Below are 60,948 nucleotides of genomic sequence, written 5' to 3'. Positions count from 1 at the left end.
ACACCTTTTCGACACCTTTTACTTCACAACTAATGCTAATTGCTAATTGAATTTGTATCTGGTCTGTCCTTGCAAGCCTGGGAGCCTTAACTCAGCACTCAGTCTACATAAAGTAAAATATATTATCGTAATGTACTTTATTTGTTCTTTTTTATTTATTTTACTTTTTCTTCTTGGCTTTCAAAATTGCATCAGACCAAGCACTACTCACTCAGTTCCAGGTTGGAATAGTGTCCTCAGGGCTTGTGTTGATTGTTTGCTAGAGCACCCTCTGTATAGCTTGGAAAAAGAAAACCTTGGAAGCAGTAATCTCTTCGGTTAATTTTGGTTTGAGTTTGATCTGGAGCGAAGGCCATGCTGTGGAGGGTAGCATCCTGCATGTGTACCTGACGAATATGTACCTGAGTCGTATTTCACTGTTAGTTTTACACAAATAATTGTAAATGTTCAGTTATAAAACTGACAATTGTATAATTTTTATTAGAAGTACTGGTGATGTGTGTGCTGTTGCTTCATGTGTTGTATGTGTGATTTTTATCTGGGTTTTGCCTGTAACATCAGTTCTGTGGCACTCACAGACAATATCTTTGCAGTTTTGGAAACGTCAGAGTGTTTTCTTTCCAAAGTTGTCAATTATATGCATAGTCGAGCATCTTTTCGTGACAAAATATCTTGTTTAAAACGGGAACGTTTTCATCCAAAAATTAAAAGAGCTCCCCCTATATCGAAGAGGTTAATAGATAGGTCTTTACCGGAGAAAAATACCAAAGAACGCGTTCTCTTCCACTCCCTTGGAAATACTACAGCCAAAATGGGAGCCACCTAGAAAAACTACAATTTCTGCCTAATTTTTCCAAAAACCAGCCTGAAACTCTGTCTGAAGACTTTTGACATCTAGTGGAAGCCCTAGGAACTGCAATCTGGCAGGACTTGGCCTTATTATAAAAGTGATAGCAATTGAAAATAGTGGTAGGCTGATTTTTTTGGAGGGGGATGGTTTGTCCTCAGGGTTTCGCCTGCCATATTAGTTCTGTTATACTCATATACATCATTTTAACAGTTTTAGAATCTGTAGAGTGTTTTCTATCCAAATCGACCAATTATATGCATTTCCTAGCTTCTGGGTCTGAGTAACAGGCAGTTTACTTTGGGCACACTTTTCATCCGGACGTAAAAATACTGCCCCCTACCCAAGAGAAGTTAAAATAACCTTCGGGCCGACTGGGAGCCCAAGGCTGGTTAGGAGACACCGCAAGAGACACTATGTAATTGTGATGAACTGAGAGAATATTAGGGTAGCACTGTAATTCATTAATCTTATGCTGTCTTCCCTGCTCCTCTGTTTTACCTCTTTCCTTTTCTGTCTTTTACACCTTTCTCCCCACCTCCTTTCTTCCTCTTTATAATGCACACCATAGGTGCATTGAAGTACAGATTGAACTTGTATTTATAATAGAATATTACAATTAAAATATTTATAATGCATTTGTTATGTATTTATGACACCTTGATAATGAACTTTCAATTAAGCGTTTCGCATTCTCCACTGGTTGAAACTAAGTATCTTATTGGAATACTACACCTATACTGTGTCCTCAGATTAATGCAGATGAAGGGAGTTAGATATGCATAGATGTATTTATGTATATATGAATTACAAATCAGTCTTTACTTAAATCTTGTTTCTAGTCAATTGCATAGTTACAATGTGTAATCATTGATGTCCCAGGAGCAGGAGTGGTAAACACTGTTGAAGTGTATAACTGTAATACATACATGCAGACACTGCATCATTCAAATAATGGAGTTTGATACACCTAGTATTGGATATGACTGAAAAAGAATGTCTCACAGAGTACATTTATTTGCCAATGAAGAGTACACGATCAGTGAATATATTCAATGTACAAGCTACAATGTGGGGATCTTATGCGTGGTAATAACTACAGTACATGTATATAGGACTTGCATCCTTGGCACAATAAAGTTATTATATTCTACTCAATCCATATGCTTCAAACCAGGCTCATGGTTTGCTGGTTTTCGCAGGAGTCCCCATAAACCAACACAGGAGTCCCCATAAACCAACTATGATAGCTGAGGTTCATAGATAGGTTCTGAACTAATATTCATAACAAAAGTTTAGGGTCCATACACAGATTGGCTACATACTGTAGCTAGCTACACATCTGTAGGTATACAGTTATTTTCATCCTCCACTACACAATAAGCAAATACATAGTTAGCTAGCAATGTTACTTCAGCTGTATTGCATGGCAAATATAAGCAAGGCAAGCTAACACAATTGTACTTTCAATTTGCAGTAAATGCTTTACCAAGCTATATTCTTTATATCCACTGTTTCACAAGATGACAGCCTGGTGTCCTGGTTTTCACAGGAGTCCCTAAAACATTAAACAACACGAATTACAAATGAATTCTCAGGTCATAACACTAGCAAGCTAGCTGGCTAATGTTGGCTAGTCAGCTAACTTGCTAAATAGCGATTTTCGTAATTTAAATTTAGGACAAAAAAATATGCACAAACATTTGCCTCAACATTAACTTAGATCTGTAACATCGGGATAGTGATGGGTGTGGAGTCAGACGCAAGAGCAGAAGGTAGACGGGAAAAAACGCTTTAATGTCCTCAATCACAGTAACAGGTACAAACATGGGTGAAGCCCAAAACACAGGTTCAACAAAACCCAAAACCACTGTTACCAAAATACCGGACAGCGAAAACCCAAAAGTACACAAACACCACTAACGTAGAATAATCACAAGCCCGCACAAACACCAGCGGGCTAAACTAACTTAAATAACACCCATCCCAAAACCCCAACAAGGAACAGGTGAAAACAATTAGACAAAAACAAACGAAAAGGAAAAAGGGATCGGTGGCAGCTAGTAGACCGGCGACGACCACCGCCGAGCGCCACCCGAACAGGAAGGGGAGCCACCTTTGCTGGTATTCGTGACAAGATCTCTGTTGTGTGTTAGAGATGTGTTAATTTTTTTATAAGGTGACCCTGAATGGCAAAGTACCCAGCAGTAGACAATTGTATTGATCACTTCTAAAGACAAATAAAGAGTTTAGCCAAAATAGCCTTTATCATTATGTTTTTCTTCCCTTAGAATTTCCTGTCCTGACTTTGCACTGATCACAGCCCCCTATTCCGAGAAGCACCTTATAAGGAGAACATGATTGAGGTCTGAAGTAGAGGAGGGGCCAGTGAGGGTACGCATCTCTTCCTGTAGTGTGAGTGACAGGAAGTAGCAGCTCAGTGTAGAGCGAGACCTGCTGAGGTGAACATCACTGGGCTTCTCATAGACTAACACTGTGGGCTGAAATGTCCTTTATGCTCTCTCTTTCATTCTCTTTTGCTCTCTTTCACTCTCTCTCTCTCTCTCTCTCTCTCTCTCTCTCTCTCTCTCTCTCTCTCTCTCTCTGTGTGTGTCTGTCTCTCTCTCTCTCTCTCTCTCTCTGTGTGTGGAAGAGTAAATACCTGGGTGATTTGAGGGCGTGGGGGGTATTTACACACCTCTCTCTCTTCATCTGTTCATCTGGACGGTAAACACCAGACCCCTGCCATTCATTTAGATGTGCAAAGCATGTCAAGAATATATACAACAAGCTAAAATAATTTTCCAAACCCTAAACTGTGCAGGTTTTCTTGAATTATGGGTCCTGAATTATGAGAATACATCTATAATCACACACTCTTTCTGCTTACTTTGGGTCGTTGGAGGACGATTTGGGTCATTGGGAGGACAGTCAATTTATCATTTGAGTCTCGTGTTGAAAACATTTAACAAACCTAAAGCATACAACAAGAGGACAAAGTGCAGATAAAGATTGAGTGTCTCAATAGTTTTGTCAACTCTTCCTTCATAAAAAAAAGATATTGGTAACAAACAAAAGGTTTGAAATTAAGCCAACATATATTATTGAATGCTATTGCAGTTACAACTAATATTAGTATTTATTTGTGGAGGCTTATGATGAAAACCAACAGCCATGAAATGCAGCTTCTATGCAGTGGTGGGTAAATTAACATTATGGGTTACCTTAACCTTTGGGCTGGTCTGGGTTGGGATAGGTAGTATTAGCAGCACCAGAGATCATTCACGGTTTCCTGTCCAAACATCAAAAGAGAAATAATTTTACAAAATGTTTAATTTCTCTCAAAAAATATGTATGAGTATCAAGCAAATATTTGACTGCTTTGATCAGGTAACTGAATTGGGGCGGCAGGTAGCCTAGTGGTTAATCCCCGAGCTGACAAGGTAAAAATCTGTCATTCTGCCTCTGAACAAGGCAGTTAACCCACTGTTCCTAAGCCGTCATTGAAAATAAGAATTTGTTCTTAACTGAACAAATTAAATAAATAAATAAAATATAATTGCTTAATAATGTCTTCTTAGTAATTATAAGGAAGCTCAAATTATGGTAAGCCAGAGGACACATTTAGATCTCTCGTTTCAGTGTTCCCTCCTACTGCATGAAACGTACATGTAAAGTGCCATCCTATATTAGGTGCATATAAAGTGCCCCACTGTCAGACCTACACACTATACAGTGCAGAAGGGACTAATGTTACAATGATGAATAGAGAAGTATTTATGTTTTACATCAACTTGGGTAAGAGTAAGACATTTTAATTGAGTTCCTACATTTACAGTATGTAGTTTGAATATGACAGGTGAAGTGGATGTTCTGTCTGTAACGGGTAGAAATGGTTTATCCATGTATTTGTCTTTGATCCATTTTGTTTGTTTGCTTTGACAGTTTGTGCTTTTACCAAACCAAACGTAATCCAACCAACCCCTGTGATGTTGGCCAAGGTAGTTATGATTCCAACAACTTTATCAAGGACTTTACTGAGACCAAACGTTTGGGTGTGAGGAGAGGAGACTACAGCTGTAACTTGACCATATCCAAGACAGAGCCAGGGGACTCAGCTACATACTATTGTTCCACTAATTCCATCTATGAGCTCACAATTGGAGACAGAACTGTTTTATTTGTCAAAGGTAACTAAACATTTGCTTCTTCATTTTAAAAATGTATGGCACTGTATATTGGTATGTTCGTATGACTGCTACGTCAAATGCTAGTTATGAATACATGGCCTTTTATGTATTTCACCAACACATCTTAGTCTTACTTTAGTCTCTCTCTCTGTTTTCAGACTCAGAGTCCAACAGCATGTCTGTGCTCCAGCAGCCTGTGTCTGAGTCAGTCCAGCCAGGAGGGTCTGTGACTCTGAACTGTACAATACACACTGAGACCTGTGCAGGAGAACACAGTGTCTATTGGTTCAGAGATGGCTCAGGAGAAACCCGTCCAATAATCATTTACACCCATGGAAACTGGAGTGATCGGTGTGAGAAGAGCCCTGATGTTGGGTCTCCTACACAGAGCTATGTCTACAACCTCCCCAAGAGGAACCTCAGCCTCTCTGATGCTGGGACTTACTACTGTGCTGTGGCCTCATGTGGGGAGATACTCTTTGGGAACGGGACCAAGTTGGACATTGACGGTAGGTGATACAGCTTCTATTTTATTTTATATCTACTGTATAGTCTACTGTGTAGAACATACATTTACTTGCTATTCTGGTTTCTTCTATTACTGTTTGAATTTCAACAGACCATAGAGCAGATCCTCTTCTCTTGGTGTCCTGCCTGGGTGTAGTATTGGGTGTCACGTTCACCTTGATCATTATCCTGGTTTGTATCATGTACAAGATGAACAACACAACATGTGTGCAGTGCAGAGGTAAGTTACTATCTCTTGATATTGGTTGATGTCACCATTTGTTGTTGTTTAAGTAGTAGAAGAAGAGGAAGTATCCAAATATTTTTTGTCATTCGTTTTAGGACTCGTCTCTCAGACCAGAGGTCCTTCAGTTACCAGATCAGATGTAGGGGTAGGCAGGAATCATTTTATATTGTCTGAAGTCTATCGTAAAGCCTGTCATTAACCAACTTCCCTATTGTGGGTAAAAAAATTCTACATTTAAAATAATTAATTGTCAATAATGCTATTTTGTGCTTCACAGTACCACGATGGAGACAGTCTCCATTACGTAGCTCTGAATCTGAGCAACAAGAAGAACAGGTCTAGAAGACAGAGGTCACATGGAGACAGTGGTGTATGCTGGGATCAGACAGTAGAACTGGATGAATGAACCAATTATCATTTTATACTAGATAACTCTTTATTAACTAGTTCTAGCTTCATGAACTATCTATGAATTCGTAAGCAGTCAAATGTGATGAAAACAGTGGTCATAACTTTTTTGTTATTCAAAGTTTAAATAATGGAATGCATTGCTTTAAAAAATATATATAATAATTAGGGGGGTGCTTATATTTGTCTTGGTACACAAGTTTGTAATGGAAATGTTATTTTATGCTAACCCCAACTCCCCCTGAGACACCCGCAGGGAGTGGGTTCACAGCCAGGGTCACCATTATACAGCAACCCTGGAGCAATTAGGGTTAAGTTCCTTGCTCAAGGGCACAGTGACAGATTTTTTTTATTTTATTGTATTTGTTGTGCCCATTTTAGCAACAATAAACTAGTTGATTGTGTAAAGAAAAAAAAGTGTTTCCAACTGTTTGAATTTGAATAAATGTAACCCACTGCATACTATGATGATATGACGCGTTGTACAGACAGATGCTCTTAACTGTCTCAGACATTATGGGCTGTTTACAAAGCCTTGTGGTGAAGGTGGAAGTGTTGCAGTAACTTTCCACTGATGGAAACTAACCTCTTATAGACATTTAACACAGGAAGACTGACCTGCACCCACACTACTCTCCACTTTGTCCCTTAGGGCCCTGTATTGTTCACACACCTTAGTGTGAAACAGACCTTTAGTGCAACAAGGACTTCTCAACACAAATGTGTAGGTCAAAGTTTACTTAATTATGTGAAGTCTAGCAGTACTGCATCATGTTATGTTAAATTATTTGCAACAGAACTACTCATAGTGAAAGTTGCACAACAGCCACTACCATGGAATGAGGACAGGCTATAGTTAGGCCTCATTCTGTTTTTTTAAGACATCTGCCTACTTATTGCATGGGGGACACACCCACACATACACAGCAACCTATTTCAAGGTAGGCTTTGTTCTGCTATGAACAAAACACGAGGTAGTAACTAGCTACACTTTGGTGAGGCCTGCTGGACTTCTGCGCAGGACCATCTCTTTCTCTCTCTCTTTAGCTTTCTCCTTCATTCTCTGAGTTTCTCTTTCTCTCTGAGTTTCTCTTTCTCTCTTTCTTTCTTTCTCTCTCTCTCTCTCTCTCTCTCTCTCTCTCTCTCTCTCTCTCTCTCTCTCTCTCTCTCTCTCTCTGTCTTTCTCTCTGTGGTTTCCAGCAGTATGTCTCAGTGGTGTCAGTCAGTTGTTTCACATACTCTATACTTGCTCTTCAAGTTGCCCATTTGAGCAACAGTAGACCACTATTTTCATGATGCAGCTTGTTATCTGTATATATATTCAGATGAACTTTCTATTGGGTCATTTGACCAAGACATCTGAGGTACTTTTCCGAACACACATGACAGTTTTAAGTGTGATGTAAAGCATCATCATCATCTGGGACAAGAAGAAAGAGCCTCCTCATATTTATATCATGGGAGGGCTTGTATCTGTCCATACATTGGAGAATAAAATGTATATGAGATATTGCTGGTTAAGCAAAGACAATTATCATGTGTTCTGTAGATGTGTCTTTGTGTTGGAAACCCTCGAGGATGACAGTGTCATAACATGTGGCCAACAAAGTTCCAACTACTGTATGACTCCCATGGACAACAACGGCAAGAACAACTGATGAAGTGAAGTGATCCATTGATGCTTGTGGTTATGTCTTATACGTTCTGGTGGACAAGCCCTCAGGTGGACGGCTGTAGTACATAGTATTGTAGACAGTATGAGCTGTATTTTTGTATTATAAAGAATAAATTCACAGTCACATTCAGTTAAAAAAAGTGCTATTAACATAGTCATTCAAACTTGCAATGTGATGAAGTTGTGCAACACATGTTCAAGCTGTACAACAACATGAATGTACAGCGTTTGTTGCATTCGTGAGCCAATTAAATCTGAACATCCAGATCAGATGGTACCGGAGATCAACCAATGAAAGAAAACACAAGTTCCCTTTCTCTTCTGTAGAGAGACTGCATTTCACACAGGTCAATATCATCACTTGAAGGAACAAGCCAGATGGACCAACTCTTCATCTTTCTTTTCATCTGGAAAGCTTGTAAGTAACATCTAGGTAAATTTACTAATCTTATAACTGTTAAACATACCTCACAGGTTCTTACTATATTTGGTACATGTGCTTTCAACATGGTACATTTATTATTTAAATTCAGGAGTATCTAAAACACAAATCATTGCTCAGCCTGCTTCTTTCCAGAAGGAGGCAATGTGACTATTGATTGCCACATGACCAGTGAGAACATCAACTACATGGTATGGTACAAACTCACCACTGGCATGGTGCTTCAATACATTGCTAAATCTTCAAAGTACCAGAGTGATGTGCAATTCTACAACGAATTTGATGGTGGGTGATTCTCTGTGTTGGCTGGCAAAAACACATTTTATTATTATGGAATATCTACATAGGTGTACAGAGGCCCATTATCAGCAACCATCACTCCTGTGTTCCAATGGCGCGTTGTGTTAGCTAATCCAAGTTTATCATTTTAAAAGGCTAATTGATCATTAGAAACTGTTTTGCAATCATGTTAGCACAGCTGAAAACTGTAGTTCTGATTAAAGAAGCAATAAAACTGGCCTTCTATAGACTAGTTGAGTATCTGGAGCATCAGCATTTGTCGGTTTCAGGCTCAAAATGGCCAGAAACAAAGTATTTTCCTATGAAACTCTTTCAGTCTATTCTTGTTCTGAGAAATGAAGGCTATTCCATGCGAGAAACTGAAGATCTCGTACAACGCTGTGTACTACTCCCTTCACAGAATAGTGCAAACTGGCCCTAACCAGAATAGAAAGAGGAGTGGGAGGCCCTGGTGCACAACTGAGCAAGAAGACAAGTATATTAGTGTCTAGTTTGAGAAACAGACGCCTCACATGTCCTCAACTTTAAATAGTACATGCAAAACACCAGTCTCAATGTCTTTCAATTCTGGTTAGAGACAGTTTGTGCTGTTCTGTGTGTAATGTTACATTTTTTTCCATAGAACGTCTGCCTGTTACTGTTCCACTGACTGTCAGGTCATCGTAGTGGGTGTACAGTCTGAACAGTCATGTCTTTTGTAGAGTGTTTTCTAGATATAGAAACATTATATAGTAGATCATGCTGTTATCAAAATTTACAGTGCCTTGCAAGAGTATTCATCCCCCTTGGTGTTTCTCCTATTTTGTTGCATTACAACCTGTAATTTAAATCAATTTTTATTTGGATTTCATGTAATGGACACACACAAAAAAATAACTTGTTTAAAAGAATTCAAAACGGAAAAGTGTTGCGTGCATATGTATTCACCCCCTTTGTTATGAAGGCCATAAATACGATTTGGTGCAACCAATTACCTTCAGAAGTCACATAATTAGTTAAATAAAGTCCACCTGTGTGCAATCTAAATGTTACATGATATGTCACATGATCTCAGTATATATACACCTGTTCTGAAAGGCCCCAGATTCTGTAACACCACTAAACAAGGGGCACCACCAAGCAAGTGACACATTGAAGAACAAGGAGCTCTCCAAACAGGTCAAGGACAAAGTTGTGGAGAAGTACAGATCAGGGTTGGGTTACAAAAAATATCCGAAACTTTGAACATCCCACGGTCCACCATTAAATCCATACCACGACAAACCTGCCAAGAGAGGGCCTCCCACCAAAACTCACAGCCAGGCAAGGAGTGCAGAGAGACAACAAAGACACCAAAGATAACCCTGAAGGAGCTGCAAAGCTGCACAGCGGAGATTGGAGCATCTGTCCATAGGACCAGTTTAAGCCGTACACTCCACAGAACTGGGCTTTACTTAAGAGTGGCCAGAAAAAAGCCATTGCTTAAAGAAAAAAATAAGAAACCACGTTTAGTGTTTGCCATAAGGCATGTGGGAGACTCCCCAAACATATGGAAGAAGGTACTCTGGTCAGATGAGACTAGAATGTAGTTTTTTGGCCATCAAGGAAAACGCTATATCGTTGCGCAAACCCAACTCCTCTCATCACCCCAAGAACACTATCCCCACAGTGAAGCATGGTGGTGGCAGCATCATGCTGTGGGGATGTCTTTCATTGGCAGAGACTGGGAAACTGGTCAGAATTGAAGTGATGATGGATGCCGTTAAATTCAGGGAAATTCTTAAGGGAAACCTGTTTCAGTCTTCCAGAGATTTGAGACTGGGACGGAGGTTCACCTTCCAGCAAGACAATGACCTTAAGCATACTGCAAAAGCAACACTTGAGTGGTTTAAGGGAAAACATAGCTACGTATGCTCAAGGACCTCTGAGACTATCACAGTGCAGGTGCATTTATACGGAGACTTGATTACACACAGGTGGATTGTATTTATCATCATTAGTCATTTAGGTCAACATTGGATCATTCAGAGATCCTCACTGAACTTCTGGAGAGAGTTTGCTGCACTGAAAGTAAAGGGGCTGAATAATTTTGCACGCCCAATTTTTCAGTTTTTGATATGTTAAAAAAATTTGAAACATCCAATAAATGTCGTTCCACTTCATGATTGTGTCCCACTTGTTGTTGATTCTTCACAAAAAAAATACAGTTTTATATCTTTATGTTTGAAGCCTGAAATGTGGCAAAAGGTCGCAAAGTTCAAGTGGGCCGAATACTTTCGCAAGGCACTGTATTTCAATGCCTACCTTCAAACTCAGTGCCTCTTTGCTTGACATCATGGGAAAATCAAAATAAATCATCCAAGACCTATAGGGAGTAGTTCGATGTAAATCTCTGGTTGTCCATCAGAGTTCACAATGTCCTTCTTAGTTGTAGGCTTCTTTGTCTCAGAGTGTTCTTAGAATGGATACATCACCACATCACACAGTGGTCAGAGGGATCTGTCCTTCCCTCTCGCCTTTGGTTAAATTGTCCTAGACTACTTTACATACCCAGCTGCAGACTGTGAATGTTTGGTCTAGTCTTTACCTTCTTCACTCGTCGAGAGTTCCAGAGGGTCTTACCATTTTCTGGTCTTTCTGATAGTATTAACCATTTCAACGTGTGGACCATGTCCACGTCCACAGTCAGCTCACACCGTCCACCTGCTTGATCTAATGTCAATTTCATTACGAAGGGTTTTATACTTGTGGCCACTGACTGAGCATAGATTTAATTTGATTTTTTTTCTTCTCATTTTAGAAGGCTGAAATCACGTTGTCACACAAATCACATCTTCACAAAGTAGTATTATACTTAATCATTTATTTCATACAACATTTAGATGCAAACCTGATAACTAGGACGTGTACACGTTCAGAGTTACAGTTATCTTGTTATACCATCCGTAATAACATTGCAGAACACTAAATGATATGACATGATTATTGTTTGGATCCCCACCAACCATTCCAAACGTTTGGATGATGGTGTAGATGATGATGAAGATGGTCAGAGAGCAGAGGGGAACTCCAGTTTTTATGATGGAGAGAAGGACCAGGATTCCCATCTGTGGATCATCAGAGTGACCACACTCAACATCCAGCTTGGTACCGTTCCCAGACATGCTGATGGACTCTAAATCTGAAAAGACTTACAGTGTAAGATCATGGTGTGTAAATTGTATTGCACTGCTACTTTTATTCATCAAAAATGTGTAATGTATATTTAGAATTTCATAATGCAAAAGAAAAATCTAAAAGAAAGAAGTAGGTTAGGTTACCTTTGACAATCAAAACAGCTCCTCCAAATGTGACTTGGCCCACTTCAATAGCAGCACATTAGCATGTAGCTGAGTCCCCTAACTGTGTCTTAGAGATGGTCGGGTTAACGCTGTCAACTCCTCTCTTCACAATCAGACGTTTAGTCCCAGTGAAGTCCTTGGTAAAGCTGTTGTAGTAAAAACCATCTTGGCCAATGAAAAGTGATGATGCCATGAGAAGGGGTCTCTGTCCAACAGTCTGCCTGAACCAAGCGGCCAAAAGCAAGTGACAGTCACACTACCTCCCATCTCAGTAACCATGACCAGGCCTGGTTGGACTATGTGCCTTGATAAAGGAACAAACTGTAAAAGGAAACAAACAATATAGGTTGAAGATCAAGATATAGACCAAAAAAACATACAAAATACGTATAATATTCATACTATAAAGTACTTCAAATGGATTCCAAAAGCTTTTTTAAAAAATGATCTAAATTCACAATTCGTACACAAGTTAGCATAAAACAAAAAGATAGATCAATGTCTATTCTTCATTGTAATGTCAGAGTTTGTTTCTGACAAAGGGGAAGCTTCATACACAGTATGATGACATTCTACATGTAGCCATCATATAGTAGAAGGGAACACTTAACTGGTGGATTTAATTGCATGTCTAAACAGAAATAAAAAGTACTATAATATTTATTCTCTGTCCTAACATAGTTTGAACATCCCGGGCAAAGCTTGTGAAGAAGACAATATAAAGCAAATCAGATGTCACACCCTGACCATAGTTTGCTTTGTATGTTTCTATGTTTTGGTTGGTCAGGGTGTGAGCTGAGTGGGCATTCTATGTTACATGTCTAGTTTGTCTAGTTCTATGTTTGGCCTGATATGGTTCTCAATCAGAGGCAGGTGTTCGTCATTGTCTCTGATTGGGAACCATATTTAGGTAGCCTGTTTGGTGTTGGGTTTTGTGGGTGATTGTTCTTGTTCCTGTCTCTGTGTTACTTTGCACCAGTATTAGGCTGTTTTGGTTTTCGTGCTACGTTTATTGTTTTTGTATTTGATTCATGTTTACTTTGTTTCATTAAACATGGATCGCAATAGCCACGCCACATTTTGGTCTGACTCTTTCACATACAGAAAAATTCGTGACATCAGAGGTATTGAATAAAGGCAATCAAATATTAGCTTGATCAAGCTGCTTATTTATTTGGGAAATTGTAGTGCAGTGAAACGTTAGCTAACGCTGTCAAATGTGCTTCAACAAAGTACTGAGTAAAGGGTCTGAATACTTGTTTAAATGTGATTTTTCAGTTTTAAATTTTTTATACATTTGAAAAACATTCCACAAACCTGTTTTTGCTAAGTCATTATGGGGTATTGTGTGTAGATTGATGAGGAAAAAATGACAATTTAATCAATTTTAGAATAAGGCTGTAACGTAACAAAATGTGGAAAAAGTCAAGGGGTCTGAACACTTTCCGAATGCACTGTATACGGTATACTAGTCAAGGCCTATCCTAATGAACTATTGCTGGAGATATACTATTCTATTCTATTCTTCCGGTATACTACATATTATATCCATATACTGTCCATATTGTCTATACATCCCATCATGCATTTATACTCCGCAATCTGACATTAATCGTCCCAACATTTCTGTTTCTTAATTCCATTCTTTTACTTTTGAGATTTGTGTGTATTGTTGTGTATTGTTAGATATTACTGCACTGTTGGAGCTAGGAAGACAAACATTTCTCTACACCCGCAATAACATCTGCTAAATGGTCCAAGCGGTATTGGAGCATCAAGTCTAGGTCCAAGAGGCTTCTAAACAGCTTCTACCCCCAAGCCATAAGACTCCTGAACATCTAGTCAAATGGCTACCCAGTATGTTTGCATTGCCCCCCCCCCCCCCCCCCCCCCCGTTCTCCACACCATTGCCACTCTCTGTTGTCATCTATGCATAGTCACTTTAATAACTCTACCAACATGTACATACTACCTCAACTAACTGGTGCCCTCACACATTGACTCCGTACCGGCACCCCCCTGTATATATTGTTATTTTTTAACTGCTAATCTTTAATTACTTGTGACTTTTATCTCTTGTTTTTTTTAACTGCACTGTTGGTTAGGGGCTCGTAAGAAAGCATTTCACATTTCAATGTTGTATTCGGGTCAAGTGTTATTTTGTTTGGCTTGGAAAGGTTTTTTCCCCTGGTCACATACAGCTGATGTGTTGTGCATTGAAGTCCACAAGTGATTCTGTTGAAAAACGTTTCTTAAATGGTAGCAAACAGAACTAAAAGTGGATTAACATACTTGAATTTGTCCAATAGAAACTCTCATTTGCAACTGTTGGACTAATGATTTTCTCCTTGTTCAGCTAGATGAAGGCAAGAGTGTGCAAGGCGTATTGAATGTCACTGTCTGTCTATGTGTCACTGTCCATCACCTCAAATGTCTCTCGACCTGTGTGCACCTACGTTGTAAACCTTCGTTCATATGCTAGGTTGTAGCAACCTCATGATGGGTATAGAGACAATTTGAGTACCATGTAATTGCCTAAACCAATCGCTGTTACATTGAACTGGGTGAATGACAGTCACCCAATATGCTGTAATAGAAATAAGGCCATGCTCATGAAAAAAAGTCTGAACGCCACTGTCATGAAGAGGCAGAATTGTGTTCTTAGTGAAATGGATCTTTGTTGTTTGGATGCACAGAGGTGTGTAAAGAGAGCGTGGTTAGGATTGACGGTCATTGCTGGGGGGTAGAGTTGAGTTTACGTGAGTGGAACATCTATTTAGGGCAGTCAGAACACCACAGAAAGCTGTGATACAGGATACAACTACAAGAAGACAGTTTGAGAGGCTAAAACACCAGCAATAGAAACATATTTACAGTTATTATGCAACCAACCATTTTTTTTACTTTGAGCATCGGCTTGCTATGGTTGTTGCATGCTGAATCTGTGGGTGAAAGTGTAGAAATGTAACGACAAAAATATGAATGCTAATCAAACAATTCCTCTCTATGAAAGCAGTTTAATGTTTTATTTGATCAAAATTTAACAACAGTATCAATGTGAAAATGAGCTTGGCAGATTACAAGTCATTGTAACACTCTGAAAAACCCATAATTAAACATACAGTGTAGAACACACAAAATCAATTAAAGTTATTAAAGAGGAAAAGTTCACGTTTCAGTCCCTGTTTTGGAGTCACCCCAGAGTACACAGTGTCTGTCTCCATGGCGCTCCTCTGTCTCCCGGACTTTGGTTTCTTGTGGGCGACGTTCAGAGTGGCATAATGGAGTGTGTCCACACCTTGATCCTGAGAGGAATAGCAAAAATGTAAATCCAATATTTGGTATTAGACTAAACAATGTGGTATTGTGAAATAAAACTTCTAATAAAATGTATATTTTCATATTTTGATTGAAGGAAAAATACATTGATTCAGCAACAACTAAACAAGTGTTAGATCAGGTTACCTGGTTATCATGACTGGGGACTGCAGGAGTACTTGGCTGAAGTTGGGTTCCTTTTAATCAAACACATGAATCAATATAATCATCATCATCATACAATGAAGAGACTATGACCAATTTTGACCAAAACATGTCAACTAATGCATACTGGATCTTGCACAATATTGTCGCTTACCTATGCACTTGCTCATCTAGTACAAAACACAAGTAAGGACAATGATGAGGAGGACACACAGACCCAATGCTACGCCAAGGCAATACATGAACAGAAGATGGTCCTCCTTACAACCATCTGTGAAATATCAAATAGGGATGGAGACACTGAGACACTGAGGGATAAAGCTATGACAATGTTAGAGACACCAACAAGACTCGGCCTGATCTGAGTCATATTTTATTCTCTCATATACAAAGATATCTAAATGATATAGAAAAACAATGATATCTGAAGGATATAGAAAAACAAGGATATCTGAATGACATAGAAAAACGATATCTGAATGATATAGAAAAACAAGGATATCTGAATGATACAGAAAACAAAGATTTCTGAATGAAAGAGAAAAACAAAAGTAACTGAATGACACCTTGCCTGCAATCTAGATTATAACAAAACACAATGTCACTTATGGTCAATGACCAGCTTGGTCCCGTTCCCAAACAGTATCTCCCCACATGAGGCCACAGCACAGTAGTAAGTCCCAGCATCAGAGAGGCTGAGGTTCCTCTTGGGGAGGTTGTAGACACAGCTCTGTGTGGAAGACTCAGCCTCAGAGCTGTTCTCACACTGATCACTTCGGTCTCCAATTGAGTAAATTATTCCTGGATGGGATTTTCCTGAGCCATGTCTGAACCAATAGACACTATGTTCTCCTGCACAGGTCTCAGTGTGAATTGTACAATTCAGAGACACAGAGTCTCCTGGCTGGACTGATTTAGAGACAGACTGATGTACAACTGTCTTACTGTTGGACTCTGAACCTGAAAAGAAGTGAATATGTTTTATTTTTGTTATTATTTTATTATTCTTTTACCCCTTTTTCTCCCCAATTCCGTGATATTCAATTGGTAGTTCAGTATTGTCCCATCGTTCCGTAGAGGGGTGTGCCATAACAGTTTGTAGGCCAAACCGATCGAACACTGCAGACGATTTTGTGAGAGGACGGATTTTCAGAATGTCTCATGGTCTGACAAACACCGCTCTAGCTCTGTCACCTTTCACCACAGATGCGGAAGAGCGAGATACGCAGTTGCAGTGGATTGAGACTCATCCAATGCAAAAAAAAACAGATATCTCTAGCTTAAACTGAAGGATTTATATATGTTATATACATCAACCTTTTATGTACATTTGATTGTCACAATAACTCTACTACCGGTTTCATTTTGAGTTATTGTTTCTCCTTGTTACTGAGCTACACTTTATTATAACCATGTTGAGGTTAGTAGTAATTTACATTTTTGGCAAAAGTTTGACTGCTATGTAGGCTGGACACATGAACTATCACAGAAAAGCAGGCTGTTAATGATACTTCATCAAATTCGTGGACATTTTGAGCCCTTCTACAAGTTGCTGCCAACTCTACTGTTGAGGCAGTTATGGGGACTTCCACGTTCACTGCTGCTCCCTGTTGAAAAAGAAACGGATTGCAGTTCTGCAAGGTGCACTTATACATATTCACATTTTGTCCATGGTTTGTGAAAACTTCTGTTACAAAGTGAATATTGTCAAATTTGAAATCAGTCTCTCAACCATATCAATTTTGTTCAAAGTATATTCCGCTAAGTTTATTTTTAGTTTACTTATCTCATGGAGCACTGGTAATTCCTCAGTGGAGGAAGGGATTTCATAAGAATAAAAACATTTCAAAAGTTATAATTTTTTAGATAAAACTATGCTAAATATAATCAAATCACCAAATAATTTATTTTAAAAAACGATTTCGCAAAGGTCTGCAGTAGCTTCAACAGCACTCAGTAGGGTAACACCATGGTGTAGCTGGTGGACAGCTAGCTTCCGTTCTCCTCTGGGTACATTGATTTCAATACAAAACCTAGGAGGCTCATGGTTTTCACCCCCATCCATAGACTTACACAGTAATTAAAATAACTTCCGGAGGATGTCCTCCAACCTATCTGAGCTCTTGCAGCATGAACTGACATGTTGTCCAACCAATCAAAGGATCAGAGGATTAATCTAAGACTGAAAGCATATGCTACAGCTAGCTAGCACTGCAGTGCATAACATCTGGTGAGTAGTTGACTCAAAGAGACAATAGTTGAACAGTTTTGAACAAATTAATTTATTCCAAAATGAAGGATTTTTTTTCACTTTCAGTTTCACTTACTTAGCTAGCAAATGAGGCTAGCTAGTTTAGCCTACTGATACACCCTGCTCAAACAGAGGGATGCTATGTTAGCTAGCTGGCTATGACTATCCAACACAATACTGGAACTCTTCCAATCTTCCAAGTCAAGGTAAGCTTTTGGTTTTAATAATTTATTGTCACCGGGGCCCGCCGGGGTAACTGCGTACACTGTAACGTTAATGCATGATTGTAGCTAGTTTACTAACGCTTTAGTTCTATTAGCTATGCTGACTATGACGTTACTTTAGCTAATATGGTGACAACAATGTAGGCTGTGTGTAGCAGTTTGGCTTGGAAAGGTTTTTTCCCCATGTCACATACAGCTGATGTGTTGTGCATTGAAGTCCACAAGTGATTCTGTTGAAAAACGTTTCTTAAATGGTAGCAAACAGAACTAAAAGTGGATTAACATACTTGAATTTGTCCAATAGAAACTCTCATTTGCAACTGTTGGACTAATGATTTTCTCCTTGTTCAGCTAGATGAAGGCAAGAGTGTGCAAGGCGTATTGAATGTCACTGTCTGTCTATGTGTCACTGTCCATCACCTCAAATGTCTCTCGACCTGTGTGCACCTACGTTGTAAACCTTCGTTCATAGGCTAGGTTGTAGCAACCTCATGATGGGTATAGAGACAATTTGAGTACCATGTAATTGCCTAAACCAATCGCTGTTACATTGAACTGGGTGAATGACAGTCACCCAATATGCTGTAATAGAAATAAGGCCATGCTCATGAAAAAAAAGTCTGAACGCCACTGTCATGAAGAGGCAGAATTGTGTTCTTAGTGAAATGGATCTTTGTTGTTTGGATGCACAGAGGTGTGTAAAGAGAGCGTGGTTAGGATTGACGGTCATTGCTGGGGGTTAGAGTTGAGTTTACGTGAGTGGAACATCTATTTAGGGCAGTCAGAACACCACAGAGAGCTATGATACAGGATACAGCTAAAAGAAGGCAGTTTGAGAGGCTAAAACACCAGCAATAGATACATACAGTGCCTTGCAAAAGTATTCGGCCCCCTTGAACTTTGCGACCTTTCGCCACATTTCAGGCTTCAAACATAAAGATATAAAACTTTTTTTTTGTGAAGAATCAACAACAAGTGGGACACAATCATGAAGTGGAACGACATTTATTGGATATTTCAAACTTTTTTAACAAATCAAAAACGGAAAAATTGGGCGTGCAAAATTATTCAGCCCCTTTACTTTCAGTGCAGCAAACTCTCTCCAGAAGTTCAGTGAGGATCTCTGAATGATCCAATATTGACCTAAATGACTAATGATGATAAATACAATCCACCTGTGTGTAATCAAGTCTCCGTATAAATGCACCTGCACTGTGATAGTCTCAGAGGTCCGTTAAAAGCGCAGAGAGCATCATGAAGAACAAGGAACACACCTGGCAGGTCCGAGATACTGTTGTGAAGAAGTTCAAAGCCGGATTCGGATAAAAAAAGATTTCCCAAGCTTTAAACATCCCAAGGAGCACTGTGCAAGCGATAATATTGAAATGGAAGGAGTATCAGACCACTGCAAATCTACCAAGACCTGGCCGTCCCTCTAAACTTTCAGCTCATACAAGGAGAAGACTGATCAGAGATGCAGCCAAGAGGCCCATGATCACTCTGGATGAACTGCAGAGATCTACAGCTGAGGTGGGAGACTCTGTCCATAGGACAACAATCAGTCTCGTATATTGCACAAATCTGGCCATTATGGAGGAGTGGCAAGAAGAAAGCCATTTCTTAAAGATATACATAAAAAGTGTTGGTTAAAGTTTGCCACAAGCCACCTGGGAGACACACCAAACGTGGAAGAAGGTGCTCTGGTCAGATGAAACCAAAATTGAACTTTTTGGCAACAATGCAAAACGTTATGTTTGGCGTAAAAGCAACACACCATCCCCACTGTCAAACATGGTGGTGGCAGCATCATGGTTTGGGCCTGCTTTTCTTCAGGGAAGACAGGGAAGATTTTGTAAAATTGATGGGAAGATGGATGGAGCCAAATACAGGACCATTCTGGAAGAAAATCTGATGGAGTCTGCAAAAGACCTGAGACTGGGACGGAGATTTGTCTTCCAACAAGACAATGATCCAGAACATAAAGCAAAATCTACAATGGAATGGTTCAAAAATAAACATATCCAGGTGTTAGAATGGCCAAGTCAAAGTCCAGACCTGAATCCAATCGAGAATCTGTGGAAAGAACTGAAAACTGCTGTTCACAAATGCTCTCCATCCAACCTCACTGAGCTCGAGCTGTTTTGCAAGGAGGAATGGGAAAAAATGTCAGTCTCTCGATGTGCAAAACTGATAGAGACATACCCCAAGCGACTTACAGCTGTAATCGCAGCAAAAGGTGGCGCTACAAAGTATTAACTTAAGGGGGCTGAATAATTTTGCACGCCCAATGTTTCAGTTTTTGATTTGTTAAAAAAGTTTGAAATATCCAATAAATGTCGTTCCACTTCATGATTGTGTCCCACTTGTTGTTGATTCTTCACAAAAAAATACAGTTTTATATCTTTATGTTTGAAGCCTGAAACGTGGCAAAAGGTCGCAAAGTTCAAGGGGGCCGAATACTTTCGCAACGCACTGTATTTACAGTTATTATGCAACCAACCATTTTTTTTTACATTGATCATCGGCTTGCTATGGTTGTTGCATGCTGAATCTGTGGGTGAAAGTGTAGAAATGTAACGACAAAAATATGAATGCTAATCAAACAATTCCTCTCTATGAAAGCAGTTTAATGTTTTATTTGATCAAAATTGAACAACAGTATCTATGTGAAAATGAGCTTGGCAGATTACAAGTCATTGTAACACACTGAAAAACCCATAATTATACATACAGTGTAGAACACACAAAATCAATTAAAGTTATTAAAGAGGAAAAGTTCACGTTTCAGTCCATGTTTTGGAGTCACCCCAGAGTACACAGTGTCTGTCTCCATGGCGCTCCTCTGTCTCCCGGACTTTGGTTTCTTGTGGGCGACGTTCAGAGCGGCGTAATGGAGTGTGTCAACACCTTGATCCTGAGAGGAATAGCAAAAATGCAAATCCAATATTTGGTATTAGACTAAACATTGTGGTATTGTGAAATAAAACTTCTAATAAAATCACATTTTGATTGAAGGAAAAATACATTGATTCAGCAACAACTAAACAAGTGTTAGATCAGGTTACCTGGTTATCATGACTGGAGAATGCAGGAGTACCCAGCTGAAGGTGGGTTCCTTTTAATCAAACACATTAATCAATATAATCATCATCATCATACAATGAAGAGACTATGACCAATTTTGACCAAAACATGTCAACTAATGCATACTGGATCTTGCACAATATTGTCGCTTACCTATGCACTTGCTCATCTTGTACAAAACACAAGTAAGGACAATGATGAGGAGGACACACAGACCCAACGCTACGCCAAGGCAATACATGAACAGAAGATGGTCCTCCTTACAACCATCTGTGAAATATCAAATAGGGATGGAGACACTGAGACACTGAGGGATAAAGCTATGACAATGTTAGAGACACCAACAAGACTCGGCTTGATCTGAGTCATATTTTATTCTCTCATATACAAAGATATCTAAATGATATAGAAAAACAATGATATCTGAAGGATATAGAAAAACAAGGATATCTGAATGACATAGAAAAACGATATCTGAATGATATAGAAAAACAAGGATATCTGAAGGATATAGAAAACAAAGATTTCTGAATGAAAGAGAAAAACAAAAGTAACTGAATGACACCTTGCCTGCAATCTAGATTATAACAAAACACAATGTCACTTACGGTCAATGTCCAGCTTGGTCCCGTTCCCAAACAGTATCTCCCCACATGAGGCCACAGCACAGTAGTAAGTCCCAGCATCAGAGAGGCTGAGGTTCCTCTTGGGGAGGTTGTAGACACAGCTCTGTGTGGAAGACTCAGCCTCAGAGCTCTTCTCACACTGATCACTTCGGTCTCCAATGGAGTAAATTATTCCTGGATGGGATTCTCCTGAGCCATGTCTGAACCAATAGACACTGTGTTTTCCTGCACAGGTCTCAGTGTGTATCGTACAGTTTAGAGACACAGAGTCTCCTGGCTGGACTGATTTAGAGACAGACTGATGTACAACTGTCTTACTGTTGGACTCTGAACCTGAAAAGAAGTGAATATTTTTTATTTTTGTTATTATTTTATTATTCTTTTACCCCTTTTTCTCCCCAATTCCGTGATATTCAATTGGTAGTACATTATTGTCCCATCGTTCCGTAGAGGGGTAGGCCATAACAGGTTGTAGGCCAAACCGATCGAACACTACAGATGATTTTGTGAGAAGACGGATTTTCAGAATGTCTCATGGTCTGACAAACACCTCTGTCACCTTTCACCACAGATGCGGAAGACCAACAGAGGTGGATGCAGTGGATTGAGACTCATCCAATACAACAACAAAAAACATATCTCTATATCTCTTAAACTGAAGGATTTATATGTGTTTTTGTGTAATATGCTAATTAGAAGACATCAACCTTTTATGTACATTTGATTGTCACAATAATTCCATTTCCTTTAGCTATTATTCTACACTGTTTGTGTACAAGGCGAAGAGGCGAAGGTCGAGAGCCATGCGTCCTCTGAAACACAACCCCGCCAGGCCGCACGGCTTCATGGCACAATGCCGATGTCAGTAAATCTTTTGAATATCCAAAACATCCCTACCTAACATTTGTTGAATAATGATAGGATCTCATTATGACAATACTTAACCCATAAGAGTCCATTTATTTACAACCCGTTTATTTTAGTTCGCTAACGTTTTTTACTAAAGCCCTGTCTAAGCCGGGGAAGGGGTTGGGGGATTCTACTAAGCTGAATGGACTTGTTTTAAGAAGGTTATACCAAGGATCATGTTGCTATTTCATTTTTAATGTTAAGACTCCTTGAAGTGTCCCACAAAAAATATGAAACAATTATTTGATTGAAAATTGTACTTGGCTTTATTGCTATTAGCACATACAAACACATTGAATAACATATTCACTACATGGAACAACAGATAGTCCCCCACAAAAAAAAAAAATCTTAAGGAAGTTTGTTCTGAAGTGTCTGTCCTCTGTCTGAGAGATATAATATATATATATATATATATTTTAACATTTATTTAACCCCTTATTTTTGGCAGTAAACAGTCTCCATATATACCTCCATGCTCTAGACTCAGACGAGTCTAGAGCAATACAACCGACATGTATGTTTTCGTGAAAGTCAGAGGGGTGATATCAGTGTGTAGCCCACACTGTTCAGACATTACAGACAGAAGTTGGCAGATCGGCTGTACCGACTGCAGACAAGTCCCAAGACGCTTGCGGGGGCCGTATAGCAAAACGGAGAACACCATCATGTTCATGAGAGTCTCATCGTTCCATAGATGGGTAGGCCATAACAGTTTGTAGGCCAAATCGAATGCTACAGACGATTTTGTGAGAAGATGGATTTTCAGGAATTGTCTCATGGTCTGCCAAACATCACTCTAGCTCTGTCACCTTCTACCGCAGATGCGGAAGAGTGAGATAGGCAGTTGCAGTGGATTGAGACTCATCCCAATGCAAAAAAAGCAACAGATATCTCTAGCTTAAACTGAAGGATTTGTGTGTTTTTTGTGTATTATGCTAATTATTTTTCTGCGGGGGCGAGGACATCAACCTTTTATTTGATTGTCACAATAATTAAATTTCCTTTAGCAATTATTCTAAACTCATTGTGTATAATCTAAGATTTTTAACTATCTGAAAATAAGAATTCTCTCTGTACCTTTCACAATGAGAATGGTTCCTTCTCCAAACTCCACCTTGTTTCCATAAGCGCTCCCACAGTAGTATAAGGCTGAATCAGAGAGTTCCATGTCTGAGATTCTTAGGTGATTTTTTCCTTCGTCACTTTCCACTGAGAAGCGAGGGTTACCTTTAAACTCATGGTAGAATGTAGCGCCACTATCATACTTGAAAAAAAATGTTGACATGACGCGAGGAATATTTCCAAAGGGTTGCTTGTACCAGGAGAATGTTACTGCCATGTCACCTTCATAGAAACAGTGCAAAGTCACTGTGTCTCCAACATTGGGTGATATGAGATGAATGGCTGGGGATTGTGCTACAGCTGGAACATGATCTATAACACACACAACAACAAAAATGGCTTAGCTACTCACATATATTAGACAGCACATACTTAAAAATGTTATCATGATAGGTGGATTGCCTGAAATCGACTGTAATATCAGTACCCAATAAAAAATCTTATAGTACACGTCACACAAGCAGAGAAATAAAACAATTTGACTTACCCATTTGTTTAAGGAGGAGAAATATCACACACGGTGCGATCATCTTTGAAGGTGTCACCTTGAGTGGAAAAAGTCTAACCATGTGTACAACACTTCAACAATGGGGTCATTGGTGATTGGTCGAACTGGACGCGTCATTTTTGTTTACGCCTCACTCAGACAACCTTTGGTCTTGTATTATACCCTGACTCCTGCAAGAAATTGTGGTTTGTATTTCTCCAATTCACTCTGGTCAGACCTTTGTGAAAATGTCATTTTCTATTTGTTTACCATTTGTGTTCTCGCAGTCACTTTTTTAGGTGCATTTGATGTAGGCTATCTTGTCTCCATTGCATAAGTGCCGCTAAAGATAACATATACTCTTTTGACCAAGTCATTTAATTAGATGACAGGATAAAACAAATCAATTGCATGGCAGTCTCATTCCCTATCATTCACAGAAACATCCACTGCATCACTGATTGGAAACCTCAGCCAATCACTCTCTGGTGAATGTTGTTCTCATAGGAGGGAATCTATCAAAAGGAGGTTCCTCCTCTTTTGGTCTTCTTCCAGAGGACCCTGCAGTAGTCCTTGTGCCTCACAATAGATGTCTGATTGCGAATGTACTGAAAATTCTCCCATGACATCATCACTAACTTGTCCCTCCCCCTGGACTGAGATTGTTAACTCAGACGGTTGAAACAGAGTTCATTAGCAGGTCGTTGTGGTTTGGAACTGATTTCAGATAACTATAGACATAGAGTAGGTTTACGGCTGCAAATTGTCAGTGGCAACAAGTAAAGATTGTAAGAACAACAAACTTACATCAAATAGACATCCTGCTGAAAACCACAAGGAGACACAGAGTGCAGGTAGCAGGGTAGATACGGCCTCATCTTGCTTAGAGCGGACCGCAGTGTACCTGTGATCTGGTTCTGTGTGTGTAGGTGGGTGTGAGTGGTATGATATGGAGACGTCTGAAAGAAGACAAAACATTTCAGAGGAGGGGCCTCCCGGGTGGCGCAGTGGTCTAAGGCACTGCATCGAACCCAGAATCTTTACTTCTGGGTTCGAGCCCAGGCTCTGTCGCAGCCAGCCGCAACCGGGAGGCCCATGGGGCGATGCACAATTGGCCCAGCGTCGTCTGGGTTAGGGAGGGCTTGCCCGGCAGGGATATCTCTGTCTCATCGCGCACTAGTGACTCCCATGGTGGGCTGGGCGCAGTGCACGCTGACCAGGTCACCAGGTGCACAGTGTTTCCTCCGACACATTGGTGCGGCTGGCTTCTGGGTTGGATGTGCATTGTGTGAAGAAGCAGTGTGGCTTTGTTGGGTTGTGTTTCGGAGGACGCACGGCTCTTGACCTTCGCCTCTCCCGAGTCCGTATGGGAGTTGCAGCAATGAGACAAGACAGTAACTACTACAGATTGGATACCACAAAAAAGGGGGCAAAATGTTTAAATGTAAAAAAAAAAAACATGTTCCATGGGTGATATGAGACTTCCTGGAACTCAATTAAAAAACTACACACAAAAATTGCTGTCTTCATCATATCGCTCTGTTTCATTTTGAGTGATTGTGGCTCATGATTACTTATTTGACATAAGTAGTTAATTAGATTCAATGAGGAGGACAGTTTGACCTGTCAGATCCTGGCTATTCTACGAAGCTGAAAGAGATTTATAACATGTTATAAATGTGTAAAACAATTGTTAACATTTAAACTGCATTTAAAAAAAAAATGTTTTTCCATTAAAACAATAAGAACAATTTCCCAATGCAGCATTGCTGCTGCCAGCAACTCTTTGGGTTCACGGTGTGTCCCTTTCAGATGGCTAAGCGTTGCACCTTTACTACTATTACAGTATCTCAATTCCACCTCGCAAAGTTAGCATTTTCTTCTCGTTAAACCTCTCAAATTATTGTCATACAGGACTTTGCTGCTGTCGCTTGCCTTTCTCTGCGATTTTTCCAACTGTTAATGACTTTGACGTAGTGGTGGAGAGTCTACACCAAAATAATTGACTGCTCGACTCCTGACTTCCGCTAGGAATCGACTCCTAAGATTCAGTGTTTTTGGAACGGAGGAAACTGATTAGTTACTGTACTTCTGATGCCTGTACACATTGTGATGTATTTCATTACACCTTATGTCATCTTTACGGAGTCTTGCCCCACTATACGGAACGGACAAGTGTAGTGTTTCTAACGCAAGTCTCTTGTCAGAGATCACATTTATTTTGGGAGATTGCAAAATATGACCTTTTTCATTCAAAACAGGAAAAATATATTGTTTCATGTGATAATAAAACATGTTTTGTTTAGTTAATTATTCCTCGAGCTAGCTTGCACGGAAGAGCAGCTAGCTAAAAGCTAGGCTAGATTAAAGACACCACTAGTAGCTAGGAACCTCTACCTAATAATTATCATCAAAAACAAACATCATTACCATCACAAAAAAATTAAACAGGAGGCAGCAGTCATATAATATAATTGGCATAACGGCCAATGTGTATTTTTTAAAAATTAGTACTGAAAAAATAACTCACTTATAGGAATGGGTAAATGTTTACAAGTTGGCAACTATCCAATAAAACCCATCACCGAAAACCACATATTTTCATCTTCTTCTGTGGTTTGGTAACTTCCTGTTCTTCGATATACTCTGGCAGGACGGAAGACGACGCAAAGTTTGAACATTTCTAAGTATGCCATGTCTGTCTCGCAACGGAATCTTCAACTGCAAGGGTGCGTTGCGATTCCACTCCATTGTGGACGTTCCCATTTAAATGCATGACAACCGGCGCAACCTAATAGAGTTCTTATGGGTAATGTGAACTAGGCTTGAGAACATAAACACTGGCATCTTTCATAGCGAACTAGCGAGGGACAGAGAGAGAGGGAAGGCAGGCAGACAGTCAGGCACCTGAATCCATGCACTAGACCTATCTATGGGAAAATCAAAAGCTGTAACTCGCAATGGAATGCTGTATATCACAATTTCTTGGCTTGCAGTGTCTAGAAACTTCAGTAAAGCAGGGCCTATCTTTGATGAATAGGCTAGAAAAACGCTGAAGACTGAACACACTCACTGAAGACTGAACACACTGGCATTATTAGTGAAGAGAAAGAGCAGGCAAGCCAGTTTGAGGCTGTATCGCATTAGTGGAAACTAAGGCTGTTCTCAGGACTGGTCTGCAGACTTTTTGTAGCAGGTTAGGAGAACTTACGCAGCAGGTTAAGATAATTGACATGGCAGGTTCGGAGTATTAATGTGGCAGGTCAGGAGAATTAGGTTAAGGTTAGAAAAAATGCCCCCCAAAAATCCAGATGACGTGACTTCAGAATAATATTGTCTATTGTATAATTTGTTGGACCACTATTTCTACTAGACTCATGAGATTCCACAGGAAAGTGAGTTCAATGATTGTTCATCATCTTAGTCAACTTTTTGACAACTTCTACAAGTTGCTGCCAACTCTATTCCTGAGGCAGTCATGGGGACTTCCATAATAGTACACTGCTGCACCCTATTGAACGATACATGAATTGCAGTCCTTCATTCTGCACAGATACATACACTATTTGTCCACAAGTATGTGGACACCCCTTCAAATTAGTGGATTCTACTATTTCTGCCACACCCGTTGCTGACAGGTGTATAAAATTGAGCACACAGCCAGGCAATCTCCATAGACAAACATTGGCAATAGAACGGGACCGCCGAGTGCAATACTCACTACCGAGTTCCAAACCCCCTCTGGAAGCAATGATCGCACAAGAACTGTTCCTCTGGAGCTTCATGAAATGGGTTTCCATGGCCCGAGCAGCCACACACAAGCCTAAGATCACCATGAGCAATGCCAAGCGTTGGCTGGAGTGGTGTAAAGTTCACCGCCATTGGACTCTGGAGCAGTGGAAACGCAGTCTCTGGAGGGATGAATCACGCTTCACCATCTGACAGTCCGACGGACGAATCTGAGTTTGGCGGATGCCAGGAGAACGCAACCTGCTCGAATGCATACTGAAAACTGTAAAGTTTGGTGTAGGAAGATTGATGGGCTGGGGCTGTTTTTCATGGTTCAGGCTAGACCCCTTAGTTCCAATGAAGGAAATCTTAATGCCACAGCATATAATAACATTCTAGACGATTCTGTTCTTCCAACTTTGTGGTAACAGTTTGGGGAAGGCCCTTTCCTGTTTCAGTATGACAATTCCCCCGTGCACAAAGCGAGGTCCATACAGAAATGGTTTGTCGAGATCGTTGTGGAAGAACTTGACTGGCCTGCCCAGAGCCCTGATCTCAACCCCATCGAACACTTTTGGGATGAACTGAAACGCTGACTGTCAGCCAGGCCTAATCACTTAACATCAGTGCCCGACCTCACTAAATCTCTTGTGGCTAAATGAAAGCAGGTCCTCGCAGCAATGTTCCAACATCTAGTGGACAATCCTCCCAGAAGAGTGGAGGCTGTTACAAAGCAAAGGGGAGACCTACTCCATATTAATGCCCATGATTTTGGAATGGGATTTTCAAAGAGCAGATGTCCACATACCTTTGGTAATGTATTGTATGTAGGGTGAACATGGGTGAAGCATTACTGTGAGGGTATATGGGGGAAACACTTACAGAGAGAAAGTCAGTCTCATCCCTGTCATTCATGTACTAACTCAAGTGTAGGCTACTAGTTGAGCGTTTGGTAGGGGTGTACCTCATGGATAGGCCTCTTCACTGTAGCCTAATATACATTAATACAATTTTTTAACTCAGTAAACAAATTATTGTAGTTTGAATGAATTAAACCTATGCTCTTGTAAGTGACAAGATACAGGCTACATGACATACAGTATACAGTATATCTAAGTGGGCTGTGTTGCTAATTGTCATGGTTGTGAACAACAATGAAAGAATGAGAGAAAACAGACTGCCACCACATAGACATCCTGCTGAAAACCACATAGAGACACAGGGTATGTAGGCCTGTCCAAAGCGTAGAGACGGCCTTGTTTTGTGTTCACAGCAGACCACAGTGTGCAGGTTGGTACTTGTGAACATTTTGCTGTGTGGGTGCATGCATGGGTGGGTTTTGTATTTATCAGTAGGTTGGGTCTGCAGAAGCCCTCTGCACACATTCATACAGACATACTGAACAGAACACAAGAGAAGAAACAAGTCTATTTTAGTCAGTCAGTTGCTTAAATGGATATTTATTAGTATTAAAAGAAGAAGCATACTCAGGGATTTCTGAAGAGCTATTTATTCAACTGACATCAACTTTTTAAACGAGGTCGCAAGTCATTAGATAAAAAAAAAAGCAATATTAAACAACTCAGAAATCTCAATAAATATTCATTTTCAATACATAAGGGATAAAATTTCCAACATTTAATGCAAAAAGTTGATCAACATCTATCTTTGATGTATTTCCTGGTGGTGTAGATGATGATGAAGATGGTCAGACAGTGGAGGAGAACTCCAGTTCTTATGACAGAGAGAAGGACCAGGATTCTCATCTGTGGATCGTCAGAGTGACCACACTCAACATCCAGCACAGTTGTCACGTTCTGACCTTAGTTATTTTGTTACTTAGGTAGCTTTTTCCCACCTGTGTGGTGTGGGTGATTGTTTTCTGTTTCGTGTATTCACCGTACAGGACTGTTTCGTTTTGTTCGTTCTCGTTATCTTGTTTTTGTGTTCATGATAATAAATTATCAATATGGACACTTACCACGCTGGGCATTGGTCCTCCTCTTCTTCCACCATAGATGAGCATTACAAAAGTAGTAAGTTCCAGCATCGGAGAGGGTGAGGTTCCACTTGTGGAGGTTGTAGACACAGCTCTGTGTAGGAGACTCAGCATCAGGGCTGTTCTCACACTGATCACTCCTGTCTACATGGGTGTATTTGTATTTGTCATTGATCCCTGTTAGCTGCTGCAAAGGCAGTAAAGGATTAGTCCTTCCAACAGTACAACGACTCTAAGCACACAGCCAAGACAACGCAGGAGTGGCTTTGGGACAAGTCTCTGAATATCCAAACAATTTTTAGAAACATCTCAAGGATGATCAATGGAAACAGGATGCGATGCACCTGAGCTCTATAGCAAATGGTCTGAATACTTGTGTAAATAAGATATTTCTGTTGTTTAGGGGGTATTGTGTGTAGGTTGATGAGGTATTTTTTTTTAGAATGAGGCTGTAACGTAACAAAATGTGGAAAAAGGGAAGAGGTCTGAAATCTTTCCGAAAGCACTATACAAATACAGGTGTGCCAAGCTTGTAGTGTTTTGGCATATAGATTTGATATTTCAGTCATTTATTTCTAATACATTTGCAAGCATTTATAAAAATCTGTTTTTGCTTTGTCATTATGAGGTATTGTGTGCAGATCAGGGTACTGAAAAAATAGTTTAGCTTGTTTGTTTCCAAAAGTGTTTTTTTAGCTGTCCCAATAGGATAGCCCTTTTTGGTTACAGCTAAAACCATTTTCAAAGAGGGTTCAACATAGAACCCAAAGGGGATCTACCTGGAACCAAAAAGGGTTCTCCAAAGGCTTCTCCTATGGGGACAGCCAAATAACCCTATCAGGTTCTAGATAGGACTTTTTTTAAAGAGTGTACTTAGCACATTTAACTGAGGGGGAGAGGTCCGGAGTTATCGTCCAGATGAACAGATGAAGCGAGGTGTGAAAAGAGCGTGTGGTTTTGATGCACTGAGAGGTGTGGTGAGAGCTGAATGCCAGTCTTCCTGTAGTGCAGGTTGCTTGTCTTCAGCAGAAAGAGAGAGAAAGAAAGAAAACGTGAGAGAGAGAGAGAGAGAGAATGACGCATGTAAGGCTCACCACAGTGGAAAATAACAGTTGGTCAGTGTCACTGTCTAACCCCCTTAAATCATCCCCTCATTTACAGTCACTTAAATACTTTGCCCATTAAAAAAGAGATTCAACAGCGAGAGAGAGCGAGAGGAAATACTAAGGGACGAATAACATCATGACAAAGGCAATTTAAGTTTAACTCTTTATTTATCTTTAGAAGTGACAAATACTGCTGGGTACTTTTGGCACTCAGGGTCACCCTATAAAAAAATACCAATTCACTAACACACACAACAGAGATCTAAGTTAAGAGAGGTCAAAAGAGGCATCTATTCCCCTGTGACCATTAAACAGTTGTGTTTTGACTTCTAACTCCTCTCTAACCACACCCTGAACCACTGAGCTGTGTGACCTACCTGCGTTGGAGAAGGCTACAGTGGCCCTGAGGTACAACTCACAAACACTCCAGAGTTATTTTTTTATTTATGTTTCAAAACATTTAATTTATCTACACATACAATATAGCAAGATTTAAACTTGTATTCAAAGATATGGCAAATCAATGTATTCAAAGATATGGCCAACCAATTTCCCTCCCGTTCCATCCTCCTGTACTATGGAGCTGTGTGGCCTAACTTAGTTGGAGAGGGCTACAGTAGCCCTGAGGGACAACTAACAAACGTACACTGCAGAGATTGATTTATTTACATTTAAATCCATTTAATATAACTACACAGATTCAATATAGCAAGATTTAAACTTGTATTCAAAGATATGGCAAATCAATCTATTCAAAGATATGGCCAACCAAACTTCCATCCTCCTCCACTTTGTCATCTTGTAGCAGCATACACTACATGGGTGTCCAGCTCCTTCTCTCTTCTCCTCTCCATCTTCCGCTTCTTGGAGGTGAAATTCAGGGTAGCATAATTCAATGAATCTGGATATTAGTTCTGTATAACATCATGAAAGTGGCTGAAGTTGTAATTTTCTGTTTCTGAATTGCTTACAAAATAATGTCATTGAAAATAGAGTATTTAACAATACAGTATTTACCTGATCATTTTGTGGTTGTCTTTGAGAATCAGGTCCTGAATATGATATAAAAGAGAGACGAGAGAACGGATTAATGGATCATTCCATTCTAGTGAGCACACTGTCTCTTCTGATAGTCAGTGTGCAGCATATAATAGGAAAACGTTCACATTCGAAGTGTAGTTCACAGGTCGCATATTATCATGAAATGGGCTTCTACCTGTGTTGTGTCTGTTTGTGTCTCGTCTGATCTTGAGGACCAGGATGAGGATGACTATCAGTAGAACAGCAGTCACAACACCCAGGATCACAACCAGGGGAAGGAGGTACATGGTTCCATCATCATCCTGTCCTACCAGACCAATAGTTAAACTAGACCCCATTAATCTAACAATTACTAGCTCACATTAACGATATGGGTTGAAATTGATGTTTTAAATGATTTTCACCATACAATAACATACTAAGCATACCTTCAGGACATTGCTCTGCCTCTTTGTCAGAATCCTTGTAACCTTTTGGATGAATAGGAGAGTTTAATAGAGTTTAATATTCCAGCTACATAAAAGTTGATTGAACGTTGGCTTGTTTCCAACTCTTTTATGTGCATCCCTATAGCACAACATTTCATAGCATTCAGTAGTCACAGCTGAGAAATAATTGAAATGATTACCTGGAACCATCAGGAAAGTCATGTTGGTGAAGATGAAGTATTGATCGTACATTCCACAGCAGTACAGACCAGAATCAGCTACATTCACCTCTGTGATTTTGAGGACGATTGTTCTATTGCTGATGAACATTTCCATATGGCTGGGCTGAAAACCATTGTGATGCTTGACAAAAGGCTGAGAGCTGTACATCGACGCGATGCACAGAGGCTCTGAGACGTTGACTTGTTTGAACCAGGCAACGTGTCCTCGAACTTTAAGGCCATTAGTGCACTGTAGGGTGACATTATCCCCAGGATGGACCACCACTGAGGGTGGCGGAGAGACCAAGATGACAGGGGTCAAACCTGAAAGAGAGAAAACAAATTTAGAAACATAGCTTTCCATGTATTTCTCATGGAATGTACAGCATATCTGGTGTGATTTAATAAAAAAGCTATTGTTCACACACAAAATCATTTTTGCACACATATACTACATACACACCTAGACACAGTCACACATGTTTGAATGACCAAATCTATTAAAATCTGAACTGAAGATAGAGTAACTTACAGAAGCCGTAGAGGACCAGAGCTGGTACATAAATACGTGCCATTCTGTGTGTATGTCTGCATTGAGATACCATTAAGGAAGGACTGAATCTTCAAATAAGAGAGACAAATGTAATTTCTGATAATGGGCGGGACATAGTGTAACAACCATATAGCTGCATACACCACAGATTATTAACAAGTCACTGGTTTTCCACTTTTGCATTTGGTTTGAGAGAGAGAACGATAAGATATTTTAATTGTAGACTGACTTATATCATTATCATAGGGGTTCCCAAAATTTAAAATTGTAAATATTCAAAATTGATCAAATGCATTTCAGTAGACCAGTTAGTTAAACATATTTTGTTCATTCAAAGTAATAACTTTGGAAAAAAGAGTCTGTATTAGAGTATATATTCCAAGTATGCTGGGCATCTCAATGATGATGCCCAGCAATGCTGGATCTAATAATTGTATTGGTCATAAGACCCCCTGGAGTGGGTAAGTATTGGCTGGAATTTGTGGTGGTTAACCAATAGGGGGCACTCTTCTGACTGCACCATGTAGATCACTTAACTTAGGAACTCTTACTGTTGGCAGGAGCCGAGGGCGGACAAGCCATCTGGCATTTCGGGAAAATGTAAGGTGGGCTGGTCCATCTTTAGCCCAATGGGCCTGTCTTTTGTTGTTTTTTTTGCACAAAATGATCATTATCTGGCTAGTAATGAAATTCATGACATTGACAACTTACTAATAGATAATTTGACGATGCAGTAGCAGCTGTGCATGGTTATAGCATATACAGGAAAGAAAGGAATGCAAAAGAAGGAGGTCTTGCTATGTATGGCCAGAGAGACATATGTTGTTGTTTTTTTACATTAGATAAAAGTATAGACTCAGAGCTAGAACATGTTTGAGAAACAATGGGAAGGTAGTTCTGTTTTGGAAGTAGATAAACTTGAAACCTCCCTTTTGAGAAACCCTGCCATTAATTGTTTTAGTGCACCTACTGGAGAGCTCTTCTTTATCCACACCCATTAGGCATTGTTCACACCCGCTAAAGCCTTAGCCCCACCCATCTCTTTAAGGATTCACATGTGTGACCATGTACAGAACAACCAAAGACTTAAAGACTTAAAATTGGTTTATACTACAGGTGTGTTCGTAAATTTAATCTGGAGTGCCAGAGTGTGCTCTGGGCGTTCGGAAACTCAGAGTGTTGTCAGATTGTCCGTTTATAAATTCAGAGCATTTCGCTCTTGGAGCGGGCATAGCGCACACTGGACGCTCTGGCCGAGGAGCAGGGTTGATCCGAGCGTTCTGACTTAACAACAGCAGTCAGGCACTCAAGCTAACTGGCTAACGTATACTAGCTACTTCCAGACACAAATTAGAGAACAGTTCACTCTGACCATTTTACTTGCCCTAGCAGCGTTGGTTAGGCTGTTCTTATGAGCATTGGTGACTGCAACTATGCTGCGGGCAACAATTGAATTATGAACTTTTGTTATCATTTACTGACACCAGCCAAATTCAACGCGTGTTGAGCGTTCGTCAGTTATTCTGCACTCTCGCACACTCAGACGAGAGTGCTCTGAAATCGGGGTTGATAGCCAGAGCGAATTTACCAGTTACGTCTATCGACAGTTAACTGGTAAGTTCATGAACATTCTATTGAAATGGTTACTTGTAGAGTGGATTATTTTGTCTAGACAAGTAGCTAGCTAGCTAAACAATTAAAAGATAATCCCAACTCATAATGGTACTACCCTGCATGAATATTCAGGTAGCTAACCAACCAGGTTCAATGTTAGCTAGCTAACATTAGGCTATAAGTTGCAATGCAAATGGCTCTGAGATATAAATAATATTACTAATCCGATCATACACGTAACTTTAATGTATCGACTTGACAGACTCGGGAATCATTGACTTGTACTTTATTTCTGGTCTCTCAAGCATAGCCTTGTCAGCTCGGGGATTCAATCTCGCAACCTTTCGGTTACAAGTCCAATGCTCTAACCCCTAGGCTACCTGCCGCCCCTAATCTATGCATTATAACGTAACAAAACATTATCTAGTACTCAAAATAAAGTATCTCTTGTATACAGTATTAACGAATTTTCCAACAACAACATACTGTAATGTTTATTTTCTACTTTCTTTAAACTACCAACCATAACTCTGGATACATTGCTGCAACTCTTTTGTTAACAATGTTTATTTGACAAGAATTCTTGCCCGGAACTTTCCGTGATGGCTAGGGGTAGACTGCCCTACCATTAAGACTGTGCCAGAGATTATTCTGCTCCATTCTGGCAACATATCTATCTAACATAGTCCTTCAGATGCACAACTTGTTGCATTGACTTTTCATGGTCAAGGCTGTAGTTGAATGGCCTCGTCAGGTGCTGTCACTTGTCTAGGCAGTGTGTCAGACTCTGCCACTTGTAGTCCATTTTGTCTCTGTCACTTGTAGTCCATTGTCCTGACTGTGGTTGTATCCAAAGTTTCACAAAATAAACGTCTCATGATGCTTTTGTGAGTCTTCTCAGTGGTTTAGATATGGTTGTCAGATTAGGGTTAAATCTGCCACAGTAGTTTACTAGCCGTTCTTCGAGGCAATGTAACTCATGAACTCTATCTCCTTCAGTTAGAATTCACATTTGTCGGTTTTATAATTTTGTATGGCAGGTGTGTTTGTGACTTGATTTACATTCAGTTTTGTCTTTGTCCTGTACATTTTGGAGAAATGTCCATCTCTGTCACATTGTTTACCTTGTGTGATGGAACATGCCCGTCCAGTATGGCCCTCCTGACCACATCTGAAACATTTAACAGTTTGGTCATCATTAGATGGCTTGATGGATGAAGCAAATATTGTTTTCCTTTTTTATATTTTGCTCCATTCCCGTCTGGGTTGTTTTTGTTCACTTTTCCCCTGTTGAATTGCATTGACATTTAGTCTTTCCATTCTGTCCACCTGCTGGTCAACAGCCTCCATTGCTCTTGCTTCATCCATTAGAGCGGTGAGAGTGAGGTCTCTCATGTGCAGAAACCATTTGCGCAACACATTTGAGTGACAATTGTCAATCACTTGGTCCTTTATGTAATCATATTTCACATCTCCATAATCACATGTAGCAGCAAACTCTTTCAGTCTGCCCACAAACGTGTCCAATGATTCCCAATGTGCTTGTTCAGCTTGCCTAAACAAATGTCACTCGTGTGATTTTATCTTCTAAAATGTGAGAATTGGGTTTTCACAAGGTTAGGGCTCTGCTCAATCAGTGGCCCGCCCCTGTGAAGAGACACCGGTTATAAAACTTTTCAGACACACCCTTCTCGCTCCACTATATAAAGCCTTGACGACAATATAACCTCTTGTTCCGAGGATGTGAGGACGACGGTCCGATGTCAGAATGGTTCAGATAATAACTACAGAACGAAGCCAACATCAGTGTGAGCTTTGGTTGCAAATGGTATGAACTTTGAACTCTTATTCACTACAGAAGGGATACCTCCAAACCGTTGAGTTAGCAACAGCAGCTGCAAACGAGGGTTAGGAAGGAACAGACATAGTATCCCGTCTATCACACAACGACGTTACTACAATGGATCCAATTGACCACCAGAGACATTCTTCAAAGGACTCGGTTTGGCAACACGGCCTTCCATCTATCACCAACCTACCGAAGCGCAGCTCAGAGTAAATATTTATTGCGTTTTCCTTTTCCAAATGGGCAGTAATTTAGAATGCATAAAATACTGTATTTACGATAGCACAGCTTCTTCCTTTGTTACTCAGTCTTCCCGCTCTTTCACAAGCTGTCATATCTGTTCCGCCCTCTAGGGACGTTTTCCTTTATGATGTAATTTGTAATCAAGTTATGATTAATTATGTGTATGTGTAATTCTGTGTGATTAGTTAGGTATTTAGTAAATAAATAATTAAACCCAATTTTGCATTGCTGATTCAACTTGTTAGCCAGGGTTCGTGAAGATAACCAAGAATTTACAACTTTCAGATGAGACTGAATTAAGATGACGATTAATATTGACTGCTACTGATGTAAAATATTACTAGGTCTTTAAGAGTTTATTCAGAAGATAACAGCTCTATAAATATTATTTTGTGGTGCCCCGACTCTCTAGTTAATTACATTTACATGATTACCTCAATCAGGTAATATTAATTACGGAGAAATTATTTTATAGAATAGCATGTCATATCACTTAATCCGGCATAGCCAAAGACACGACACAGGGGAGCCTGGCGATCCGGCTGAGGCATGAGAGCCTGACGAGCCGGCTGAGTCAGGGAAGCCTGGCGATCTGGTTGAGGCATGAGAGCCTGTAGAAGTTCCCGACCCGACGCCATTACTCTGACACAAAAAAATAAAAAAACACTTCCCTGATTACCTTCCCTATATTTGTCACTCCCTTTGGTTCCTTCCCCAGGCGTCATTGTTTCTGTTTCTGTGTCATGTCTGTGCGTTGTTCGTGTTTACTTGTTTTGTATTATGTTACGTTTATTTATTAAAACACTCACTCCCTGAACTTGCTTCCCGACTCTCAGCGCACATCGTTACAACCACTTTAATAGCTTTTTTGTTGACAAGATTTACAAACTTAGGAAAGACAAATGCTGAGCCTTCATATTAATGCATAATGGACCAAATAATGAAAGACAAGCACTGTAGTTAGTGTAATTATTGCTATTTATAAATAAGGCTAAACCACCTGGTACCAACAACAAGGATGGTAAATTGCTGAGGTTGGCAGCGGAATACTTTATGAATTCTATTTTCTTCATCTTCAATTTAAGCCTAGCAGACGGTGTGTTCCTTTAGGCCTGGAGGGAGGCAAAGGTCATTCCACTGCCCAAGAATAGAAAAACACCATTTACTGGTTCAAACAGCCAACCAATCAACATGTTAATGGTGTTGATGCAAACTTTTAAAAATCCTGTTTGACCAAATATAATTTTATTTAACAGAAAACAGAAAAACAACAGACTTTCAGCATGCTTACTGAGAAGGGCACTCAACATGTTTGGCACTGACACAAATGACTAATGATTGGCTGAAAGAAATGAATAATAACACGATTGTGGGAGCTGTTTTGTAAAACTTAGGTGCAACTTTTGATATCATTGACTACTTTCAACCGATTGCTGAAAAAAACAGGTTTTTACAGGCTCTGCCTTGTCATGCATTGACCATTGAACTCCAATTGAACTCTCTCTAATGCACATTTTGGTATGGTGTAACACGGGGCAGCCAGGCCATTATTGTTTTCTGTTTTTAATAATGACCTTCCAATGACCTTAAATATAGCCTGCTTGTCTACGTATGCTGACAACTCAACCTTATACACCAGACCTGGGCAAAGGCTGGCCCGGGGGCATATGTGGCCCGCGACCTGATTCAATATGCCCCGTGGAATCATGCTCAGATCACATTAAGAATTTGCGATAGTAAAGTTTTGAAAAATGTATTAGTTATTCAAATTAAAAGCCCAATTAATACACGCCTTTGTGTAATGATTTATCTCCCACCGCTTGTGGGACATTTATTTTGAAGACACGTATAAATAACAACTGCACAAGGACAGACAGTGACTGACAGACTGACACACACGTCACAGTTACAAGTAGTAGCTAGCTAGAAATTGCGCAAAATAGAGTTTTTCATAGATTTCAAAGAAAACGAAAGTAGACAATGAATTTAGGGTGTTCCAGCAAGAGTGGACATCGAAATATTTCTTTATTGAGTTATCAGGGAAAGTTGTGTGCTTATTGTGCAAAGAGAGGATCGCTGTCTTAAAAGACTACAACTTGTCCCGACACTTCCAGACAAAGCATGCAGAGAAATATAGGAATATGTCTTCTGAGCAGGAGGCAAGTGCATTGAAATAGTTGCTTTTTCAGTTGCAAAATCAGCACAGACTTTTCACAAAAGCGCATTCAGCAAACAACGGACTTGCGAGAGCTAGCTATGTACTGTCCCACAAAATTGCTAAACATAGCAAGCCATTCTCTGAGGGCGAATTCATTAAAGAGTGCTTAATTGACTCTGCAGCCATAATTTGCCCGATAAGAAAGAGCTGTTTGAAAATGTTTCCCTGTCAAGACGAACAGTGACACGGCGTGTTGAGGACATCGCAGAGAATATGGAACAACAGTTGAAAAACAAGGTAAAGGATTTCACCTATTTCTCCTTGGCCCTGGATGAGAGCGGTGATGCAGGTGACACGGCTCAGTTGTTGATATTCTTACGGGGCATAACCCCAGACTTTGAAATTACAGAGGAGAGTGCTTCAGTGCAGTCAATGAAGAGCACAACCACAGGGAAAGAGTTATTGGAGGAGGTTAATAAGTGTGTGGCAAAGCTGGGACTGAGTTTTGAAAAGTTATCCAGTGTGACCACTGATGGTGCCCAAACTTGACAGGAAAAAACATTGGCCTTTTGAAAAGGATACAAGATCAAGTAGCTGAGCTGAACCCAGATCAGAAAAGGATTATTCATCAGGAGGTGCTCTGTAAATGTGTTCTGAAAATGAGCCATGTTGAGGATACAGTCACTGAAGTGGTAATCTTCATAAGAGCAAACTCTTTAAACCACATAGAGTTTGTCTCACTGCTGGAAGAAACAGTCGCGTCATGCAGGTCTCTCCTACCACACAAACGTGAGATGGCTGAGTTTGGGGAAGGTGCTTAAAAGGGTGTGGGACCTGAAGTCAGAGATTGCTGAGTTTTTGCAAATGAAAGGAAAATATGTGGATTTCCCTTAACTGCAAGAATAAGAATGGTTGGTTGATTTTGCCTTCACCGTGGACATCATGGCCCTCATGAATGAACTGAATTCCAAACTACAAGGGAAGGGCCTTTTTGCTCATCAGATGTACAGCCTTGTCAAAGCCTTCAAGGGAAAATGACTACACCTGACCCGCCAAGTAGAAGCCCACAATCTCACCCACGTTCCGACACTACGAGTCTGTTCCTATCAGATGACCAGCGGGAGAAGTATACATCGCTGCTGCATGCTTTGAACGGTGAGTTTTCTTGTCGTTTTTGGGGATTTGGACAATGACATGCTGTTGGTTTCCTTTCACCTTCAATGTGGATAACACTCCCACTGACCTGCAACTTGAGCTTATCGATCTTCAGTCTGATGCAGTGATTTGAGAACTATTCAAAACAATATCACTGACGAGGTTCTATGCGTCTCTCGATGAACACAGCTTTCCAACTATTAGGAGTCATGCTCAGAAGATGTTTGTACTGTTTTGGCAACCTATGTATTTTCAGTGATGAAATGTACCAAGTCAAGGCACAGACCATCTCTTACTGACTCTCACATCTCAGCAATCCTGCGCATAGCGACATCAGAAACTATAGTCGACTTCACTGCTCTAGTCAATGCCCATCAGAGGCTTCACTCCTCACACTGATTGAGTAGTTTACATGTACTGTTGAGCTCTCTCTCTTTCTAGTGTTTTTGTGCACACCCATTAACAAGAGTTCTGTCCGTGGTGCTGAATGCACAGTGTAGTTTTCCCTCGTGTAGTTCATTGCATGTTTAATAAAAAAATACTTACCAAAAGGAGAATGTGGAGGTGGTTTATTTCTGTGCATGTTAAAAAAGGTAAAATAAGTTGCATACCTGGATGTGATTTACAGTAGATATATCTGTCAACACAGTCAAACACATGATGTATAATCCTGTAATGTCATTCTGGCCCGTGATGGCCAAAATATATTCTAATGTGGCCCTCCATGGAAAACAATTGCCCAGGTCTGGTATACATGTTTGCTATGACAGTAAAAAAATAACTGCCACCATTAAGTGGGAAGTGGTCTGTACATTATAAGGCATTGCTCAGCTTTCTTGACATCTCAATCAACCAAATTGGTCCTACAGGCACTAGTTTTGTTGAACCTGGACTCCTGACTCGTTGTGTGGTCATGTGCGGCAAAGAAGTACAAAGGCAAATTGACGTTGGTCCACAACAGAGCAGCATATATTGCACTTAGACGTACACAGAGGGTGAATGTCAACAGCATGCACGTCAGTCTCGCATGGCTCAAAGTTGATGGGAGTTTGACTGCATCACTATTGGTCTTTGTGTGAGTTGTCACACAAGACATGCAACTAGAGGTCTCTTCACAGTCCCCAGGTCCAGAACAGAGTTTTAAAATAGTTTAGAGGGACGGCCAGGTCTTGGTAGATTTGCAGTGGTCTGATACTCCTTCCATTTCAATATTATCGCTTGCACAGTGCTCCTTGGGATGTTTAAAGCTTGGGAAATCTTTTTGTATCAAAATCCGGCTTTAAACTTCTTCACAACAGTATCTCAGACCTGCCTGGTGTGTTCCTTGTTCTTCATGATGCTCTCTGCGCTTTTAACGGACCTCTGAGACTATCACAGTGCAGGTGCATTTATACGGAGACTTGATTACACACAGGTGGATTGTATTTATAATCATTAGTCATTTAGGTCAACATTGGATCATTCAGAGATCCTCACTGAACTTCTGGAGAGAGTTTGCTGCACTGAAAGTAAAGGGGCTGAATAATTTTGCACGCCCAATTTTTCAGTTTTTGATTTGTTAAAAAAGTTTGAAATATCCAATAAATGTCATTCCACTTCATGATAGTGTCCCACTTGTTGTTGATTCTTCACAAAAAAATACAGTTTTATATCTTTATGTTTGAAGCCTGAAATGTGGCAAAAGGTCGCAAAGTTCAAGGGGGCCGAATACTTTCGCAATGCACTGTATATTTCTCTTTGACCTGCTGCTGCTGACTATCAGGCAGTGAGCAGGCTGTGAGTGAGTGAGTGAGTGAGTGAGTGAGTGTGGGTGAGGGGTGGAGAGGACGGTGTGTGTTGCAGGGGGGGTGTGTGTTGCATTGTGAGCACTGGTTGAGAGAGTGCTGCAAACATCCGTAGCCATGAAAAAAAGCCATGAAGTGCTTTGAAAGGCTGGTAATGGCTCACATCAACACCATCTTCCCAGAAAACCTAGACCCACTCCAATTTGCATACCGCCCAAACAGATCCACAGATGATGCAATCTCTATTGCACTCCACACTGCCCTTTCCCACCTGGACAAAAGGAACAACTATGTGAGAATGCTATTCAATGACTACAGCTCAGCGTTCAACACCATGGTATCCTGAAAGCTCATCACTAAGCTAAGGATCCTGGGACTAAACACCTCCCTCTGCAACTGGATCCTGGACTTCCTGACAGGCTGCCCCCAGGTGGTGAGGGTAGGTAGCAACACATCTTCCATGCTGATCCTCAACACTGGAGCCCCTCAGGGGTGCATGCTCAGTCCCCTCCTGTACTCCCTGTTCACCCACGACTGCATGGCCAGGCACGACTCCAACACCATCATTAAGTTTGCAGACAACACAACAGTGTTAGGCCTGATCACCGACAACGACGAGACAGCCTATAGGGAGGAGGTCAGAGACCTGGCCGGGTGGGGTCTATCCCTCAACGTAACCAAGACTAAGGACATAATTGTGGACTGTCGACGGGGCTGTAGTGGAGCAGGTTGAGAGATTCAATTTCCTTGGTGTCCATAGCCCCAACAAACTAGAATGGTCCAAACACACCAAGACAGTTGTGTCAGATCCTCAAAAGGTTCTACAGCTGCAACATCGAGAGCATCCTGTTGGTTGCATAACTGCCTGGTACGGCAATTGCTCAGCCTCTGACCGCAAGACACTTAAGAGGGTAGTGTGTACGGCCCAGTACATCACTGGGGCTAAGCTGCCTGCCATCCAGGACCTCTACACCAGGCGGTGTCAGAGGAAGGCCCTAAAAATTGACAAAGACCCCAGCCATCCCAGTCATAGACTGTTCTCGCTACTACTGCATGGCAAGCGGTACCGAGTGCCAAGTCTAGGACGAAAAGGCTTCTCAACAGTTTTTATCCCCAAGCCATAAGACTCCAGAACAGGAAATCAAACGGCTACCCAGACTATTTGCATTGTGTGCCCCCCAACCCCTCTTTTACGCTGCTGCTACTCTCTGTTTATCATATATGCATAGTCACTTTAACTATACATTCATGTACATACTAACTCAATTGGCCTGCACATTGACTAACCGGGCTATCTGCATTGTGTCCCACCACCCACCACCCGCCAACCCCTCTTTTACACTACTGCTACTCTCTGTTTATCATATATGCATAGTCACTTTATCCATATCTATATGTACATACTACCTCAATCAGCCCGACTAACCGGTGTCTGTATATAGCCTCGCTACTGTTATAGCCTCGCTGCTGTTATTTTTCACTGTCTTTTTACTGTTGTTTTTATTTCTTTATTGTTCACCTAATACCTTTTTGCACTGTTGGTTAGAGCCTGTAAATAAGCATTTCACTGAGGTTAAAGTCTACTCCTGTTGTATTCAGCACACATGACAAATAAACTTTGATTTGATTTGAGCAGAGGCAGCTGAGTCACTGAGACAGAGCAGCACACGACCATGTCATGACAACTTTTTACCAGTTGTAGGTAGGCTATTTAGATAGGTCATCATCAAGCAAAGGGTTTTACTCATGCTCCGATCTTGTGTCTGGAGCGCTGGCCGAGTGGAAGTTATGGAACTCCCTTGCATGCTTGTGTTATGGGAAAAAGTCCACAATGAAAATAACATTAAATGTGGAGAGTGATAGGCTACATTTGCGTCTGTTAGCCATCAAGTAGGCTATTAATTTATATGCCATTGTATGCTACTGTAGCCTACCAGTTGATACAATAAAAATAAATAATTGCATCAATTTGTGCCACTTGTGTAGCCTACCTGGTGCTGGCAAACGGATTTAATAAATAACCTATAACTCAGTTTGTTCTTGTAGCATTGTGTAATTATGCAATTTTAAAGGCCATGTTTAGTTAATTAAATTGCAAGTTATCAATTGTGATCATGGTCACAGACCTATCAAAAATATAGCATTCTCCACATTTAATGTAATTTCATGTAATTTCATGTCATTTCATTGTGGTCTTTTCCCTGAAATGAGATGTTGGCAAATTGGCCTATGAGGGGCTATAAGCTACCTGTATCTAGCTCATCAAACCATCGCAAAGTTGAATTGAAATAAAAAAACAGATATTAGTCAGTAACCTTTGCCTATTGAAATAACAAGTCAATCTTACAAATAGGCAATTTATAACTACCTCTGACGGTTTAGAGCTTGAGGTAGTCACATCATACAAGTACTTGGGAGTATGGCTAGATGGTGCACTGTCCTTCTCGCAACACATATCAAGGCTGCAGGCTAAAGTTAAATCTAGACTTGGTTTCCTCTATTGTAATCGCTTCTTTTTCACCCCAGCTGCCTAAACTAACCCTGATTCAGATGACCATCCTATCCATGCTAGGTTACAGAGACATAATTTATAGATCGGCAGGTAAGTGTGCTCTCGAGACGTTCTTTACCATTCGGCCATCAGATTTGTCTCCTTATAGGACACATCACTGCACTCTATACTCCTCTGTAAACTGGTCATCTCTGTATACCTGTCTCAAGACCCACTGGTTCATGCTTATTCATAAAACCCTCTTAGGCCTCACTCCCTCCTATCTTAGATATCTACTGCAGCCTTCATCATCCACAGCAACACACGTTCTGCCAGTCACATTCTGTTAAAGGTCCCCAAAGCACACACAACCCTGGGTCGCTAGCGACTGGAACGAGCTGCTACAAACACTCAAACTGGACAGTTTCATCTCAATCTCTTCATTCAAAGACTCAATCATGGACACTCTTACTGACAGTTGTGGCTGTTTGTGTGATGTATTGTTGTTTCTACCTTCTTGACCTTTGTGCTGTTGATAGTGCCCAATAATGTTTTTACCACGTTTTGTGCTGCTACCATGTTGTGTTGCTACCATGTTGTTGTTATGTAATGTTGCTACCATGCTGTGTTGTCATGTGTTGATGCCTTGCTATGTTGTTGTTTTAGGTCTCTCTTTATGTAGTGATGTATTGTCTCTCTTGTTGTGATGTGTGTTTTGTCCCATATTTATTTTGTATTTTTTTGTAAAAAAAAAAATTATCCCAGGCCCCCGGTCCCCGCAGGAGGCCTTTTGCCTTTTGGTAGGCTGTCATTGTAAATAAGAATTTGTTCTTAACTGACTTGCCTAGTTAATTAAAGGTTAAGTACAAAGAATGTACGGTTTGTAGGCTTAACACCTGGCACATAATAACGGCACAGCTGCCAGAAAATACCATAGCATACATTTAGTCTTCCAAGTGTTTCTTGCACAGAGATTTCGAGATCCTTTATCCAACTTTCATCACTCAAACTCTCCTGTCAGATTTATCTATAGTTATGCACATGAGCGAAAGGGATTATTTACAATTTTAAACTGGATGGTTTGAGCCCTGGATGCTGATTGGTTGAAAGCCATGGTATATCATACATGTACCACAGGAATGACAAAAACATAAATTTTACTATTCTAATTAAATTTGTAACCAGTTTATAATAGCAATAAGGCACCTTAGGGGTTTGTGGTATATGGCCAATATATCACGGTTAAGGGCTGTTCTTTGTGATATATGGCCAATATACCATGGCTAAGGGCTATGTATTAAGAACAGCCCTTAGCAATGGTATATGAGCCATATACCACACCTCATCTCCTCGGGCCTTATTGCTTAATCACAGCAGTCAAAACAAGTTAAATCGACATCCATTAATGGAAAATTATCTGGAGACTTTTTTTAGGCAATTTATCTTTTCTCTTGCAACATATTCTTAAACTCACAAGAGTTTCAATGATATTCCTTCTTAATTTGCTCGATAACGCTATGGAAAATGGTTTATTGGATAAATGTGGCAACTCCTCTCTTGCTGCCAAAACGTTTTTGGGGCTAGTTTTCAGACCTTGTGTGCAGGTTTTCACTCCTTGGAGAAGCCTGCAACTGTTGTTGCAGGGAATTCCCATGGGCCGGGTAATGTCCTGAAGGGTGATCACAACAGACTCATCCTCACTGGGATGGGGAGCGCTGTGTGTGGACTACTCGTAAAATTGGGGGATTGGTCAACAGCTCTAAGTGCACTGCATATCAATTTCCTGGAGCTACTTGCTGAGGCATTTTCTTCTAATATTGGAGGGCCAGCATGTGTTGGTAAGATCCGACAACAGGACGGAGGTGGCGTACAAAACAAGCAGGGGGAGCTCTCTCTCACTCCTGAACCTGACCCGTTATCTGCTCATAGCGAGCAGTATGCATATCCTGTCACTCAGGGTGACATACCTTTCCGGATCTCTTGTGTGGGTGCCGATCTACTTTCTTCTCAATGAGGGATCTGGACACTCCGTAGGGAAAGAAGGCTTTGGCAAATCAGTGGCGTTGGGCTTGGCTTAATGCTTTTCCTCCAGGGGACCTGATTCAGGCCACTTTGGAAAGGGTACATCAGGAGGGTTTGTTGTTGATTTATGGGGGCTCCCCGTTGGCCCGTGGAGAGTTCCGTGTTGTTGGGCTCTGTTGTCACAGGAGGGTTTGGCACCCACGACCTCAGATATAGAATCTGTGGGTTTGGCTGAAATTGACGGCTAGGTGTTTAACCTCAAACTTGATTACGGCTCTACAGTTGGCGCGAGCGCCCTCTGTGAGGGGGTCGTAAACGTATACATGGCACACGTTTGAGTGTTGGTGTCAGATTAAAAGAGTTTATGCTTTTCAGAGCTCTTTAGTGGACATTATTATGTTTTTGGTAGAGCTTTTTTAGATTATTTTTTTACATTGAAAGTTTATGTGGCAGCCATTTCGGTGTGTCATGATCGTGAAGGGGTTGATGGCTCGAAACCGGGTCTCATCCTCTGGGGGTGCAGTTCCTGAAAGGCGAGCGTTGGCTCAGACCAGTATCTAAGCATATGGCACTGACCTGTGATCTGGCTTTGGTCCTAACCCCTCTGTGTGATTCTAATTTAGAACAATTAGAGTATCTTGACCTGGAGGTCCTTCCCATAAGATTGGCACAACAGCCATGAGCAATCTCCAAGGTATTTCAGTACCCTTTCCCTGTTTGGAGTTTGCAACTGGGGACTCCAAGGTGATGTTACGTCCTAATGCAGCTTTTGCTTGTTATGCATACAGTGGGGCAAAAAAGTATTTAGTCAGCCACCAATTGTGCAAGTTCTCCCATTTAAAAAGATGAGAGAGGCCTGTAATTTTCATCATAGGTACACTTCAACTATGACAGACAAAATGAGAAGAAAAGAAATCCAGAAAATCACATTGTAGGATTTTTTATAAATGTATTTGCAAATTATGGTGGAAAATAAGTATTTGGTCAATAACAAAAGTTTCTAAATACTTTGTTATATACCCTTTGTTGGCAATGACAGAGGTCAAACGTTTTCTGTAAGTCTTCACAAGGTTTTCACACACTGTTGCTGGTATTTTGGCCCATTCCTCCATGCAGATCTCCTCTAGAGCAGTGATGTTTTGGAGCTGTTGCTGGGCAACACGGACTTTCAACTCCCTCCAAAGATTTTCTATGGGGTTGAGATCTGGAGACTGGCTAGGCCACTCCAGGAACTTGAAGTGCTTCTTACGAAGACACTCCTTTGTTGCACGGGCGTTGTGTTTGGGATCATTGTCATGCTGAAAGACCCAGCCACGTTTCATCTTCAATGCCCTTGCTGATGGAAGGAGGTTTTCAATCAGAATCTCACGATACATGGACCCATTCATTCTTTCCTTTACACAGATCAGTCGTCCTTGTCCCTTTGCAGAAAAACAGCCTGCAGAGAAGGTTGTCCTTCTGGAAGGTTCTCCATCTCCACAGAGGAACTCTGGAGCCCTGTCAGAGAGACCATCGGGTTATTGGTCACCTCCCTGACCAAGGCGCTTCTCCCCTGATTGCTCAGTTTGGCCGGGCGGCTAGCTCTAAGAAGAGTCTTCCAGACTTCTTCCATTTCCAGTCTTCCTTTCTAAAACATGTCCAATCAATTGAATTTCCCACAGATGGACTCCAATCAAGTTGTAGAAACATCTCAAGGATGATAAACGGAAACCTGAGCTCAATTTTGAGTCTCATAGCAAAAGGTCTGACTACTTTTGTAAATTAGGTATTTCTATTTTTTTATTTGTAATACATTTGCTAAAGTTTCTAAAAACCTGTTTTCACTTTGTCATTATGGGGTATTGTGTATAGATTTATGAGGATTTAAAAACATCTATTTTACAATAAGGCTGTAATGTAACAAAATGTGGAAAAGGGAAGGGGTCTGAACACTTTCCAAATGCACTCTATTATTGGTCCTTGACTCCCCATAGAATGATATACTTCATTCTCTCCTACAGGGAACAGTAGTTATATCCATATCTGTATGTTTTGTTCTGACCATTTCAGATGCAAGGCAGTAAGATATTGGGATGTGTTACTTTGCTACACAGGATCATGAAACTGTGATCTTCGGGAAAGGTGTGTTCTTGCAGTATGATGGTAAGTAACACAGAAGTTTAATAATATGTGGAATATCATTATTATTTAATATATGTGGAAATTATGAAATTCATATGGAGCCTTGACTTTATTGCAAAAGGTGCAGATTCCAGGACCCAGCATCTCATTCAGCACCTCAAGTCTAAGTCAGTCCAGCCAAGAGACTCTATGACTCTGAACTACAATACACACTGAGACCTGTGCAGGACAACAGTGTCTATTGGTTCGGACATGGCTCAGGAGAATCCCATCCAGGAATCATTTACACCCATGGATACAAGAGTGATCAGCGTGAGAAGATGCCTGATGCTGGGTCTCCTACACAGAGCTGTGTCTACAACCTCTCTAAGAGGAACCTCAGCCTCTTTGATGCCTGGACTTAATACTGTCCTGCGGCCATGTAGGAAAATACTGTTTTGGAACAAGACCAAGCTGGACATTGAAGGTAATTTATTTTACTTACTTGACCAATTGACCATTTATAGAGTTGTATGGCATGCATATGTGTAACCTGTATTGTAAGATAAAGTGTACTGTTACCTGATAATCTTCCAATAAAACATTTATTAGAAATGAGCAGATTGAAATTTTCAAATCCTTTGGTTTCAGAATATGCTTTTCCCCTGACTCTTACCGCTCTGGCACTGGTTGTGATTGTGATCATTCTACTGTCATGGGGAATATGCAAGGAAAGTAACAAAGGACCTAGAGGTATAGAAAGACTCATCATTTGCATCTGACATGCATATTAATAGCTACTAATTAATATACTGTTATTTTTCACAGTAATGTTCGATGTGTCCATGTAAGAGGAAAATGTACTGCGTTAATAAGATGGCTTGTATACTGTACTTCATGTCATTTTTATCCTTCCTGTTTTTAATCTGAATTGATAAATTACCAACCGCACCTGTCGGTCAGGTAAACTTTGGCACATAATCTCCCCCATAGAAGTTATTTTATTATTAGTTACATTATTATATTTTAGCAACCTGATCTGTAAATAACACGCTGTATAAAATGTTTTAAAAAATGTGATAATATAATTTTCTCTTCACACGGGGCACCAAATATAGGTAAAGGTATTATTAACCTCTCTAGGGTACATGGGACAGTAGCGTCCCACCTGGCCGACATCCAGTAAAATTGCAAAGCGCGAAATTCGAAAAATACTAAATTCAAATATTTAACATTCTTGAAAATATGTGTTATACTTCAAAATAAAGCTTAACTTCTTGTTAATCCAGCCACCATGTCTGATTTCAAAAAGGCTTTACGGCGAAAGCAAACCATGCAATTATCTGAGGACAGCACCCCGCATACAAACACATGAAAATCATATTTCAACCAGGCAGGTGTGACACGAAAGTCAGAAATAGCGATGTAAAAATGCCTTACCTTTGATCTTCTTCAAAAGGTCCCTGTTACATCACAAATGGTCCCTTTGTTCGATAATGTCTTTCTTTATAACCATAAATACTCCATTTAGCTGGCGCGCTTCAGTCAATAATCCACTCAGTTTCCCTCCATCAAAATGCATACAAAATGAATTCCAAACGTTACTAATGAACTAATGAAAGTCAAACAACCTTTATAATCAAACCTTAGGTATCATAATATGCAAATAAACGACAAAATTTAAGATGGAGAATAGTATGTTCATTACCGGAGATAAATAAGAAAGAACGCTCTTTCCTCCACGTGCTAGGAAACACTACAGCCAAAATGGGAGCCACCTAGAAAAACTACAATTTCTGGCTCATTTTTCCAAAAACCAGCCTGAAACTCTTTCTAAAGACTGTTGACATCTAGTGGAAGCCATAAGAACTGCAATCTGGGAGGACTTGACCTTATAATTAAAGTCATAGCCATTGAAAATAGAGGTAGGCTGACATTGTTTTGGGGGGGGATGGTTTGTCCTCGGGGTTTCGCCTGCCATATCAGTTCTGTTATATGCACAGACATAATTTTAACAGTTTTAGAAACTTTAGAGTGTTTTCTGTCCACATCTACCAATTATATGCATATCCTAGCACCTGGGCCTGAGTAACAGGCAGTTTACTTTGGGCACGCTTTTCGTCCGGAGGTGAAAATAGTGCCCCCTACCATAGTGAGGTTAACTATAACATTTGTTTTGGTCAGCAACCTTACCAATTCCTTCATTTGAAACATATATATTAATTTCTCCTTCTCAATAGAATCAAACCTGTTTGCTGAACTACATAACATTTGTTTTGGTTGTTATCATTATGATCTTGATCATAACAAGTTACATTCTCAAGTAGAATTTCAACCAGGAATCCAAGAGGCCAGATAGACAGACCTGAGCGTCCTGTTGGGCTGACAGTGCTGTGTTTATCTTCTATGATCAAATATAATGCAGAAAAGCTTAGAATACCTTTAAGGTATACTATAGTGTGACTAAAAACAATTATCCTGCCAACCGCATGAGTTCTTCAGTTCAGTGATCTACTTGGTGCAGTCAGAGGAGAGACACCTATTGGTTAACAACAATCAACTCCAGCCAATTGTAATCCACCCCAGGGGGAATGCCCAATAGAATGATTAGACCCAATTGTTCACTGTGAAAACAGATTTTTATATTTACTGTAATCCAGACCCTTTATTTAAATGTGATTTTACCAACTTAAAATGTTCAATTCTAGGAACCTCTATGATGATAAACTAAAGTCTATAACTAATATCTTATCATTCTCTCTCCCTCTCAAACCAAATGTTCAAGTGGAAAATCAGTGGAGTGGTATAACAATAATTATCTCTGGTCATTGTATGCAGCTATGGCTCTCACACCATGTCCCGCCCCTAATCACAAATTACATTCATCTCAAGATGTAGTCCTTCCTTCATGGTCTGACAGTGTAGATCTAAACACAGAATGGTACACATAAATTTATCAGCTCTTGTCATCTACGGCTTGTGTAAGTTATCTAAGTCATTACGAGTTTGTGATTCATAGTTAAGACTAGGTTTAGGTATAGTAGTGCATGAGTGAACAGAAAGTTCTATGTTTGGAAATGTTTCTAAACCTTTGTTTTCTCTTTTTAAGGTCTGACCCCTGTTGTGTCTGCCTTTCCTCCTCCCTCAGTGGTAGCCCAACCTGGAGATAATGTCACTTTTCACTGCACGGATGCCACTGGTGCTCCAGGACATGTTGGCTGGTTCAAGCAAGACAACGGTTCAGAGCCCATATGCATCGTGTCTATGTACAGCTCTGAGCCAACTGTCCAACGTCATAATGGTTTTCAGCCCAGCCATATGGAAATGTTCATCAGCCATAGAAAAATCTTCCTCAAAATCACAGAGGTGGATGTAGCTGATTCTGGTGTTTACTTCTGTGGAATGTTTGATAAATACATCATCTTCACCAATGTGACTGTTCTGAAGGTCCAAGGTAATCTTTTCAACAACTTGTCTGCTATGACTCCAACTGCACTAACATGTATTTGAGCTATCAGAGATATTATTGAGAAAATGTTGGAAATATAATACTATCTATCGTACTACGGTGGGAATAACAGCGGGAATATTTGTCTCTCCTAATCGTCCAAAAGGTCACAAAGATTCTGAAAAGGACCAAACAGAGCACTGTGAAGAAGGTATGTTTTTTTTAAGTGACAATATTTTGTAAATTAATTAATATGCTATATCATAAAAGTACCACAAAATGGAAATAAAGTGCAACTGCATCGCATAGTAACCTAGCCAGAGAATACTTGCTATTTCAGTTGCTGATCCACAGATGAGAATCCTGGTCCTTCTCTCCATCATAAGAACTGGAGTTCTCCTCTGCTGTCTGACCATCTTCATCATCATCCACACCACCAGGAAATAGATAAAGCTAAGGCCAATGTCAGTAGAGTATATGTAGTTACTTGCTTCACCAAATCCCAACGAACACGGCCGTCTGTTGGGTATGGCAGGGTATCACAGTTAAACATGTAAAAGTAGGCCACAAAAAAAGTAGACTAAAATCATTCTAATCCTGATTCAAATACAACAGATGTTTAGCATTTTGCCTGGCTGGCTTTAGGACCATCCGGAGCATCGGAGCATCGCTAGGGGAGAATCTGCCAGCCAGTGCACCTTTCTCTCACTTTAAGAAAACAGAGACAGTGCCAGACAGTTTGATTTGCTGGTCAGCCTTTTAGGAAGTTCGCTGATAGCTTTGATTTTGCTGTCACATTTAGCTAATTATCTATATAATTACTCGTGCCTACACGGAAATAAATAAAATCATTCAAAATACAACACCAGAGAGCATGATTTGGCCACAGAGTATCATCTTATTTAGAAAATGGTCTGTGGATTGTTTTAAGCGTGCAATTTGAACAGTGTACGTGGCAAGACAAACAGCCTAACAAATTGCTTATTGTTGAGTCGTGGTAGTCAGTGAAAAGCTGTTATATAAGCCTAGGCCTATCTAGCATTATTTCAAAATACAATCGTAAAAGAAATACATATTTCAGAAAGAGAATGAGAAAAGAGAACACATTAAAAAGAGTAATCTGTCTCTACCAATTGAGCGAAAAGTAGTTGTTCGTGTCAGCAGAGTAGGTAACGTAGGAAACGTTTCTGATTAGGCGCTCAGGTTCGCATTGTTCAGAACTGTCTGCTTTGTAAAAGTGATTGAGAAATGTGATTCTAGATGCATGAAATCCTTTATTATAAAAGTGCAATTTTATGGTGAAAATATATCTTCACCAAACTATGGATGTCGGCCTTGTTGTGACTTGATAGCGTGCATTATGCATCTATTTCACATTGCACTGTATGTGCTGTTCCACAAGGTTTAAGTCAATTTATGATAAGATTGAGTATATAATACAGTGTTTGACATTGTATTCCTGGGGTCATTTGTTTTTGCTGTTCTCCAAATAGTCATTTAGAGTTTATAAATGGTGTAGAAAAAAAATACCCCCCACCCCACTTTGTCATACCCTAAGTTTAGCTGAACTGACGTAGGCTACCAAAATATTTGATCAACTTCCAACAGGCAAAATTCTTCCCATGTTTGCAACTTCTGTTAGCACCTCTACTTGCTCTATGCCACTGCGCAAATGTGATGATATGCATTAACTGCTTTACAACAAAGATACTTTTCTTTTACCCGTTCCTGTACTTCAGAGCCCCGGCATGTCCCGATTTACAACTTAAGCACTGTGTATAAGCATTAACAAATATCACTGTGAACATTGATACTGACTGAAGTTGTTTTTCATGAAGGGAAAGAGTTGGCAAATCGATAAATAAATGATACTTTTTTTGTTGTCAAGTTACAAGGTATCTGTACTTTGTGGTCTTTTTGAATGCTTTATAGTACGGGAAATACTTTTATCTTCTTGGTATTTTTTTAATTTATATTTTGAACATCTAATTGAGCAGCAGGGGTCTGCTCTAGAGTTTATCATACAGATGAACAGATGAAGAGAGGTGTGAAAAGAACATGTGTGGTTTTGATGCACTGAGAGGTGTGGTGAGCGTTGAGAACTGAAGGCCAGTCTTCCTGTGGTGCAGGTATTTTTGTCTTTAGCAGAGAGAGAGAGAGAATGATGCATGTTAAGTCTACCGCAATGGAAAATGACGGTTGGTCAGTGTCTCTGTCTCACATCCCCTCAGAGAGAGAGAGAGAGAGAGAGAGAGAGAGAGAGAGAGAGAGAGAGAGAGAGAATAAAGGCCATGTCATCCCCCGGTGTTAGTCTATGAGAGGCCCAGTGATGTTCAACTCAGCAGGTCTCACTCATCACCGAGCTGCTCCTTCCTGTCACTCATTCCACAGGAAGTGATGTGTTGCTCAATGGTGCCTCCTCTACCTCAGAGCCCAATCCCATTCTCCCTAACCCTATCCCTAACGTTAACCAGAGCCCTAACCTTAACCATAGCTGTATAGCCCTAACCATTTTAGCTCATGACCAGAGCCAATAACTAATAATATCAGGTCATCACTGTCTCACTGTGATTGATGCACTTAGACAATGAAGTACAAACAGCAAAAAATGGGCATTAGCTGACATCTGTAGAGGACCTTTTCACACATTTGAGTCAAGGTACACCTATAGGGTTTATTCAGGAATTTCATATAACTTCACAGGTCACTGTTCGAAGCAGGACTGATGATACAGTAGACTCAAAGACATTCTCAAAGAGAACCAAGAAATTATCCTGCAAATACGGTTTGATTTAGGGCCAGAAGCATACTACCCTGCATCCCACTGCTGTTTCCTCTGAAGTTAAGTAGAGTTGTCTCTAGTCGGTCTTTGGATGGGAGACAAGATGCAGACAGAAGTGGTGTTGGAGGGCCTGTAGGGAGCACTCTTTCTTCTGGTCTAAAATAAAATATTCAAATTCCACAGGGCAGTGATTGGGGACATTTCCCTATGTAGGGTGCAGTCTTTTGGATGAGATGTTAAACGGGTGTCCTGACTCTCTGTGGTCACTAAAGATCCCATGGCACTTATTGTAAGAGTAGGGGTGTTAACCCTGGTGTCTTGGTTAAATTCCCAATCTGGCCCCTCATACCATAATGGCCAATGAATCATCCCCAGCTTCCAATTGGCTCATTCCTCTCCCTGTAACTATTCCCCAGATCATTGCTGTAAATGAGAAAGTGTTCTCAGTCAACTTACACTGAAGGCTGTTGTATTAGCACCTGTCTCTGGATTACATCTTCAAACTAAGGGCAACCATGGCATCCATGACAGAAAGGGAGAAGCATTCATCCATGTATACGGGTAAGAGAGTCCAGCTAGCTATTTTGTCAGATATTATACGTTTCAAATTGTCAGAAAGTCATTTTTCATTGCAAGTTAAAGCGTACTGTTAGCTAGCTCGCTAAAGTTAGCTGGCTGTAGATTCATGCAGGGTAGTAACGTTATGAGTTGGCATAATGGGTAGCAAGTTTTAAGTTCCTCGGCATACACATCACAGACAAACTGAATTGGTCCACTCACACAGACAGCATTGTGAAGAAGGCGCAGCAGCGCCTCTTCAACCTCAGGAGGCTGAAGAAATTCGGCTTGTCACCAAAAGCACTCACAAACTTCTACAGATGCACAATCGAGAGCATCCTGGCGGGCTGTATCACCGCCTGGTATGGCAACTGCACCGCCCTCAACCGTAAGGCTCTCCAGAGGGTAGTGAGGTCTGCACAACGCATCACCGGGGGCAAACTACCTGCCCTCCAGGACACCTACACCACCCGATGTCACAGGAAGGCCATAAAGATCATCAAGGACATCAACCACCCGAGCCACTGCCTGTTCACCCCGCTATCATCCAGAAGGCGAGGTCAGTACAGGTGCATCAAAGCTGGGACCGAGAGACTGAAAAACAGCTTCTATCTCAAGGCCATCAGACTGTTAAACAGCCACCACAAACACTGAGTGGCTGCTGCCAACACACTGACACTGACTCAACTCCAGCCACTTTAATAATGGGAATTGATGGGAAATGATGTAAATATATCACTAGCCACTTTAAACAATGCTACCTTATATAAATGTTACTTACCCTACATTATTCATCTCATACGCATACGTATATACTGTACTCTATATCATCGACGGTATCCTTATGTAATACATGTATCACTAGCCACTTTATACTATACTATGCCACTTTGTTTACATACTCATCTCATTTGTACATACTGTACCCGATACCATCTACTGTATCTTGCCTATGCTGCTCTGTACCATCACTCATTCATATATCCTTATGTACATATTCTTTATCCCCTTACACTGTGTACAAGACAGTAGTTTGGAATTGTTAGTTAGATTACTTGTTATTACTGCATTGTCGGAACTAGAAGCACAAGCATTTCGCTACACTCGCATTAACATCTGCTAACCATGTGTATGTGACAAATAAAATTTGATTTGATTTGATTTGATTTAATGGTTCATTGTTTAGCTAGCTAGCTAGCTACATGTCTAAACAAAAGACTCCACTAGTAAGGGTGTAGTTAGAGAGGAAGCGTTAGAAGTCAAAATGCAACCGTTTAATGGCCGCAGAGGAGTAGGTGCTTCTTCTGGCCTCTTTTAACTTAGATCTATGTTGTGTATATTAGTGATTTAGTTATTTATAATAAGGTGGCTTTAAAGGGCAAAGTACCCAGCAGGTGACAATTGTATTGTATTGTATTAGTCACTTATAAAGACAAATAAAGAGTTAAATCAAAATTGTCATTCTCATGATATTATTCGTCCTTTTAGTATTTCCTGTTTTTACTTTGCACTGATCACAGCCCCCTATTCTGAGAAGCAACTAGTCGCCTTTTAAGGAGAATACGGGTCAGAGGTAGAGGAGGGGCCAGTGAGGAGGAGCAACTCAGTGTTGTGTGAGACCTGCTGAGGTGAACATCCCTGGGCCTCTCACAGACTAACAGGGAGAGATGAGATGGCCCTCAGGTAGTGTATGTAGTTGGTGAAGCATCTAGTAGTTGAGTCTCTTTTTTTTAAATTGGCAAAATATTTAAGTATGTAAGTGTAAATGCGTAGGTGATTTGAGGCGGAGGGGGGGTCATAAATAAGGGGCTTAACATGCATCTTTCTCTGCTGAAGACGGGCACCCTGCACTACAGGAAGACTGGCATTCTGTTCTCACCGCACCTCTCATCTCAGTGCATCAAAACCACGAGCTCTTTTCACACCACTCTTCATCTGTTAATCTGGGCGAAAACACCAGACCCCAGCTGCTCAATTAAGGTGTAGAGTATAGAGTGTTTGAAGAATACAAAAAAACAAGCTAAAAGCATTTCCCATACCATAAATCATTCAACAAGAATACAATGTACATTTTCTCTCACTTTTCAGGGGAAAAAAGTATCATATTAATAACTCTTTCTCTTCATGAAAATCTCTGTCGTCTCAGGGTCCAATGCAGCCATTTTTATCTCAATATACAATAATTGAAGGATAACAATTAATTAAGTACCTTACTTTGATTGTTTACAATGAAAATAAACAAAAATAGCTTCATAGCAAAGTACATTTCTCAGAATAATATTGCTAGGACTGTCTGGGAGCAGTCTTAGTGGGGACTGAAAACTAGCTGTTATTTGGTGGAGAGGTCAGGAACTCTTTCTTGTATTGATCTATTACCTAACTCACAGCCTGGTGATGTCACCAGGCAGGACAAAGCTCCATCCCACCAAAACTGGCTGACATTTAAAACAGCTTAAACAGCTCTTACACTAAAAGGACATTATATAATTTTCACAATTACACAGTATTATTCCAACCTCATAGTGTGGGATTTAAATGTGACCAGTGACAGGAACTGAGGCGTTCCTGTCAAAGTAGGGCTGTTTGGAAAAATACAGTGCATTCAGAAAGTATTCAGACTTTTTCCACATTTTGTAAGGTTACTGTAACGGTCGTCGTATGAAGGAGACTACCAAAGTGCAGCGTGGTAAGTGTTTTTTAATAAGAAGAGTGAACACTGAAAAAAAAAAAAAAAAACGACATACGAACAGTCCTGAATGGTGAAATAAAACACAGAACAGAAAATAATCACCCACGAAACACAGCTGGGAAAAGGCTACCTAAGTATGATTCTCAATCAGAGACAACTAACGACACCTGCCTATGATTGAGAACCATACCAGGCCAAACACAGAAATGCCAAATCATAGAAAACGCACATAGACTGCCCACCCCAACTCACGCCCTGACCATACTAAAACCAAGACAAAACAAAGGAACTAAGGTCAGAATTACAATTAAATTTACAATATCAAACAAGATAATATAAATCATAAGACAGTTATGTATATTCTTCTGTATATCAAATTATATATACATGAACTTGACAGTTACAGCCTTATTCTAAAATGGATTCAATTGCTTTTCCCCCTCTCCAATCTACACACAATAACCCATAATGACAAAGCAAAAACAGGTTTTTAGAAATGTTAGCATATGTTTAAAAAATACAAAACTGAAAAATCACATTCACATAAGTATTCAGACCCTTTACTCAGTACTTTGTTGAAGCACCTTTGGCAGTGATTGCAGCCTCGAGTCTTCTTTGGAATGACGCTACAAGTTTGGCACACCTGTATTTGGAGAGTTTCTCCCATTCTTCTCTTCAGATCCACTCAAGCTCTGTCAAGTTGGAAGGGGAGCGTCGCTGCACAGCTATTTTCAGGTCACTCCAGAGATGTTAGATCGGGTTCAAGTCCGAGCTCTGGCTGGGCCACTCAAGGACATTCAGAGACTTGTCCCGAACTTGTCCTGTGTTGTCTTGGCTGTGTGCCAAGGTCCTGAGGTCCTGAGTGCTCTGCAGCAGGATTTCATCAAGGATCTCTCTGTACTTTGCGCCGTACATTTTTCCCTCAATCCTGACTAACCAATCCCTTCCGCTGAAAAACATGGTGGTGATGCTGCCACCACCATGCTTCACCGTAGGGATGGTGACCGGTTTCCTCCAGATGTGATGCTTGGCATTCAGGCCATAGAGTTCAATATAGGTTTCATTAGACCAGAGAATCTTGTTTCTCATGTGTTTTAGGTGCCTTTTGGCAAACTCTAATTGGGCTGTCATGTGCCTTTTACTGAAAAGTGGCTTCCGTAAGGCCACTCTTGTGGTTTGTAAACATTATATTAGGTAGCATTGTTTAAAGTGGCTAGTGATATTTTACATCATTTCCCATCAATTCCCATTATTAAAGTGGCTGGAGTTGAGTCAGTGTGTTGGCAGCAGCCACTCAATGTTAGTGATGGCTGTTTAACAGTCTGATGGCCTTGAGATAGAAGCTGTTTTTCAGTCTCTCGGTCCCAGCTTTGATGCACCTGTACTGACCTCGCCTTCTGGATGATAGCGGGGTGAACAGGCAGTGGCTCGGGTGGTTGTTGTCCTTGATGATCTTTATGGCCTTCCTGTAACATCGGGTGGTGTAGGTGTCCTGGAGGGCAGGTAGTTTGCCCCCGGTGATGCGTTGTGCAGACCTCACTACCCTCTGGAGAGCCTTACGGTTGTGGGCGGAGCAGTTGCCGTACCAGGCGGTGATACAGCCCGCCAGGATGCTCTCGATTGTGCATCTGTAGAAGTTTGTGAGTGCATTTGGTGACAAGCCAAATTTCTTCAGCCTCCTGAGGTTGAAGAGGCGCTGCTGCGCCTTCTTCACGATGCTGTCTGTGTGAGTGGACCAATTCAGTTTGTCTGTGATGTGTATGCCGAGGAACTTAAAACTTACTACCCTCTCCACTACTGTTCCATCGATGTGGATAGGGGGGTGTTCCCTCTGCTGTTTCCTGAAGTCCACAATCATCTCCTTAGTTTTGTTGACGTTGAGTGTGAGGTTATTTTCCTGACACCACACTCCGAGGGCCCTCACCTCCTCCCTGTAGGCCGTCTCGTCGTTGTTGGTAATCAAGCCTACCACTGTTGTGTCGTCCGCAAACTTGATGATTGAGTTGGAGGCGTGCGTGGCCACACAGTCGTGGGTGAACAGGGAGTACAGGAGAGGGCTCAGAACACACCCTTGTGGGGCCCCAGTGTTGAGGATCAGCGGGGTGGAGATGTTGTTGCCTACCCTCACCACCTGGGGGCGGCCCGTCAGGAAGTCCAGTACCCAGTTGCACAGGGCGGGGTCGAGACCCAGGGTCACCTTGCCCTGATTAAAAGCAGTGGTTTGCGCTTTCAGTTTCACGCGAATGCTGCCATCAATCCACGGTTTCTGGTTAGGGAATGTTTTAATCGTTGCTATGGGAACGACATCTTCAACGCACGTTCTAATGAACTCGCACACCGAATCAGCGTATTCGTCAATGTTGTTATCTGACGCAATACGAAACATATCCCAGTCCACGTGATGGAAGCAGTCTTGGAGTGTGGAATCAGCTTGGTCGGACCAGCGTTGGACAGACCTCAGCGTGGGAGCTTCTTGTTTTAGTTTCTGTCTGTAGGCAGGGATCAGCAAAATGGAGTCATGGTCAGCTTTTCCGAAAGGAGGGCGGGGCAGGGCCTTATATGCGTCGCGAAAGTTAGAATAACAATGATCCAAGGTTTTTCCAGCCCTGGTTGCGCAATCGATATGCTGATACAATTTAGGGAGTCTTGTTTTCAGACTAGCCTTGTTAAAATCCCCAGCTATAATGAATGCAGCCTCAGGATGTATGGATTCCAGTTTGCAAAGAGTCAAATAAAGTTCGTTCAGAGCCATCGATGTGTCTGCTTGGGGGGGAATATATACGGCTGTGATTATAATCGAAGAGAATTCTCTTGGTAGATAATGCGGTCGACATTTGATTGTGAGGAATTCTAAAT

The 60,948-nt window shown here is 40.7% G+C and overlaps 2 pseudogenes; one reads left to right on the top strand and one right to left on the bottom strand.

The window, feature by feature from the left end:
- The first annotated feature begins 2,591 nt into the window (after nucleotides 1-2,591).
- On the top strand, nucleotides 2,592-6,133 carry LOC139379200 (uncharacterized; annotated as a pseudogene).
- Nucleotides 6,134-14,721: 8,588 nt separating this feature from the next.
- LOC139379199 (uncharacterized) lies at nucleotides 14,722-24,168 on the bottom strand (annotated as a pseudogene).
- Between the last annotated feature and the right edge of the window lie 36,780 nt (nucleotides 24,169-60,948).

Source organism: Oncorhynchus clarkii, chromosome 21, assembly GCF_045791955.1.
Source record: "Oncorhynchus clarkii lewisi isolate Uvic-CL-2024 chromosome 21, UVic_Ocla_1.0, whole genome shotgun sequence".
Classification (NCBI taxonomy): domain Eukaryota; kingdom Metazoa; phylum Chordata; class Actinopteri; order Salmoniformes; family Salmonidae; genus Oncorhynchus; species Oncorhynchus clarkii.
The sequence above is the reverse complement of the archived record's forward strand: the minus strand, read 5'-3'. Positions and strand labels throughout refer to the sequence as shown.